Source organism: Schistocerca cancellata, chromosome 3, assembly GCF_023864275.1.
Source record: "Schistocerca cancellata isolate TAMUIC-IGC-003103 chromosome 3, iqSchCanc2.1, whole genome shotgun sequence".
Lineage (NCBI taxonomy): Eukaryota > Metazoa > Arthropoda > Insecta > Orthoptera > Acrididae > Schistocerca > Schistocerca cancellata.
The window spans coordinates 152,911,822-152,983,910 of record NC_064628.1 but is presented as its reverse complement, the minus strand read 5'-3'; positions in this window follow the sequence as shown (position 1 = coordinate 152,983,910).

The following is a 72,089-nucleotide window of genomic DNA, read 5'->3' as shown; positions in this document are numbered from 1 at the left end:
AGGCGTATCAAGGCCGTTATTAAGGCTAAAGGTGGTTGTTCTGGGTATTGATTTCTCAGGATCTATGCACCCAAATTGCATGAAAATGTAATCACATGTCAGTTCTATTATAATAAATTTGTCCAATGAATACGCGTTTATCATCTGCACATCTTCTTGGTGTGGCAATTTTAATGGCCAGTAGTGTATTTCGTCCAGCCCTCACAACAAAAGAGCATGTTTTAAACAGAAGTTGTCAAATTCAGATGACCATTCCTGATACCTGATGAAATATTAGAAACTGAATGACCGAAATTGCAGTTCAGTTAACACGTTGAATGCCAAGAGGTCACCGGTGATCATAGCAAAGGTTCACGCCATGTACCCGGCGTCTGCCAAAAGCTCAATTCCGTTTACTACAGTATAGCGTGCGTTAATCTGTGCTTTTTTATTGCGTTCACGTCGGTGTACAGGAAACTAAGTGCAATACATAGTTAAAGAACTTGATTTCTTTTTTTTGTGACTTTACTTTCAGCACAGTTTTTATTACTGGTTCTTAGTATTTTCGTCGTTGCTCTTCATTCACTATAAGCTATCTCCTAAATTATTTGGTGTTAACAGTGAGATTTGTTTCATCGCATAATACGATACCTTACCGTCAACCAGTTGGATGGCACGACCCTGTTAAAATAGCAAAACGGCTTGTTTAACTGATGAAGAATTATTGCGGACGTTGGAAGAAACAGATTTTGATGCTCGTGATCCAGCATTATCGGAGTGGAAGGTCCTTTATGTTATGCAAAAAAAAAAGTATGTGTGAATTCCTAAGGGACCAAACTTCTGTGGTCATCGGTCCCTTGACTTGTATACTACTTAAACTAATTTAAACTGACTTATCAGAAGAACAACACACACACTCATGCCCAAGGGAGGACAAGGAGTTTACCGGTTCCAGTTTTGATAATTTACATTGCTAAAGGTTTTCTTTTCTGTTTGTGTTACAGTAACAGTGTCCCTGTGAATCGGACTTGAGCCGGGTTTGTAATTTATGAATATTACTTGTGCCCTCCTTATTTAATGTTTTTGTATTCTTTTTAATTCTTGTGGGGCTACTGATTAAATTTCATTCACACAATGATTTATAGAACTATATCGAGTCAATTCTATGCAACTTAAAAAGTTCAAGTAATATTTCTCTAAAGCTTATTTTTCGTATTATTTTATAACTGATCATTGATTGTTATGATTTGCTGGGCTACAGTTGTTAGAATTAGCTGACTAAACGTTTAGTGAGGATCGTGCTTTCTTCCTTCAGATCATGTGTTAACTGAAGTCTTCTCTGTCTATTTTAGTAAGGCCTATATCTAATATATATAAATATTATATAATGGTAAGACAGAGATTTAGGAACCAGGTTTTAAATTGTAAGACATTTCCAGGGGCAGATGTGGGCTCTGACCACAATCAATTGGTTATGAACTGTAGATTAAAACTGAAGAAACTGCAAAAAGGTGGGAATTTAAGGATAAACTGACTAAACCAGAGGTTGTACAGAGTTTCAGGGAGAGCATAAGGGAACAATTGACAGGAATGGGGGACAGAAATACAGTAGAAGAAGAATGGGTAGCTCTGAGGGATGAAGTAGTGAAGGTAGTAGAGGATCAAGTAGGTAGCCCTCGGGCTGGTAGAAATCCTTGGGTAACAGAAGAAATATTGAATTTAATTGACGAAAGGAGAAAATCTAAAGATGCAGTAAATGAAGGAGGCAAAAAGGAATACAAACGTCTCAAAAATGGGATCGACAGGAAGTACAAAATGGCTAAGCAGGGATGGCTAGAGGACTAATGTAAGGATGTAGAGGCTTATCTCACTAGGGGTAAGATAGATACTGCCTACAGGAAAATTAAAGAGACCTTTGGAGAAAAGAGAACCACTTGTATGAATATCAAGAGTTCAGATGGAAACTCAGTTCTAAGCAAAGAAGGGAAAGCAGAAAGGTGGAAGGAGTATATGGAGCGTCTATACAAGGGCGATGTACTTGAGGACAATATTATGGAAATGGAAGAGGATGTAGATGAAGATGAAATGGGAGATACGATACTGCATGAATAGTTCGACAGACCACTGAAAGACCTGAGTCGAAACAAGGCCCCGGGAGTAGACAACATTCCATTAGAGCTATTGACGGCCTTGGGAGAGCCAGTCCTGACAAAACTCTACCATCTGGTGAGCAAGATCTATGAGACAGGCAAAATACCGTCAGACGTCAAGAAGAATATAATAATTCCAATCCCAAAGAAAGCAGGTGTTGACAGATGTGAAAATTACCGAACTATCAGTTTAATAAGTCACTGCTGCAAAATACTAACACGAATTCTTTACAGACGAATGGAAAAACTGGTGGAAGTCGACCTCGGGGAAGATCAGTTTGGATTCAGTAGAAATGTTGGAACACGTGAGGCAATACTGACCCTACGACTTATCTTAGAAGAAAGATTAAGGAAAGGCAAACCTACGTTTCTAGCATTTGTAGTCTTAGAGAAAGCTTTTGACAATGTTGAGTGGAATACTCTCTTTCAAATTTTAAAGGTGGCAGGGGTAAAATACAGGGAGCGAAAGGCTATTTACAATTTGTACAGAAACCAGATGGCAGTTATAAGAGTCGAGGGGCATGAAAGGGGAGCAGTGGTTGGGAAGGGAGTGAGACAGGGTTGTAGCCTATCCCCGATGTTATTCAATCTGTATATTGAGCATGCAGTAAAGGAAACAAAAGAAAAATTTGGAGTAGGTATTAAAATCCAGGGAGAAGAAATAAAAACTTTGAGGTCCGCCGATGACATTGTAATTCTGTCAGAGACGGCAAAGGACTTGGAAGAGCAGTTGAACGGAATGGACAGTGTCTTGAAAGGAAGATATAAGATGAAAATCAACAAAAGCAAAACGAGGTTAATGGAATGTAGTCGAATTAAGTCGGGTGATGCCGAGGGAATTAGATTAGGAAATGAGACGCTTAAAGTAGTAAAGGAGTTTTGCTATTTGGGGAGCAAAATAACTGATGATGGTCGAAGTAGAGAGGATATAAAATGTAGACTGGCAATGGCAAGGAAAGCGTTTCTGAAGAAGAGAAATTTGTTAACATCGAGTATAGATTTAAGTGTCAGGAAGTCGTTTCTGAAAGTATTTGTATGGAGTGTAGCCATGTATGGAAGTGAAACATGTACGATAAATAGTTTGGACAAGAAGAGAATAGAAGCTTTTGAAATGTGGTGCTACAGAAGAATGTTGAAGATTAGGTGGGTAGATCACGTAACTAATGAGGAGGTATTGAATAGGATTGGGTAGAAGAGAAGTTTGTGGCACAACTTGACTAGAAGAAGGGATCGGTTGGTTGGACACGTTCTGAGGCATCAAGGGATCACAAATTTAGCATTGGAGTGCAGCGTGGAGGGTAAAAATCGTAGAGGGAGACCAAGAGATGGATGCACTAGGCAGATTCAGAAGGATGTAGGCTGCAGTAGGTACTGGGAGATGAAGGAGCTTGCACAGGATAGAGTAGCATGGAGAGCTGCATCAAACCAGTCTCAGGACTGAAGACCACAACAACAACAACAATATCTAACCGCTTCATTTTAGCCTTATTCAATGTATCGGAGATAGAATCTCTATGAAATGTTAATATGATAAACCTCAACTGAAAGTTTCTCAATTTGGAAATGTTAAATCTTTTTTGCTTGTCTTCTTGCACCCAGTTTGGGTTACTAAACTTCGGACGTTTAAAAGAAAAAGAAAAACAATTTTTTACTAATTAAATGAAGTATTTTCTGCTGGAGGTGTTACGTTTTTATGCACTGATGCGTTACAACTTTTGGCTCCTCGCTTACTAATGTATTTCAGAAAACTTTGGATACACAGAACGCCCACGGGAAATGTAGGTTACACTCCCGGAGGTGGAATTTGTGCAGCTACAAGCCGAAAATGTAAGGCTAGCAAAGTCCAAAAAGAATTCAATGGCAAACTAACGTGGACAAGAGCACCATGGATGGCGGACTTCGATCAAAACCATAGTGAGGAAATTAATTGCAGACCATAGGGCTGGACCACATACTGTGGCATCCTAACACTGCACAGCACTCAAATTACACTCGAGTCCGCCATCCGTAAACGATATGCGCCCAGATCATGCCTGGCCGCCTCCCTCCAGAACCCGTGGAACTGCGTGCTTTTGACGTGTAGCGGCCGTAGCCACATGTTTCTACGGCAGTCGTGAGTAGTCAGGCAATTCCTGAGCTTGCCAGGGAACAGGATTCGGTATTATTGACCCCTGTTCCTTTCGGTGTGTTTTCTTGCTCATGTTTTTCGCACCCAACTATGTTTGGAGCTTTGTTCAGACCTTCGAAATGAACGTCTGGAGGCCTAACTCATCGTGTGCGGGGGGTTTCACTCTGCTTGTGTCGACATAGCCGAGATGCAATAGGACGGCAGCGCGCAGTTGCATTTCAAAGTCTTCAGGGTACATACAAGTTATAATTTGTAGGTAGCGATCGTCAGCTTGTGTTTCTGACCACGGATGACTACTAAAGGTCACAATTTTATTGATTTGTGACTCACGATAGTGGTTACACGTTCAAATGGCGACGTTGTGGTGTACGCCAGGTTGCAGGACATTTTCCATGTTGACAGTACTTCTTGGTGTAAAATGACGATTCACGCTCGTGAATGTTGAACCGACCGAGCGGCATACAGAAGCAGCGTTTACAGTTCGACGTGCAGCCTGCTATATTGAACTGTATTGAGAGTGCAGGATTATTTTTAATTGTATTACAGAGCTGGCTCTGAACTCCTAGACCTCCGATGATCAAAACTGAAGTGAAGAGAGGTTTATGATAAAAGTTCCCCATGCATCTTATCAGGGCGCTGCCGAGTCTTTTTAAAATTTTATATGCGTCTCCATAAAACACTTACCAGGGGATGGCAGAGAGTACTTCCTACCAGTATTAGAAAAATTCTACCGTATCCCATTCTGTTACTGAGCAAAGAAAAAATGATTGTATGCTTTGATATGCAACCTGATGGATGAAGCAAGGAGAACATTACAAGCGCAACAGCACAAACAAAGAGGGCATTCCTGCCCAAGAGAAGTCTGACAGTATCAAACATACGCTTTAATTTCAGGAAGAAATTTCTATGTACGTTTAGAACACAGCATTGAATGGTAGCGAATCATGGACAGTAAAAAAATCGGAGCAGAAGAGAACTGAAGCGTTTGGCATACGGTGCAATTGAAGAATTTTCAAAATCAGGTGGACTGATAAGATACAGAATGAACTGGTTCTCCGCAGAATCATCGAAGAAAGAAAATGCCGAACACTGACAAGAAGAAGAGACAAATGACAATATAGCTTCCTCATTTCTTTCCGCTTCGTAGGGATCGAAATGAAAGAAATACACGAGTTCTGCATGACATCGTCCTCCTTACCACCAGATAAGAAGAACCTCACCTGATGATCTGGTGCTCTCCGGACAGTGATGGCGTCGAATTTTTTCCACGTACTGCACGGTTATCGATTGCTGATTGAAGCTAATCGTATAATGAAGAGAACAGGGGAGACTACAGACCGGTACAGTCAGCAAAAACAAAAACAGATTTATAAGCGTAAACACACTGAAATGAGAGGCAGTCTCGGTACGGGTATGTGGTAACTAGCCAGTCCACGGTTTCATATTACACAAGCTATCCGTAGTCTTCTTGTGGGCCAAGCCAGGATTACATGGAAAGACAGAAAATACGAACAAAGATACCGAGAACTGTTTCATTCGCTAGAGATAATTTTGATACTCCTTAACCAACCCATGATGAACTTCAGAATTCGAATCTTAAGCTATGATGTAGAGCCTTGTGTGGAAGCACACAGACACACAGACAGGGATAGCACGACAAAGATCATTGAATTAACATAGATCAAACTGGGCGACTGATCTGTCGCGTTTCAAACCAAATATTTACGTCGTAAGCATTGTGGGCATTCCACCTTGAATGACTCTATCAAAACTGAGAGTAATTGTGTCTGGTTGCTCCCATAGCGATGGAAACTAACACATGCAGCATAAAATTGCGTTTACTGAACACGACTGCTGGTCACGAAATAAAGCCCGCAATGTGCTGCCGCGAACCGACCCTACCGAGCACTGCTACGAACTGAGGGCGAGAGTGTCACTCTCACAAGGGAACATCCCCATCGCACCCCCCTCAGATTTAGTTATAAGTTGGCACAGTGGATAGGCCTTGAAAAACTGAACACAGATCGATCGAGAAAACAGGAAGAAGTTGTGTGGAACTATGAAAAAATAAGCAAAATATACAAACTGGGTCGTCCATGCGTAAGATATGCAATATTAAGAGCACTGTAAGGCGAGGAGCTCCGTGGTCCCGTGGTTAGCGTGAGCAGCTGCGGAGCGAGAGGTCCTTGGTTCAAATCTTCCCTCGACCGAAAATTTTAACTTTTTATTTTCAGTTTATGTGAAAAAATCTTATGTTTTCATCACTTTTTTTGGAGTGATTATTACATCCACAAGAAAACCTAAATCGGGCAAGGTAGAAGAAACTTTTCACCCACTCGCCAAGTGTACTAGTTAGGTGGGTCGACAACATATTCCTGTCATGTGACGCACATGCTGTCACCAGTGTCATATACAAAATATCAGACGTGTTTTCCTGTGGAGGAATCGGTTGACCTATGACCTTGCGATCAAATGTTCTCGGTTCCCATTGGAGGGGCACGTCCTTTCGTCAACTAATCACACGGTTTTGCGGTGCGTTCGCAAAACACAGACACTAAACTTATTACAGTGAACAGAGACGTCAATGAACGAACGGACAGATCATAACTTTGCGAAAATAAAGAAAGCAAAATTTTCAGTGGAGGGCAGATTTGAACGAAGGACCTCTCGTTCCGCAGCTGTTCACGCTAACCACGGGACCACGGCGCTCCTCGCCTCACATTGCCCTTAATATTGCCTATGTTGCGCATGGACGACCCAGTTTGTATATTTTGCTTATTTTTTCATAGTTCCACACAACTTCTTCCTGTTTTCTCGATTGATCTGTGTTCAGTTTTTCAAGGCCTATCCATTGTGCCAACTTATAACTAAATCTGAGGGGGGTGCGATGGGGATGTTCCCTTGTCAGTAGTCTTGTAATCGCGGGTCCACACATGCTGTATACTTCCACTGAGAGCAAAAGGTCCCTGCTGCCAACATGAGCAAGGGCGGAGATGCTGATGGTCGCCGAGACTTTCAGCAGAGGGGATGTTCGGCCCACCCACGCACAGGCTGGTGTTACTGGTGGGGGGCCAGGCGTCTGGATGTCGGAGAGACCGGTGTCCCTCCGCGCAACCATCGCCCTGGCGTGGATTTTTGAAACCAACAGCCACAGGATATTCTGCAGTTCTACTACATTTCGACGAATTTATGAATTAAATGATTTGTTAACTCAGAAATTTCTGCGTCCCCACCATTTGATAGTCTTGTGCCCAGGCAAGCTACCTGTGGTTACAGATGGCTTCAGAAACTTATTTTAATGCGTAACTAAGCGAATTAAATTCATATTCTTTTTAATAACTAGCTTTGCAGCTCTGTACCTACTGCCATTAAACTCGTAATTGTATAAGGAACCCGAGTCTGAGATTGTATCAGCAGTTTTCATTTTATTTTACCTCCTCTCTTTGTATAATGACTGGGCTGGACCTCTACAGAGACTTCGACACGTGCTTTAACCGTCTCTGGAAAGTCTCTGTATTACAGTACAAGACGTGTAATTGATTTAGAGAATAACCTCTACGATACTAGAGAGAGCTAGAGTGTAAAAGCAGTAGGACCACGATAGTACAGGAAGCTGTAGAGGATAAAAACAGAAGGGGAAGATAGAGATTGGAATAAATTCAACAAATAATTGAGTACGTAGGGTAGGAGGTGCTACTCTGAAACGAAGAGGTAAAAATCAACCTTAATCTCTCTCGCCTTATCCTCGTGGTTCCTATGAAATACAGAGGACAATAGCACCGAAATGGTGGTTTCTATGAAGTAACTAAGGCAATAGCAACAGGATCGTTGCACAATCTCCGTCAAATATTCGTTTTCTGTAGCTGCCTAACTGAACTTCATGAGAACACAGTCCTTCAGACATTTCTATTTAAATTCGTCGAACTTCTCCGTTACATGTAATATGAACTGTATCGAACTGTTTCGATGGTATTGACATGTGTCTGAATTAGTTACCATCACATGTGTTCTGTGGGGAACCCGATCGAAGGAGCAGTTGGTAGAAGTAATGTATTTGTACGGTTTCTTTTAAAGATACACAGCTCTTTATCAGATCGCTTGTAACTCCTGTAGGTCTTCCATTAATCATCTGTAATGACGTTCTGTACAATTTCTCTTACATATTTAAGCGATTTAACAGATTCCAGAAGCCGTACCATTGCTTGTTAGTATCCTCCGTCAGATTCCTGGTCTTCAATTTCATCATTACTGCACTGCACTGCGAAAACAAACACTATCTCGCTCGAACTGAGGATACTTTTTTAAGAAACTGTATTGGATGTCGCCATGCCAAACCACTTGCGTTAAGCTATTAGATGTTTCTCAGATAATTCGTGCTATTTTTATCGAAATGATGAGGAACGAGTCAGTTTACAGTCTGTGAATGTGTGACTTACGTGGGTATTGTTACATGCTGGCTTAAATTTCATAACAATGAATACTGTTTACTAAGCATTTAAGTAGTAATGTATATGGAATTTTTTAAAAATATTTTCCCTATATCAGTTAACAGCAATTTACAGTGGAATACTGGTTTTCGTGTTTGGGCCAGTTGAAAACGGCTACTGGATGCACAGGAAGATGTCAGCAGAAGAGTAAAAGTGGTCTGGTGTATTTTTGGTCTAGTGTGTCTGAAACGAAAAGTATGATACAATGTGTATAAGCAGCTTCGGGATATAACCGTGTGACGTGGACGTCTTATTGTGAAAACCATTAAAAAACTGAATGTTGGTCAGCGAGTGACAGAGTCGTGTGGGATATATCCGGAAACAAATAAATGAATGAGACTCGAGAGTGAACCTCGCAGCAAAATGTGAGCCGTTTTGAAACTTCCAGGCACAATACAACCGCTTGTCGAACATGTTCTGGATCCCAGAACTTGGCCTTTCGCAAAAAATGGCAGCACGCTCGTTCCCAGGGATCCCAACGTGACCTGGGGTACAGACGAAGATGCCGGAATGTTCAGCTTGTTGGAGGTCAGAGAGGAGATCGTGGATGGTCATAGGCAATGGGTGTCGAGGGTGGCACTGGTCGATAGCTTGAAGACTGTTCACAAAGTCACTGACTATTGAGAATGTCTGACTGATGCAAAACGAACTGGACTGAGTGCTCGAGCGATGGCCACCATGTTTGCAAAGAATATACTGAATCCAGTCGGAAGGGAGCAAAGTCCAATGTATCCTGCATGTGTGTGGGCCTAACTGGTTCGTCTGTCGACCGTAAGGCTCCCAGCGTGTTCACTTCTGAACCAGGATAAGCCTCATGGACGGCGACGAACAGGTGGCGACAAACAATGGGCTCAACAGAATCTTTAAGTCGAAAACATAGATTGAGGCAGATCTGAGAACGGAGTACACATCAGGGGGCGTATGCGATTGCTGCTGGCAAGAGGCGACAGTGGGGGATGGATTTCGGACGAGAGACACCGTATGAAAACTACGATTGTGACACCATTCCTGGGCCGCTGTTGTTGGAAACTTCTGGGCTATTGTTATAGTGTTATTCTTGCGGAATCTTCCGATCCAATGTTTCGGTCTTCGTCTTAGCCATCCTTCCGGGAAGGGCTGCATGCTTACTGTGCAGTCACTTCCCGAAAAGAGGTCTCAGTAAGACGGCAGAACCGTCGGATCAGAAAATTCCTCAAGAATGACGTGATACAAATATTCAAGAACTTTCTAACATCATGACGAAGTTTGGTGACACAATACTGCTCACTGTGTCTGCAACGCAAATGTGCATATTCTCCTTCGTTGAAGGAAGCAAGCGATAGGGTTTCAGCACCCCTGATAAAGACACCAAGTTCCATTGACTGCTAGCACCAGCATGCTTTCGAAAGTGCCACGACAAGGTCGCTCTGAACGCGGGAGTCGCATGTACTGCCAGACGGAAGGATAAACTTGCCATTTTCGTAAATAACAAGTTTATCCTTCTGTCTGACAGTACAGTTAAGTTTCGTGTAGATTTCTTTTTTAATCGGCAGTCTTCTAACTGGTTTGATGTGGTCTGCCCCGAATTCCTCTCCTGCGTTAACAGAATCAGCTCAGAGTAGATCTCACATCTTAACTCCCATCTTCATCTACATGGATACTATGCAAATCACGTTCAAGTGACTGGCAATGGGTTCGAAACACCTTTAAATTCTCTCTTATTCCAATCTCGTGTAACGCGTGGAAAGAATGAACACCTATATTTTTCTGTACGAGCTCTGATTTCCCTTATTTTATCGTGGTGATCGTTCCTCCCTATGTAGGTCGGTGTCAACAAAATATTTTCGCATTCGGAGGAGAAGAATGGTGATTGGAATTTCGTGAGATGATTCGGTCGCAACGAAAAACGCCTTTCTTTTAATGATTTCCAGCCCAAATCCTGTATCATTTCTGTGACACTCTCTCGCATATTTCGCCATAATACAAAACGTGCTGCTTTTCTTTGAACTTTTTCGATGTACTCCTCCCACACCACGTAGCAGTACTCTAAAAGAGGACTGACAAGCTTAGTGTAGGCAATCTCCTTAGTAGGTCTGTTACATTTTGTAAGTGTCCTGCCAATAAAACGCAGTCTTTGGTTAGCCTTCCCCACAACATTTTCTATGTGTTACTTCCAATTTAAGTTGTTCGTAATTGTAGTAACTAGGTATTTAGTTGAATTTACGTTTTTGGATTAGACTGATTTATCGTGTAACCGAAGTTTAACGAATTCCTTTTAGCACTCATGTGGATAACCTCCCACTTTTCGTTGTTTAGGGTCAATTGCCACTTTTCGCACCATTCAGATATCTTTCCTAAATCGTTTTGCAGTTTGTTTTGATCTTCTGATGACTTTATTAGTCGATAAACGACAGCGTCATCTGCAAACAACCGAAGACGGCTGCTCAGATGGTCTGCAAAATCGTTTATATAGATAAGGAACAGCAAAGGGCCTATAACACTACCTTGGGGAACACCAGAAATCACTTCTGCTTTACTCGATGAATTTCCGTCAATTACTACGAACTGTGACCTCTCTGACAGGAAATCACAAATCCAGTCACATAACTGAGACAATATTCCATAAGCACGCATTTTCACTACGAGCCGCTTGTGTGGTACAGTGACAAAAGCCTTCCGGAAATCCAGAAATGCGGAATCGATCTGAAATCCCTTGTCAATAGCACTCAACACTTCATGTGAATAAAGAACTATATATGTTTCACAGGATCGATTCCTTCTAAACCCATGTTGACTGTGTGTCAATAGACCGTTTTCTTCGAGGTAATTCATAATGTTCGAACACAATATATGTTCTAGAATCCAGCTGCATATCGATGATAACGATATGGGCCTGTAATTTAGTGGATTACTCCTACTACCTTTCTTGAATATGGTGTGACCTGTGCAACTTTCCAGTCTTTGGGTACGGATATTTCGGCGAGCGAACGGTTGTATATGATTGTTAAGTATGGGGCTACTGCATCAGCATACTCCGAAAGGAACCTAATTGGTATACAGTCTGGACCAGATGACTTGCTTTTATTAAGTGATTTCAGTTGCTTCATTACTCCGAGGATATTTACTTCTACGTTGCTCATGATCGCAGCTGTTTTCGATTCCTCAAATATTTGGTGGATATACACTACTGGCGACAACTACAACGTGCTGAGATGAGGTAAGTTTCCAACCGATTTCTCATACACAAACAGCAGTTGACCGGCGTTGCCTGGTGAAACGTTGTTGTGATGCCTCGTTTAAGGAGGAGAAATGCGTACCATCAGATTTCCGACTTTGATAAAGGTCGGATTGTGCCTATCGCGATTGCGGTTTATCGTATCGCGACATTGCTGCTCGCGTTGGTCGAGATCCAATGACTGTTAGCAGAATATGGAATCGGTGGGGTCAGGAGGGTAATACGGAACGCCGTGCTGGATCTCAACGGCCTCGTATCACTAGCAGTCGAGATAACAGGCATCTTATCCGCATGGCTGTAACGGATCGTGCAGCCACGTCTCGATCCCTGAGTCAACAGATGGGGACGTTTGCAAGACAACAAACATCTGTACTAACAGTTCGATGACGTTTGCAGCAGCATGGACTGTCAGCTCGGAGACCATGGCTGCGGTTACCCTTGACGCTGCATCACAGACAGGAGCGCCTTCGATGGTGTACTGCCGGCCGCGGTGGTCTAGCGGTTCTGGCGCTGCAGTCCGGAACCGCGCGACTGCTACGGTCGCAGGTTCGAATCCTGCCTCGGGCATGGGTGTGTGTGATGTCCTTAGGTTAGTTAGGTTTAAGTAGTTCTACGTTCTAGGGGACTTATGGCCTAAGATGTTGAGTCCCATAGTGCTCAGAGCCATTTGAACTATTTTTTGATGGTGTACTGAAAGACGAACCTGGGTGCACGAATGGCAAAACGTCACTTTTTCGGATGAATCCAGATTCTGTTTACAACATCATGATGGTCGCATCCGTGTTTGGCTACAATGCGGTGAATACACATTGGAACCGTGTACTCGTCATCGCCATACTGGCGTATCACCCGGCGTGATAGTACGGGGTGCCATTGGTTACACGTGTCTGTCACCTCTTGTTCGCATTGACGGCACTTTGAACAGTGGACGTTACATTTCAGATATGTTACGACCCGTGGCTCTACCCTTCATTCGATCCCTGCGAATCGCTTCATTTCAGCGGGATAATGCACGACCGCATGTTTCAGGTTCTGACCGGGCCTTTCTGGATACAGAAAATGTTCAACTGCTCTCCTGGCCAGCACATTCTGCAGATCTCTCACCAACTGAAAGCGTCTGGTCATTGGTGGCCGAACAACTGGCGGGTCACAGTAAGCCAGTGACTACACTTGATGAACTGTGGTATCGTGTTCAAGCTGCATGGGCAGCTGTAACTGTACACGCCATCCAAGCTCTGTTTGATTCAATGCCCCGGCGTATCAAGGCCTTTATTACGGCCAGAGGTGGTTGTTCTGAGTACTGATTTCTCAGGATCTGTGCACCCAAATTGCGTGAAAATATAATCACATGTCAGTTCTAGTGTAATATATTTTTGCAATGAATACCCGTTTATCGTCTGCATTTCTTCTTGGTGTAGCAATTTTAACGGCCAGTAGCGTATTTCAGTCTCTGTCTTCTGCTACAGTTTTTTCCCTCACCAACGTAGGTTTATAGTGATGAAAGTGTCTCTGACTTCGCGCCACTTCAAGTTGTTTAAAATCTAGGAGCCATTGTCAAATAGTAAGTGCTGTATTGTTGCTACTGTCGCCATTATATAGCACCGTGACGGCGTGTGACGTCACTGGTGCCCAGTCCAGCGCCGTATAAGGTAATGTTTTGTTCACGAGACCGTCTTCTCCATTCCAACCTTCCAGTGCCCGAGTCCCAAGGTGTGCCTTACTGCAGACCGCTGACTTTTTAGATAAGCAACTGTACTTTATAGGAATCGTCATCAGTGACGTCACAAGCGGTAGCGCCGCTATGTGAACACTGCAGCAGCGAACCGGACTACAGTCGCTACTTGATGATGGCGGTCGGTCGAAAGCTCGTTGTTTTTAAGCCGCATGACGCGGCCGGAGACACGAGATAATTTTTCCGCTCCTGCGTGAGTGCTGAGTGGTGGCGCCGGCCGTGTTGCAGGATGGAGGCGCGGCAGGTGTGGGGCGCGTGCGCTGGCGTGGGCTCGCACTGGGCGCTGGGCGTGCTGCTGCTGCTGGGGCTGGCCGCCGAGGACTGGAGCGGGCCCGCCGCGCTGCTGTCACTCGGCATCGCCTTCACCGTCGCCCTGCTCACCGGTAAGTCCGCTGCACGCCTGCGTCACCTGTGCGTCTCATTCACGGTGATTGCTGCACTCTTCCTCTTAGAAATGATTGGTGTTTTGTGTAGACATCTGTAAGCCCACACTGAAAGCTTTACGTATTTATACAAGTCTTGATTCGGACATTTAAGTACTGTAACCTCCCATCAGAAAAAAATTATGTATATCATTCACATTCAGTGTAACCTCCCAACAGTTTACTATTCCGTAATCTCGCAATAAAAATGTAACTAATCTCTCAATAAAAAATGTTACTCATATATAACCTTTCAAGAATTAACTGATTGTGAATCTAAACTGATAAATTTCGACGTCCTCAGAGCTGCGTCATGGCCCTGAAAGATCATGCTGAATAAATTGAAAATTCTTACCTCAATGGAGTCGCCGGATAACGCGTATACAGGGTGAAAAGAATTTAAACCGACAAACTCTGGGAGGTTGCAGCGGGCATCAAAACAAATATTTTTCCCTAATGTCATTTTTTCCTATGAGGAGTATTTAAACCGGTAGAGGAAGATTTCTCTGGCAGCAAATTAATTAAACCAACAAACACTTTTCCAGTTTTGTATGACCAAGAGACAACACATTAACACAACCCAATTTCAATTACAGTAGATTTTTAAAAAATCCTCCATTGACACATAAACAAAGGTTACACCGTCGGATCTTGTTCTGTCTGACACGGGCAAAAACCCCTGGAGTATCCTGAATTGTTCCTGCTGCTGCTATTATCCAAGCAACCAGATCCTCTTCCGATACAACAGAGGTTGCGTAAACAAGGTTGCGCATCTCTCCCCACGCAAAAATGTCCAGAGGGGACATACTGGGGATCGAGCAGGCCATGGTACACGACCACCTCTGCCAATCCACGTTTCTGGGAACCGTCGGTCCAGGAATCGACGCACACGACGACTGAAATATGCCGGCGCCCGTAATGTTGGAACCACATGCGTTGTCTTGTAGGGAACGGGACGTCTTCCAGAAATTCTGGCAATGCCCTGGCGAGAAACTTGTAATAGTGCCTGCCGTTTAATGGCCTAGGTAGCAGGTACGGCCCAATTAAACAGTCCCCAACAACACCGACCCACACATTAACGAAGAACCGCACTTGATGAGCGCTAGTAACTGTGACATGTGGGTTATCCTCACTCCAAACATGCGAATTGTGCATGTCGAAGACTCCATGGCGCCAGAACGTTGCTTCATCGGTAAACAAAACAGAGGATGGAAATGTAGGATACGTTTCACACTGTTCCAGTTACCACTGCGAAAACTGTGCTCTGAGTGGATAATCTACTGGTTCCAAGTTTTGGACACGCTGTAAGTGAAATGGATGTAACAATTGCTCTCGAAGGACTGTTCTTAAATTCGTCTGATTCGTCCTCATCTTACGTGCAATTGCACGAGCGCTAATTGAAGGATCCCGCTCCACATGCTACAAGATAGCTTCCTCAAATTGCAGCGTTCTTACCGTGCGACGGCGTCCCTGTCCAGGTAATCTGCTAAATGATCCGGTCTCACGCAGACGTTGGTACACAGCAGCAAAGGTCGTATGATGCGGGATACGGTGATTAGGATATCGTTGTTGATAAACCCGCTGTGCAGCTCGTCCGTTGTGGTGCGCTACGTAGTACGCACCAACCATATCAGTGTACTCACTCCAGGTGTATCGCTCCATTAGTAAACAGAGACAATGCACTACTACACTGCTGGACAGTAGTTGCCTACAACTGAGGAGCGTAATACACCCTCTAACAACTGAAGAGCGTAATACGGCCTCCACCTGTTTAAATAATCCTCATAGGAAGAAATGATATTAGGGAAAAATATTTGTTTTGATGTCCCCTAAACCTCCCAGAGTTTGTCCGTTTAAATACTTTTCACTCTGGATATCTGCTCCTATAAGAAATGTTTCTGGCACAGCTCAGTGCAATGCTGGCCACTAGATTTGTCATGTATAAAAAGAAACAACTGATTTTTCTTTACGATAATCGGGATGACCATGGATTGCAGAAATTAGTAAATTCTTTAAATTCAGATGAATGATTGTCAAAAGTTAATTTTATAAAAAAAGATTATTATTCAAAGATTTTTTAAAACATTTACATGGTACTTGATATAACAATAGTACAAATTTTGTTGTAACAACATACACATGCGCGCGGCTGCTTTTACCTTGCATTATATCGCTCAGGCGCCGCCATCGCTCCCCACGACCGGCCCAGCCAACTCCATACACCAGGCTGCTAGCTACTACTTACTCCTACTGACACTGCTCTTACTGCACCAAACACTGCTCTCTGGTCAGAGATTCTCTTATAGCTTACATATCGCAGGCAGCACGTGAGCAATCCATGGAAATTACATCTGCTCGAGTGCGCTAGCAATAAATTCCTTAGCCATGGACCTCTTACAGTACTTTTAATTGCAAAAAGTGAAAATTTGTGCCGGATCCAGATTCGAAGCCGAATTTCTCGATTTAAGCGGGCTGTCACTTTAGCCGCTTCAGCTATCCGACCATGCTTCGCGTCTACCCAAAATTTTCAACTTATCGCACATTACATACGAAGCGTCGCCTGTCCATTACCCTCATTGCTCACAACTTCATGCTGATCACCACAAGAGGTAGGACGAAGAGCACATCTGCATTGAATGATCAATAATTGCCATCAAAGCGATATCCGCGCATATACACATGTCAGGAAGAACAGAGACTACCTCCATGACAGTTAATGAGCATTCAATGCAGAAACACTCTTCGTCCGACCTTTCGTAGGTATCAGCGTGGGGATGCGTGCAAAAATGAGAATAATGGACAGTACCACGTATGTCGTGTGACACAAGTTGGGAATTTCGGTTAGGCGGGAAGCGTGCTTGGCTAGCCGAAGCGATTAAGGCGACCGCTCGGGTAAATCAAGATATCCGGTTTCGATTGCTACACCGGCAAAAATTTTCACTTGTCACCACTGAATTTATTTCACTGCCCGATCGTTACAGTACATAATTTGCACAATGCCGATTAAGAAAAATGTCGATTGGTATGATAGGACTAACAGCAATCTAAGCTGAAGAGTGGAAGTGACTGGAGGTTGCAGTGGCGTGTACCTATGTAACAGGAATATACAATTTATTTACAAAAGAAAAACAAAAAATATTTTGGAACAGGTAACACAGTTGACTATAAACATGGAAGATTAAAGTACATCTTTAAACAATACACAAGAAGAGCAAATTTGAAGTCATGTATTCAGGAACAGCATAAAAGGATTCCCAAATAATGCAGAACGACCAGAACCAGTCGCTGAATAATTAAAACCCAGACTGAGAGAAAAGATCTAGAGAGGAAAAGGACAATACCAATAATATAAAAACTACAGAACTATCTTACACTAGGCCTAACCAAAGACTTAGAATTCAGAATGACTAAGTGAAACGTTGTAATAAATGATAAATCCTCGTGGTACAAGAGAAGTAAATTTAAGTATACGGGGAGAGCTCAAATGCATAGAAAGATTTGTCGTGCTCGCAAGAATCACACAATGAAACAAGGAAATGAGCATCAGAATTAACTAATATGTTTCCAAAACTACTTTATATTCCGGATGCAATTGTAGCCTCACTCAATACTGCTGCATGTACTGCACGTAACGTTATCCAGGAGATTCAAAAACCGGTGTAACACATCACACACAAAATCAGTTAAAACCTGTAAAAGAACATGCTCAATTTTTCATAGACTGCCGATATACGCTACGTGGAGATAGTGCCTGCTCTACTACCTGTAGGTGCTTCCTCGGCCGTTTAGCAGGCAGACCTAGAAACAACTTGCACTGACCGTTCTGAAGTAATCTACACAATGAAAACACACAAAGCCCAAGACCCCGCCCCAGTCCGTGCTCTCCAGGAACAGCAATGAAGAGGCTTCCGAACATCGAGACTACACCGGACGTCTCGTACGTCTAGCTCCCGGGACTGTGAGCTTGTATTGCCAGCTTCGAAACACCACTCGGATCATCAGGGGCCTCTCCAAGCCCTTGCCGCTCCATTGCACAATAACACACGCGCTTTGAGCGACAACGGCTCTTCGTTCATTGTTTCTGGGTGGAGCTGACGCGGCATCGCACTTGATACCAGCAGCCTCTCGTAAAGGGTGAAACAACTGCACCAGCCTTCGCGCCACGTGCTGAACGGCACGGATCTTGCTCTGTGCCGTGAATTCACGACAAAAAACGAAATAATTAAAAAAAGACAATAATTGTGAGTATTCGAGTAACGGAGTGCTCAGCTACTGTTATCAGTTCATGTAATTCTCGCTGAATGAATGTTCTAGTTCCTGATGAATGAGTCAGTACTGTCTACAACAAATTCAATTATGAAATATATGTACAGAGATGGCATGGTATTCAGAGACTTCTGAACAATGTCCTACACGACGTTCGCGCACTGACATCACAGATCTGATCGCCCTTTACTGGAGTAAAACTATTGTTGGCTACCGCAAAATGTAACGCCATGAGATATAATAAAGTAAGCGAAGCACAAGTCTTTGAGTTTCATTGTCAGAGAGAGTGGAGGTAATTCTTACAGAAGATAGTATCATTCAGTTTCCACACAAGATCTTGGACGTCGCAGTTACAAGAGAGTCTTCCACCTACCCTCATTGCAAAACATCTAAAATGATCGACTATAATTACTATTTGACTCGAGATAATAAAATTTCACTTTCACAAGACTCCGAGTCGCAAACTGCGTCTACTGTGTCTGTTTTTAGTCATGCGGTAATCTTTTCTCTGAAATCCACGTGCTAATATTACTTACTACCCTATTATCTACATCACTTATATTACGTTCCTTATCTTTCGCGATAAAATTTGTGCCATTTGCAAAGAGAATTTCTTTTCAGTCATCTGCCATGTTTATTTGCAGATCTTAGGTATATATCAAGTAAAATCAGGGGACCTACAATGGAACAGTGTGCCGGTTGCAAGACTGACAACGGTGCCCAGTGCTTTTAGCCACTTATTTCCATACGATTAGACTTTGTACCATGGTTACACCCGCAGCTGTCTCTTAGCAAACAACGAGTAGCCCGCGATTTGGTTTACGAAATAAATTACCCTTGTCACACAAACCGCTCCCTTACAAGGCATATTTGAACCTTGACAAGGCGACATTAAACTGGCCTATAAGCAAATTAAAATGTAAATAACTTAACTACAGACAACTGGTGATGCTTTACTTCAATAAAGCGAAACGCGTCTGGTGAAAAAAAAAGACTCATTTTTGTTGCTGCAACGACAGAACAAAAATACTCTCAAGTTGTTAGAACCTGACTGCTTTTATATTTGGTAACCATGTACTCGTGCTATGTACCAGTATGTCGAATACTGGATCCTCAAAACCCAACTACTTTATAGGTTCCTGCAGTTACCACTTCCTCCAGTTACCTTTAACATATCATCGTGATTGTGAATGAGGCCCATACTAGCTTCAATTCAGACAAAAAATGACTGGCTCGTTAGTTTAGACCTTAGACTTAAAGTTTGCCCAATAGTTTCCACTGTATCTCTGCATGGCTTGCTTTTCCATGCTGAAAAAATTACTTACTCATATGCTGAAAGACACATACAAAAGAAAAAAAATAGCTCTTTGTCATTAAAACCAGAAAGATTACAAGATAATGGACGTAAGCTCTTTGGTGGTTTGGATATATGGTCTTCTGAAGCCAAAGTCGCGTGAAAAATATAGAACTGTCAAGAACTCTCATTTAGACTGTTTTGTTTTGACGCACAGGCATGATGGTGTTTACAAAAACTCTTAAGTCCGCAACTCTTGAGTTGTAGCAGACAAAGTCCACGACCACACGAGGCGAAGGCGCAAGCAGCTACTCTCTGAATGATGTGAAACATAAATTTAAATGGAACAAAATTCCGGAACTAATTAACAGACTAATGTTTGCAAGCAAGATTACGTGTTACCGAGATGAACGCAAAGATAACTTATACGTCATGAAATAGAATGAATTTTTAAACAAAAAGGAAACAAGATTGTAGTGGGACAGGAAAGTGGCAGGCTGGATTGAGGCGTGAGCGAACGATGAACTTGGACATTTCTATTTGATAAAAGTTTCATGCAATTAAAAGAAAAGGACAGCTATTATACAAAATCTCAAGGCAATAAAAGTAACTTATTATCCATGAATCACGCATGGAAGTTCAAGATTGAGTGCTCAAGCTTTTTATGACTAAATTAGTTCTCCAAAACTCATTTAAACATTAATTACTCTACGATATCTTCCTGGGCACATCCGTTACAAACTTAAAAAAACATATCTAATAAATGAAAAGCACCAGATTGCTTTTGTTCTACAATATTACTTTTATTGTTAACCGGTTTTCGGCTTACAAGGCCATCTTACAATATTACTTTTATTGTTAACCGGTTTTCGGCTTACAAGGTCATCTTCAGAAGATGGCCTTGTAAGCCGAAAACCGGTTAACAATAAAAGTAATGTTGTAGAACTAAAGCAAACTGGTGTTCTTCATTTATTATAATGTTGTTCTACCAAGAACCGACGGAAGATTCTGTTAATATGAAAACATATCTACCCTGCCGATCGAGGTGGCGCAGTGGTTAGCACATTGAACTCGCATTCGGGAGGACGACGGTTCAAACCTTCGTCTGGCCATCCTGATTTAGGTTTTTCGTGATTTCCCTAAATAGCAGAATGACACTTCGCAATTTTTCACAAACACAACTTTTATTGAGGTAAGTTCACAAGGTTGATGACTGAACAACAAACGAGAAGGTAACAATAACAATGCCAGTAAAAGTCTCCTAATTAAGGCAAACTGAAGTTCACTTCTAATTTTCCACAAAGGTTCGTGGTAACACACACACACACACACTAGTACGAGTCCAATTCAGATACAAAGACGTAATGTTCAGTCGTCGAAGTATACGAGGTCGGTATTCGGAGTGAACTGAACTTCGGCGCAGGTTCTAGCCCCTAAATAGCTGTCTCCAGTCAGTCAGGCTTTGGCGTAGTGGTACTTCCTGCATTCTGTGGCTCAAGCTCCCCCTGAGGGAAGTAGTGCTCGGAATGTCTGTTTCCATTATATTATATGTAAATAGCCTGCGTTTACCATGGCGCTTTTGATACGCCTTGGTCATAGACAACGACGTCCTCTGTGGTGTAATATGAGTTGCCGACCCTCAGTCGCTACCTTGGCTCCGGAATAACTGTTCCTTTGAAAGGGCACGGCCGACTTCCTTCCGCATCCTTCCCTAATTCGATGGGACAGATCACTCACTGTTTGGTCCCCTCCCCCCATATCAAGCGCCTCTGTGGCCGAGCGGTTCTAGGTGCTTCAGTATGGAACCGCGCTGCTGCTATGGTCGCAGGTTCAAATCCTGCCTTGGGCCTGTATGTATGTGATCTCATTAGGTTAGTTAGGTTTAAGTAGTTCTAATTCTAGGGGACTGATGACCTCAGATGTTGAGTCCCATAGTGCTGAGAGCCATTTTTTAACCAAATCAACCATCCAGCCATATTTACCCTTACTAATGACCAAACTGACTGGGAATTTATAAAACAGAATAACTCAGATTAATTTGGCACATCACTCAAAGCATAAAATGGACTCAATAACCGTTACGATAAATTGAAACTATAATTAGTGTAATGAATTAAATCATTACTTCGTTACTTCAACAAGACTCCTTCAGCTATAGTTTTAACACATCAGTTACATTATGACTGCGAACGCAAATGAACCTCTTGCCACAGTTACAGATCAGGAAGATTGAAACGATAAACCCACTCAGCTTTGCCAACAAGGAATAATTATACAAACAATCCTTGCATAACACCACAGTAATGCCACACGGCCGTACTCAGCGGCATACTTCACTGGCACGGCGCGTACATCGCCTTGGCGCGGTTTCTAATTCCGTGCGGAAGTGTGAGGTCTCGTGATGGCACAAAGACAAGATCGCGGTAAAGTGAGTTCGGAGTACAAATTTCTGATATCATAGTATCCGAAATATAAAGATCAACCATAACATTATGGCCGCCGCCCACTGTGAGACAATAGCGCCTGATGGTGCTGCGGGCACATAACACGGCAAGTAAACCACATAAATAAAAGGGACAGAGGTGAATAGGGGGTCATGATAGTAACTATGTGGGGTTGCAAATGGTGTCACTGGCACAAGCACTTTGGGAAACGGCAAAGAATTGCGACCTGGTGCCTGGAGACTAACATTTAGAGAACAGCGAAGCTGGGTGTTGGCGTGCTACCGTCGTGAGCATCCTTGGAAAGTGGTTGAAGAACAGTGAAATCACGAATAGGCGACAAGGTGTTGGACGTCTACATCACGTCCACGTCACAGAACATGAGACAGCGATTAGGGCGGTCTATGGCAAATGTGACGACATATTACAATACGTTGGTTGCACATGAGGTATTTGACTGTTTTCTGGAAATTGCCTTAAATGATTAATTATGTCGTTTTATGCTCCTAACGTGCTTTCCTTTCTCTTGAATTTCAGTATTTTTTTATAAAAAGGTAAATAAAATTCAAATAATCTGAACGCCCGCTAAAACGCTGCATTCGAGTCGTGTGATGCCTGTGACGTCACTGGATACTCTAACTGCTCCTTTTGTCATAATGCTAATTCACAGTGATGCTATGTTTTGGAATTTACGTTTCGGAAAATTGGTTACAAGCAGTGTGTAATAGCATACTGTTCAAACGTATCTACAAAAACTCCGAAAAGTTGTTTTCGAGTGTTCCAGAGAATGAGAAGATGAGTAAAATGTGGTTACACTGTACAGGCAAATTACCACCGTTTCGACGCACAAATTCACTATCTTAACTAAAAACATGTTGCACTGTGAAGTTAATATTAAATTACATCCGAGATATGCATTCTCACTGTTACAAGAAAGTATAGCATCATGCAACGAAATTAAATTCTTAGTGAAAATTGTTGTTTTACCCAACATCGACATCGGCACGGTAGCTCAGCGTGTTTGGTCGGAGGGTTAGCTGCCCTCTGTAATTAAAAAAAAACTGAGTAAACTGCTCAACGATGAATCTGAATGGGTGTCATGGGACGTCCGCCCCGAACAAATGCAACGAACAATAACAAAATGAGATCAACAATAAAAAAGGTGTTAGAACGGTAGACTCTCGAACTTTATAATGTGATGTCAATAGATTTGTGGTTGGAATCCGACTCCAGAGACTATTTTAACTTATTTTTAAAAGGACTTGACAGTCCTCTCATATGAAAGCCAAGTCACAACTACAAAACTTCACCATACCGATAAGAAACAGAATGTTATTGTGTTGCTGTCTACATGCGCTTATATTTGCAATCGCTGTTCACACACGTCACGTTCAAAAAGATATTTTATAGTTATTTGCCCACACACTTTTTACTTTATTACAAAAAATGTATTTTTTCTCTTTGTCTGTCCACCTAGGATACTTATTGTTTAAACTTTTGAAGTTTCGTGCTCTTGCATAAAGATGAAATACGTCTGCTTCAGACACTGACGTTAGTTCACACTCACAAACACCACAGCCGTTACGTTTGTGTTACCCGAATGTTGTATACGCCTTAAATCTCTCCGTGTAAAAAACCTTATCGCCCTACATCTCGTGCTGTGAGCGTATGGTGATATCTTCGCTAACATAATGCTTTGTTTGTTCGCAAAGTAAATGCATTTATCCTCTGTTGTCCATTTCTAGGACTAAGGTTAATGTGAAGCTATGTATAAAACATCCCACCATCATTACAACTGCTACAATCAGTTGTTGCTAACTTTATTTTCATCTTATGTGTAAAGCTTTTAAAAATATGTGATTCTTCCATGATTCGAACATGTGATCACTTTATCCTCCGTCAGATGCGCTACCCGTTGCACCACTGAGCATCTGCTCACAGCTTTATTTCAGCTGCGTGTCTTCTATAAAGGAAATCAGCATTAAGAATTGCTAAGAGCAATTTTATTGTGCTTTGGGTCGTAGCTCATGATTGGCAGTCGACAATATAGTTGAAATATGAAGACCGATTTGCAAAAGTTCTACAATTGCTTATATTCAAGCGAGTTTAATGATGTTTCAGGGAGCAGAGCAAAGAATATCCGTAGTTTCCCATATCGCAGCCCTAAATGGTTGGTGCATTAAGGCATCAACTTCCACAAGGTTTCCAATATCAGCGTTCACAAAATTTCTTTCTATTGTTCACTGCGTTTTCCATCACAAAATAGCAAACCTGTTTGCATAAAAAGTATGTGAAAACCTCATAACTTTGGCCAGCACTCATATAATACACTTACAGCTTTGTCTTACTCCTAGTCTGTGACGTCACCATACCTTCAGCCAATAACAGAGCGTTTTAAATCACGTGACCAAATCTTCATAGTCAATATTTTTAAGTATAATTACATATAAATAACAGTCGTTTAGTGAGAATATTAACAGTAAATAGCCGGCCGGGGTGGCCGAGCGGTTCTAGGCGCTACAGTCTGGAACCGCGCGACCGATACGGTCGCAGGTTCGAATCCCGCCTCGGGCATGGATGTGTGTAATGTCCTTAGGTTAGTTAGGTTTAAGTAGTTCTAAGTTGTAGGGGACTGATGACCTTAGAAGTTAAGTCCCATAGTGCTCAGAGCCAATTGAATTGACCCTAAATGCTGTTTGAATATTATAATCAGTGAGAATAACAACAATCCAAACCATATTTTTCGCACAGGGAACAGCCTATTGTTTTGGAACGCACCATTCGCCGCACTTTGTTGGAGATGGTGCTGCGCAGCAGACGACCGCAATGAGTATCGACGAACCAGAGGCTTTCTCGTCACAGGTTAGGTTAGTGTTGTTTAACGTCCCGTCGACAACGACGTCATTAGAGACGGAGCGCAAGCTCGGGTTAGGGAAGGATGGGGAAGGAAATCGGCCGTGCCCTTTCAAAGGAACCATCCCGGCATTTGCCTGAAACGATTTAGGGAAATCACAGAAAACCTAAATCAGGATGGCTGGACACGGGATTGAACCGTCGTTCTCCCGAATGCGAGTCCAGTGTGCTAACCACTGTGCTACCTCGCTCGGTTTTCTCGTTACACATTGTCTCTGTTTCACAGAGCTTAACTTAGTGCGTGGGACCGAAACTTCGGAGAATTTTACAGATTGACAATGCGGTCACATATCCAGGAGGATTTTATTGACTGTGACAACGAACGCGGAAGCCTGCGCTTTCATCTCGTCTACAGGCGCTTCATTCTAGGAGCAGCATCTGTATGCGCGATGCCTTACAGGAATATTGTCCGTTAATTCAATTTTATACTATGCTCCTTTAACTTAACCTAATCTGTCTGCATATCCTTAAATCGGAACATCGGTATCGACTGAAATACTAACTTCATTTCTACCCTCTGGCCTTCAATTCAGCGCGTATTTACAAACGTCGTGGGCTTTCTGCCGTGCAGACTCAAACTAAAACTTTCTCTCACGTCACTAAGGGACTAATCCAACCTGAAGGATGAAGTCAGAACCTATTAGGGCTGACAAAAACAAACTATGTGCCACCTTCACTAAAAAAAGAGTGTCCTCGTAGAATCATCAGTAAGGGTCATAAATTGTTCCGAAAATCAGCGTCTCTGCGGAAATGGAGAGTTCTGAGGCTCAGTCCAGCCCAGCCGGATGTTTACACCACTGAAGACAAGTGGACGCCCAAACTTCAAAGAGAGATTCCGTTTCGAGAAGGCAACAAAAGGGCTCGTCATTTATAGTCGAACATACACCGATAAGCCAAAACACTATGACCAATTCCCACGGCGACGCTGGATACCGCCTTGTAGCTTTGGTGGCACCTGACGCGGTAACAAAACTCTTATGCAGAGCAGAAACGGACGAGTGACCCCCCTAGCTAAGATATGGGCAGCAAATTCGGAAATCCATTGAGACAAGCGACTTTGACAATGAACAGTTTATTACTACACAGAACCTGTAAACGTGCATGTCGAAAACGGCGAGGCTGGTCGAATGTTCACTTGTTACTGTCGTGGACGTCTACGGAAAGAGATGGAAGGACAGTGAAACTACCACTAGGCGCTAAATGGTTGGACGTCCACGACTCTTCACAGAATGTGAAATGTGGAATCTTGTGTGGCGTTCGCTGTGCTATTCAGTGGTTTAGTATTTAACTAATTTGTAAATGAAAATGATACTCTTATTTTATTACATTGAGTAATTACTAAATAATTTTTCTCCCGGCTAAAGATTTGATCAAGTTGCTAAAGAACTCCAAGTTAACGTCGTGTTAAAGTGTTGTCTGTAAGTTGTGTAAGTGTCACTAAATCACAGTTCATACCACAGATTCCTTACAAATGTTGACTAAGTTGGAAGCAGTTATCTTCTGCAAAACTATCATTAAAACCACTGAATATCAGCCGCGCACAACACTGACGTATATTACCTGAAACAATATTCTTTGCAACTCGTGCGTAATTATTTTCGGCTCCATACATCAGCTAGAAACGTTTGTTATAACGATCGTGCTATGAGCACTATTTTGAAAGAGCCAATCTGATTCGAATTATTTTCATTAAAATGAGTTCGGAACCACCGGTGCACATTTATTTTTACACATTTGTATTACGTTCGGCATTTATGTCTGCAGAGTTTCGTTATTTGAGTTTGGCGCTGAGATAATTGTTAAGATGGCGGCAGACAATTGATAGAGACTTTCTATTGTTAGAGCAAATAAGTATTTTAAATGCTTATTAAACTTTACAGAAACTCTACTTTCGTATTGTGCACAATTTAGACTTCATTAAGCAAACATTTTATTTGTTCCTAAGGAAAACACAGACAAAAACGCGATACAAATTGCTTTCATCAATGGCTGCGCCCGTTGCAGCGGAAAGAAATAATTAACACAGATAAAGCTTACTGAGAGAGGAATTAAAGTTACAAATAATTATTCACTCATATTTATAATAATAATGAACTCTATTTTCAAGTAATAATTAACAAATAATTACAGTTTCTTAACAGATCTCAGTTTGATATGCGCCCGCAACTTACAAAAGCCAACCAACAAAAGGTATAAACAAAGGAAGACAAACGCAGATCATAAAAGGAATTTGCAATTATCATTGTCTTTGTATGATACACATCGATATGTCTAATTACATCATAGAATATTATATAAATAATTAATATTTATAAGTTTTCATTGTTTTTTCATACGTCGAATACATAATGTTTATAACTGTTAGAGGCATAATTTCCTCTCGTCGCACTGTAGCCAAAAATTTATCTCGTAGATGTTATACTTGTCTGCTCTGTAAAGTAGAATAACTGGTGATCTGTGGCATCTCTGCGGAAAGGGCGCAATGCCGTACATTGCTGAACACGGAGCTCCGTAGCAGACCACCCCTACGTGTCCACATGTTAACCCAATAATGTAGTCGATTACGATTGTAGTGGACACGGGACCACACGGATTCGACCATCGATCAATGACAACGGTTCGGCTCTTCGGGTGAATCACATTTTTGATACAATAGGTCGATGGTCGTCTCCACGAACGCCGTCATCGGGATGAACGGCAGCTCGAAACGTGCGGCGCGTCGCGGACGCACCGGTGGGGGCATTATTATGTTATAGGAGACATTCTCCTGCTCTTGCATGGGACCGGTGATAGGAATCGAAGACACGCTGACAGCTGCGAACCAGTTGCTCCACTGCAAGCTTGATGTCTTCTTCGACGGCAATGTCATCTTTCAGCAGCATAATGATCCGTGTCTCGAAACCACAACCACGCTACAGTGACTCGAGGAGCATTATAGTCAACTCAGCTCCCCTGATGTAAATCCTATGGAACCCATCTGTGTCGCTGTTGGGCGCCATAGCCACGTACACAAATCAGCGGTCCGTTATTTACTCGCACTGCATGTCCTGTGCTTAGGCATCTAATGCCACATACCTCCACAAACCTTCCAACTAACCGACGGATCCAAAATACGCAGAACCAGTGATATATTTCGTTCTAGAGACGGACAAACAAGCTATTAAGCAGGTGGTCATAACTTTTTGGCTCATCAGTGTGCAAAGGTGACTCTACCGCTGCGTATACCAATAATCCTTTTGCAAAGGGGCCTTCTTCGTGATCCCCCTTTAACAAGCTACCGCTTAAGCTTCCCCGCGCCAGCCTCTGTAGGCGAGCGGTTCTAGGTGCTTCAGTCCGGAACCGCGATGCTGCTATGGTAGCAGGTCCGAATCCTGCCTCGAGCATGGATGTGTGTGATGTCCTTAGGATAGTTAGGTTTAAGTAGTTCTACGTCTAGGGAACTGGTGACCTCAGATGTTAAGTCCCATGGTGCCTAGAGCCATTTGAACCATTTGAAGCTTCCCCGCCTTGTACAGTTCCTTGCTGTTCCCCTTACACTTATAACATTTTGTACTTAACGCATCCAGCAGCCAGCTGGGTATACTATCACCAGCTTTCTACAATATAGGACCAAAACCCTTCTCCCGCCTTTGGTTAGAATATTCTATGCCTTGCATACGAATCACCAACTCTTCTAAATCACGGAAATTTTGTAGTAGATCCAAAAAAGCTTCTTCAATGAAATTTTCACTATAATCCAAAAGTAAACTTCTAGCCTTATCTTTCACTCTATTAATACACTGATGCGCCAAAGAAACTGGTATAGGCACGCGTATTCAAATACAGAGATGTGTATCGTTCAAAAGGCTCTGAGCAATATGAGACTTAACATCTGAGGTCATCAGTCCCCTAGACTTAGAACAAACCTACCTAACCTAAGGACATCACACACATCCATGCCCGAGGCAGGATTCGAACCTGTGACCGTAGCAGCAGCGCGGTTCCGGACTGAAGCACCTAGAACCGCTCGGTCACAACGGCCGGCAGATATGTGTAAATAGGCAGAATACGGCGCTGCGGTCGGCACGGCTATATACGACAACAAGTTCTGGCGTAATCTTTAGATCTGGTACTGCTGCTACAACGGCAGGTTATCAAAATTTAAGTGTGTTTCAAAGCGTTGTTATAGTCGGCGCACGATCGATGGACACAGCATCTCCGAGGTAGCGATAAAGTGGGAATTTTCCCGTGCGACCATTTCAAGAGTGCACCGTGAATATCAGGAATCCGGTAAAACAGCAAATCTCCGACATCGCTGTAAGAACGGGACCAATGACTACTAAAGAGAATCGTTCAACGTAGCAGAAGTGCAACGCTTCTGTAAATTACGGCACTTCTGCGTGCTATACGATAATAGGGAGGTGCACCAGTTTCTTTGGCTCTTCAGTGATTCTGAGGATAGTTAATACGTATTCAGAGTGCAAGCCGTTTCTGGAAGATGGACGGGCTTCTGGCAGCGTGGCTGAATACACGCTGGAGTCGACTGCCTGCATCTTCCAGCAGAGGCGGCTTGGATGCAGCATTCGCTGTCAGAGCTGCGGTCAGAGCTGGGTTTCCGGCGTTAGCCGCAGAGACGCTCAAAAGATCAGTCTCGCACCATGAAGGTCCTGGCATCGAGTCTCACTATGAATTGTCTCCTTTGTGGTGTCAGAGTCTCCGCTCTAGGATGATCTCTCTACCGTTCTGCAGATATCTTTCTGTCTTTCTCTGATCGTGAGAATGCACCTGTAGGTCAGCTCAAGTTCTTCTTATGAACAATCAAATTATTTTCCAAATAGTTCTTGAATGTTGTTTACCGTTCACAATTACCATGGTAGAAAGGCCACACACACAACAGCCAAGAAAGTTATTGCTAGAGGGCATTCCCTCACTATTGAGGTCCCGTGTCATGTAGAAGTATCACTTTGTCATCTCTGTCTTCACATTTGCAGTCTTTTGCATCCTAAAAAGCCTGACAAGAAGTGTATGGGTAAGCGACTGCTCTGCAGACGCTCAGTGAGCGAGCGGGGAAGCAAACATTTAAGCTATGTCTGCTAAAGCGAGCGAGATATTAATTTTTCTATCTCGCTCGGCTAAGCAGAGTCTAATCCATTCTATGAACTGAGCGAACAAAGAGGTTGCATAATAATCTTATGTACAATTAAATCTTTAAGTACTACTAAAAAACTTAGCCAGATTATGTAAAGCTAAGCCAGTGTCAAATATTTAGAGTCCCAACATGATTTGAAAATTAGTTTCGTCAAAAACCCAGCTCTTTCGAAATTTTAAAATTTCGTTGTGTTGAAGTTAGGGCTCTACTTATTGAATTAGGTTCAGCTTATGAAAAAATATATACGATAGGCGTTTTCATGAGGCTATATGCTTTACTTTTAGATTTATTAAGTAGGAACCAATTTTTGTGCCAAAAACTAATAAAATGATTTTAGCTTACCTTAGTATATAAAATACAAGGGTAAACTGATAGCACTGCATTTGATGCACGTAATAATGAAATTGCATCAACTTTCACTATGTTGTTGTAATTTAATAAAAGGCACGGACATTAGAAATAGTGTGTTGAGAGGCCACTTACCCTCGGATCTGGATGTGAAATGAATTTTATACAATATAAACAGCGTATAATTCTACCTAGAGAAAAATTGGGATATGATAGAAATAATTTTTTTAGTAAAAAGGGTGCTTGGTGGTATCTGATGCAGACGCTGGAAGCAGTTTTGGAGCGCGTGGTTCCTTGTCCGTCCACACCCCCAAGTACAAAGACCCAAGTGAGTGCACCGAGGAAGTTATCCTATTGGCGTCAGTTATACTAAAGTTTTTAGGCTCCACTGCAGAATTTACCTTGATTCTGTCCGTGACATTTCGCTGAAGCCTCAGATGGCGCTAGTAGCGACTGACACTAATGGTCCTTAGAGCGTTTGAGGTATCTCGTACGTTTGGTGAAACGTTCTACAAGTGAACATAATTGAATTAGTGATTTACTGACAAACCCGTATTTCGTTTTCAAAGCCCTGTTTCGTGTGCCGCATGCTATATTATAGAAAACCCAGTGACAAGTGTCTAGAATTAATCTCCGTGGGGGTAACAGACCGGCATTCACCTAGCTGGATGTAGGCAACCGTCTAAAACCCACATATAGGTTTATGAAGATGGTATATGTTCTTTCGGACATGTCCGAAAGGACAGATATAATCGGTGACCATGCAGCCCTCTAGAATGAAATGACATGGCCAAAAGAACAAAAACCATCTTCATATAGTTAAGGCTAACAGGCCTTTGACCTTCTTCTTCTGTGCGGATGCACACGTATTGCCCGAACTCTTACGGGACTCGGTAAGATTGTCTGCAGCGAGTAATGAGTGTAATGGGCGGGGGCACTACGAATGTAGTGTGTGGACATTAAGTTGGGAATGTGGGTCTCACGGGGAGCGCGCAAGGTAGAAATCCCTGCAGTTGCACTATCCTCTGTGGCCTCGGTGGCTCAGATCGATAGAGCGTCTGCCATGTAAGCAGGATATCCCGGGTTCGAGTCCCGGTCGGAGCACACGTTTTCAACTGTCCCCGTTGATGTAAATCAATCAGATCGATAGAGCGTCTGCCATGTAAGCAGGATATCCCGGGTTCGAGTCCCGGTCGGAGCACACATTTTCAACTGTCCCCGTTAATGTACATCAACGCCTGTCGACAGCTTAGGGTCTTGATATAATTATCATTTCACATACAGGTTGGCCGGCTCATCGACGCTCGTTAATCCGCCGAGCTGAATCGCGGAAGCAGCTTGTTAATGCGCGCATCTACCCGATAAGGTTCTTCACATAGAGAAATAGCGTTAATAAAATGGTTGAAAATAGGACATAAACATTACTTATATAGCCTGCTGAATATCTAAGTGAACCGTTTTCATACCAGTACAACACTAGTCTGATACTGAAAGTCTTCCAGTAACAATCGTGGGACATTGCCGTACTTCCTACAGTGACAAGAATCTAGAGTAGAAGAATTTCGAGACAGAACTGGTAGTGTGCTTACGCGTTGAATATCAGAAAATTTGAAACTAATCTGCGTTAGAAACTGCTTGAGCTCATAAATAAAAACATGCGACCGCTACACACTCATCACCGCAATAAACAGCTTTGAACGTTTTTGCAACATTTAGTATACAATTTCGCTACTGCGCACAACTGAAATAGTGTATTACTGATTATATTTGTGAAATAAGGGTTGGCTAATCTTGGGGTAAGTTGTAGAAAGCTGGGGTCATAAGTGAAACCAAATTTCATGATACCAAATTTTTATTCAAATTCAAATCCTACATGGAACCTTATTGCATTGTGACTTATGAAAAACAGAAACAAAAGAAACATAGAATACTAACAATAAATACTAAAGTTAATTACATAGGACTTCGATTGACGTAGTTAGGAAGACCGAAACAAGAAGAAAATCAGAGTTCCTCATCTGTGCAACCCGGATTTCCAAATTAACAAGAGAAAAATGTCAATACATAGAACTGATACTATGCTTATGTGTCGATTATCAGAAGAGTTGAAACTAAGCCGCATGGACTCCGCATCTGAGAGGCACAAACAACCAGATAAATTCGAGCTGTTCAGAGTACGGATTCTGTTGTAAGGAAACTCCTGCTATTGCGGAAAGCGATACTTGTATCTTCAGACTTCACCGTCAACACGGGACAACAACCAACAAACGAATGATCAGAATCCCAGGAATACAAATGATAAGCATTCAAAATTCTCCGTACCCAACCTGACTTATTTTCGATGGGCTATAGCATGCTTGTAACCAATATGAAGAATGTGAAAGGTCCTCGAAGCATGAAAATGGAGGAGATTAATGGAAAAGTTTCCCTGATATGGCATACAAATACGAACAGACTGTTTCTAGTATTGGCACCAAGTCTGAGCGGTCTTTTACTATTGAGTGGCTACGAATACAGAGTGTTTGTAAGGGAAAGCAATACGCAGTCCTGACCGAATAGAAAATACTATTGAGAAGGTTCTAAATTTCTCACATTTCACGGGAACGCAAAGGCACGATTCCTGTAGACGTCCAAGCTGAATACATACTTTCTCAGAGCTCCACTCTACAGGAAATACGGTTCGGTAGTTTAGGTACAGTACGTAACTGACGTAATAAATGATAGGATTAACGGTAGTGCTAGTAGCACAGGTGGAGAAAGAAACATTGAATGCGTAAGAGAGAAACTGGAAGTCAACGACTTATCTTTGTTTTTCGTTTGTTTTTATGCTTGCAATTAGAATCGCACATAGTTCAGTGTTAGTTCATTACGTATCTTATATCCTTACAAAATGTAAATTGCATTTTATAAGTAAAAAAAATTACAGTATGTGATCAAATGTACACCTGGCTGAAAATGACTTAAAAGTTCGTGGCGCCCTCAATCGGTAATGCTGGAATTTAGTATGGTGTTGGCCCACCCTTAACTTTGATGACAGCTTCCACTCTAGCAGGCATACGTTGAATCAAGTGCTGGAAGGTTTCTTAGGAAATGGCAGCCCATTCTTCACGGAGTGCTGCACCGAGGATAGGTATCGATGTCGGTCGGTGAGGCCTGGCACGAAATCGACTTTCCAAAACATCCCAGAGGTGTACTGTAGGATACAGGTGAGTACGCATTGCAGGTCAGTCTATTACAGGGATGATATTGTCGTGTAACCATTCCGCCACAGGCCGTGCGTTATGAACAGGTGCTCGATCGTGTTGAAAAACGCGATCGCAATTCCCGAATTGCTCTTTAACAGGGGGAAGCAATAAGGTGCTTAAAACATCAATGAAGGACTGTTCTGTGATAGGGACACGCAAAACATCAAGCTGTGCAAGCGCCCTCCATGAGAAACACGACCACACCATAACACCATGGCCTCCGAATTTTACTGTTGGCTCTACACACGCTGGCAGATGTCGTTCACCGGGCATGTGCCATATCCACACCCTTCCATCGGTTCGCTACATTGTGTACTGTGATTCATCACTCCACACAAAGTTTTTCCACTGTTCAACCGTGCAATTTTTACTCTCCTTGTACGAAGCGAGGCGTTGTTTGGCATTTACCGAAGTCACTGGTGGCTTATGAGCAGCTTCTCGACCATGAAATCCAAGTTTTCTGACCTCCCTCCTAACTGTCATAGTTCTTGCAGTGGGTCTTCAAGCAGTTCGAAATTCCTGTGTTGATGGTCTGGATAAATGTCTGCCTATTACACATTACGAGCCTCTTCAACTGTCGGCGGTCTCTGTCAGTCAACAGACGAGGTCGGCCTGTACGCTTTTGTCCTGTACGTCTCCCTTCACGATTCCACTTCTCTATCACAATGGGAACAGTGGACTTAGGGATGTTTTGGAGTGTTAAAATCTCGTTTACAGACGTATGACACAAGTGAAACCCAATCACCTGACCACGTTCGAAGCCCGTGAGTTCCACGGAGCGCCCCCTTCTGCTCTCTCATGATGTCTAGTGACTACTGAGGTCGCTGATATGGAATACGTGGCAGTAGGTGGCAGCATAATGCACCTGATATGAAAAACGTGTCTTTGTAGGTGTTGGGAAAATTTTCATCACATAGTGTAGCTGATCGCGTAACTTCTGCGCTTTTATGTAACCAAAACAATAACTTTTGATGGGAATACAGTTAACGTGCACAACCACAAAAAACTGTATAATTATTGTTGTTATTTTGTAATCAATAGAACGTTGTTCATCATGATCAAAGAGAAGAGTTTCCTGTTATAACTGATAAGTGTGAAAGTTGTTTAGCAATAACAGAAACATGTTTCATATAAGCACGACGAAGTATTGAATCAATGTTTGATATGATTTGCACTTTTTAAATTTTACTATTGTTGAGGAAATTGTGTTTTCTAGCGCTAGATGGTAAATCTGTATCTTTTTTTTTTTCTGCAACAACATCCCTATATTTCACGTTACAGGTTAACAGTTATCGAATAACACTTGAATTAAACGAAGACATATTCAATTTTGCGATAAATAGTGTTTGTTTTTAAGTAACAGAGAGGACAATTATATAGAATAAAAATTTTCCGTACGTTTCGTGGTCCTTTATATATCCACGCAGTTTCTAGATGGTTCACCGCTTCCGTTTCCTGGGTGACTCTTGTATGACACTGATCGAATACGAAAGCTATCGACATTTTGGTAACGTAGTTAAGGTCTTAATTAACCAAATAAACAAGCAAAACTACCGTAGTCTACTCTTACGTACGACATTCTCCATTAGCTATACTTGCTACACCTCAGCTGGACACTTGTGAGCTTTGGTACCGTTGTCGCCACCCATCAGTGATTACACACAAAATCTGATATTTCAGGATATGCTTAGCAGCCCCTGGGAAACTTCCCAGGCCTGTAATCCAACTTGCGACCAAGTTTTCTGCCGCATGTCAACAAAAATCACAAGTTGTCACTTTCTTCTCTGAGAACTTTTCAGCGACCACTCAGCTGATTGTGGTACCCTCTATAATTAAGAAATAAAATGTAAATGAACTGCTACAGAAAGGTGGAGCGATCTGAACAAGTCACGTTACAGAGTCTGGAGCAATGTTACGACTTCGTTGTATGATATTATGATGATAACCGTCTGGACTCTGAAATTGTTGCGAGCTGATATTCAGCCGGAGCAGACGGGCTGTGAAACTGCGATTGCCTCTTCTTCGCATCTGCCCCTCTCCTTCCTCCACTCCCTCGCCTGCCCCCTCAGCCCCTCCCCCCCTCCCCCCACCCACATCGTTCGCTGGGTCGTCCGGCGCCGGCCAACTTCTGCGTCGTTATTACCAGCCTGCAGGTAATTCCGCGCGCGGCGCGGCACGGACACGGCGGGCCGTAACAGCGCGGCGTCGCGTCGCCCAACTTCCATCTATCTATAAAAGAACTGGGCACGCTTTCCGGAATTCCTCCTCTCCCGCCACGCGATAGTGAAATAAATTCCTCGGAGACATTTTCTAACGGCAACTTTCGGCACTTCATAGTCAGCTATTCGCCCAACTCCCTTCCAACACCGATCTGCTCTAGGCAAACACTTCCTGTGATCCTCGGCATACGAGCGATGTCTGTGAATGCCAAAGTTCCCTCCTTCCTCCTACGTGACAATACGGCACCGAACTTAAAAATGAAGTGATTAATGTCAAAGGCGCATTGTGCTCATCAGAAATGAAGTCTCATGACGCCATAAATAAGTCACAGCTTTCTACATTTGCATCTCTAATCTGCTAACCAGCGCAAAGTGTATGGCAAAGAGTATTTCCCATTACACACGTATTCCCTCCTGTTTCATTCTCGCGAAGAATGATTACTCAAATGTCTCTGTGGACGATGTACGAGGGTGAGTCAAATGAAAAGCTTAAATTTTTTAAAAATGTTATTAATTGTGGTTCAAAGCTGTATCACTTTTCAACATAATATCCCCCACGCTCAATGCAAGTCCTCCAGCGCTTACAAAGTGCATAAATTCCTTTAGTAAAAATATCTTTTGGTATTCCGCGCAACCACTCATGCACCGCGTGGCGTACCTCTTCATCGCAACGGAATTTCTTTCCTCCCATTGCGTTTTTGAGTGGTCCAAACATATGGAAATCACTTGGGGCAAGGTCTGGTGAGTATGGTGGATGAGGAAGACACTCAAAATGCACGTCTGTAATTGTTGCAAATGTTGTATGGGCATTGTGAGGCCTTGCATTGTCATGCTGCAAAAGGACACCTGCTGATTTTTTAAAAGATCTGTGTATGATGCACTGGTGACAGTGATCCCTCTGGGCATGTAAGGCTTCAAAATGAAGCCTGTTTCGTCCCAAAAGAGAGTCAGTATCTTCCTTGCTGATGGTTCTGTTCGAAACGTATTTGGTTTTGGTGACGAGGATTGGCACCATTCCTTGCCCGCTCTCTTCGTTTCCGGTTGGTGGAAGTGAACCCAGGTTTAGTCCCCAGTAAAATGGTTCAAATGGCTCTGAGCACTATCCGACTTAACTTCTGAGGTCATCAGTCGCCTAGAACTTAGAACTAATTAAACCTAACTAACCTAAGGACAACACATATCCATGCCGGAAGCAGGAATCGAACCTGCGACCGAAGCGGTTGCTCGGTTCCAGACTGTAGTGCCTAGAACCGCACGGCCACTCCGGCCGGCCGTCCCCAGTAACGATTCTTGCAATGAAGCCATTACCTTCTCGTTCAAAGCGCCGAAGAAGTTCTTCACAAGCATCAACACGTCGTTCTCTCATTTCAGAAGTCAGCTGCCGTGGCACCCATCTTGCACACACTTTGTGAAACTAGAGAACATCACGCACAATGTGGTGTGCTGACCCATGACTAATCTGTAAACATGCTGCAATGTCATTCAGTGTCACTCGGCTGTTTTCCTTCACTATGGCTTCAACTGTTTCAATGTTCTGTGGAGTCACAACTCGTTGTGCCTGACCTGGACGAGGAGCATCTTCCACTGAAGTCACACCATTTGCGAACTTCCTACTCCGTTCGTAGACTTGCTCCTGTGACAAACATGCATCACCGTACTGAACCTTCATTCGTCGATGAATTTCAATAGATTTCACACCTTCACTACGCAAAAACCGAATAACAGAATGCTGTTCTTCCCTGGTGCAAGTCGCAAGTGGGGCCCCATTTTTATACTGATACTGCGACGGTATGTGTGCATCTGCACCATGCTGCCACCTACAGGCCATTCTGCACGCTATTTATAGCACGATTACCAGCTTACAGGATAACGGCGCGAAATTTCGATTTGTTATTACAAATTTAAGGTTTTCATTTGACTCACCCTCGTAATTATTGTAAAATAGTCACCACGGTTCCTACATGAGTGGTATGTGGGAGGTTGTAGTATATTCCCAGACTCCTCATTTAACACTGTTTTCTGAAACTGTAGATATAAAATGTAGGTGGTGGGGGGAGAAATGCCGTGCTGGATTAGCCGAGCGGTCTGGGGCGCTGCAGTCATTTACTGTGCGGCTGGTCCCGGCGGAGGTTCGAATCCTCCCTCGGGCATGGGTGTGTGTGTTTGTCCTTAGGATAATTTAGGTTAATTAGTGTGTAAGCTTAGGGACTGATGACTTTAGCAGTTAAGTCCCATAAGCTTTCACACACATTTGAACATTTTTTTGCGGGAGAAATGAAAGATATGGGAAGATAGATGTCAGCTGTATCGGGAGATTACACTGAATCCGTGGCAACGAGTGAAATTATGTATCAGACTGGGACTTGAACCAGGAAAATCTCCCGCTTACTAGGTACTTGCGTTAACCACGGTGCCACTCGCGACACATCGATTATCGCAACCACGTGGACTATCTCGATAAGCCTCACAGCCGACCCACACTCCTACCGAGCGGCATCCATCTGCAGTCCCTGTCCATTCCCTCCATGCTTGTTACTCGGAGATTCCCGCAGGAGGACGGACATACTTGCGCATCTGCACTGAAGAACGTGGATCCATTGCCCATCTAGGTGAACCAATTGCCTGAATGCGTGGTTTCTATTCTTTCGCACATGTCCGAAATAACCAACGTCATGCATTCATATAATAGATTCACCTAGATAGGCAATGGTTCCACCTTCTTCACTGCAGATGCACAAGTACGGGTGATCTGCTGCGGGAATCTCCGTTAGCGAGCGTGGATTAAAAGAACAGGGAATGAGGACAGGTGGTGCTCTGTAAGAGTGTGGGTAGGCTCTGAGGTGTACCCAGGGAGTCCACCCGTATTCTGAGGACCACGGGATGATCCGTTTGTCAAACTCGTGTTTCAAAGCATCTCCGTGGAGGTCTCCGATGGGTCAGACAAATCTGGAACCAAACGTCCTGTCCTGCTTTCTGTATGTTCAGTACACTATGTTAGTCCTTGTTAGCAATATTATAGAGTGGATCGCACGAGTACTGTGTCAGCAGTCTCCTTTGTAGAATGATTAACTTTACTAGTATTCTACCAATGAACCGAAGTCTGTCCAGTGCTTTACATGCGACTAAGCCTATGTGCTCGTTACGTTTCATATTACGACAAATTGTTACACTCAGACATTTGTATAGCTTCACTGATTCCATATAATGCTCACTCATATTTCTGTGATAGATTATTATGATTTTTTCGTTTAGTGAATTTTACAGTACCATAATATATTATTTTAGTCATGGATTACTACGTTTCTTTTGTTTTATAAACTTTACATTGCTGAACATTTAAAGCACGTTCGCAATCTTTGCACCACTTTGCAGTATTTTCAAGATCAGGATGAATAAGCGCACTTTTGACAGAGAGGAATTCATTACAGATTACTTCAGCATTTACGAAAGACAAGGTCATTAATATACAATAGCAATAGTCCCGGCAGACGTCGTCGAGGCAGAGGTGACTTCTGTATCTGTCCGTGGCTCTCCATCCAATATAACACGCTGCATTCTCCCTACTTACACTGCTTGAAAGATTGGCAGCATACAGAAGCTGAGGAGGAAACGAAATGAAACTAGACGAAAGATAAAATGTGCAACACGGGTAAATATGTGCGCCTTGATTGCAAATAATAATACTTACAGAGCGGAGGCATTCTTCGTTCGACCTATCGCGTGAATCAAGCGAAGGTAATGGACAGGGGAGGCTATGTATTCAGTGTGTGACATTAAGCAGTTTGGGTTGGACGGAAGCATGCTCAGATAGCCGAAACCGTTAAGGCAACTTCTCGTGAAAAGTGGGAAATCAATTACACCGTTTATTTAAATCGAATGTGATTTGCATCTCCATAGTCCAGCAACTAACGTCACTCTTATGCGACTGGCGTGAAATGTGAAGAGACGTCTTTCAGACATTGAAACACACCTACCTACTTTCGTTTATGTCGCACAACTCTTTGGTGGTGTTGTTGTATTTTTTGTCTTTTTCGTCAGTGTAGTATTTCATTCTATTTTAACTGTTAGTACAACTGAAGCCGGTCATATCATTTTACAAATTCTCGATCTGATCAAATATAGGTTTTATCTGGTCATTGGTCATTGATTACCGAGAGACTGCCATACCAACACCAATCAAAAACTACCAATTGATGATCTCTGACAAGGTGTTAGAGCATGAAATCATATAAAGCTCAGTTCGATGTGTTGTCCATTTGTCATTATTTCTACCAGTGGTGGCAGCTCTGTGTAATAAATTTACCACCCTTATATCACCAAAGAACCTTAAAATTTAAGTGTACATTTTCCATACCAGGTGTACACAATATAAGAACATTTTCGTTATTTGATATCCTTCTTAGTTTTGTTATTTTAGTTGCCAGCAGTGTTGTTCACATTCAGGAGAGTTGTTCCCTCACTTCACGTAAACATATCTATGATCCACAATTAAAGGTATATGTGAATTACTACCTAAGATACTAGTAAGAAAATGCATTAATTGCCAGTGCTGGTTGAGTTCATGGAATGTAATCAGGCGAAAAGTGCCAGGGTTGTCGAAGGGTATTTTTCCATATAGCAAAACCTTTCCTGTATAGGTGTCTCCCCTTAAGGATATTATGCTATTTAGTTCAAATAAATGGTTCAAATGGCTCTGAGCACTATGGGACTTAACTTCTGAGGTCATCAGTCCCCTAGAACTTAGAACGACTTGAACCTAACTAACCTAAGGACATCACACACATCCATGCCCGAGGCAGGATTCGAATCTGCGACCGCAGCGGTCGAGCGGTTCCAGACTGTAGCGCCTAGAATCGCTCGGCCACCCCGGCCGGCCTTAGTTCAAATACTTTTGTAACTTAATGGTAAAACAGTATTTCTACCTAATGAGATTATACAATGCTCCTAAATGTAGAGCTACATGCTACTGAATCTTTTAGAACTGAACAAGATGCTAGAAACTTGTCACTGGTGATTTTCGATAAATGCAACCAGTACTGAAAATTCAATCAAATAATTTTTATTCACAGTTGTCTCAATTACATTTGGTGGACTTCGTTTACTGGTCATGGGTCAACATCACACAACATCCAGAAAAGACAAAAATGCAAGCTCACGCGCCCTCTATGAATATTCCTGTTCCATTTTATGCAGTAATTGCGACGCACGAGCATGCACGACAGTTGACTTTAACTGATCGCGATGGGCGCCAGACGACTATTTGGCAATAAAAGGAGACTGCGTGTATTTGTATTGTTCCTCTTTCTCTTGCACTTTTCAATATTTTTATCACTTGTTATATGTAACAGAATGTTTCCATTTTTGCATTTCTAAATCTTTAGTTCTGATGCAGAGTAATAGGGGTCGAGACCCGCAAATTTTCATAAGTCCATCAAATGTGATTAGTTACAAATAAAAAAGTATTTTTCGAACCATAACGCATGATGTGATTTCAAATGTCACATTTCATCCAAAAGTTTTTTAACGGAACCTGATGTGCCGGGAATTATTTAGGACCTACAGAAATCAAGGCTGAACCTGTAGTACGGGTGCTACCATGGGAAATTCTGTGATACCTAACCCATAAAAACAGCACTACTAGAAAATTTTTCTTCCTGGAATCTGTCTCAGGTTCTTCGGCAAACGTTTTTCCATGATTTTGCTGACGTTTCGCACGGAATTGTCCGATTAACACTCCTTTACTGATGGCGTACTGGAGTCCAGCTCGCGCCTGGAGATTGTTTAAATATCTGTCGCGCCAACGTCCGAGAGCTTTTTCCTGGTCATTACAACTATGGTTCTCCCCTTGCTACTTGCAACGGTCGTTCGCTGCAGGAGAGATCCACGATTTATAGATTCCTTACAATATTGGGAATATACCGCATACCGTGTAATTGACGAAAAATCTATGTGGGAATGACTGGACGATTCATAAACACGAGGATGTCGGACCATAAACAGCACTTTAAGTTGGGACAGGCGGAAAAATTGGCCGTGGTGAAGCATGCTCTGTCTGTGAGACCGACCACCTAATGAAATTCACCGAAACGGAAGTTCTCGCTGTGGAGAAGAGTTACGATCACCTGGTTCAGCGAAGCATCAGAAGCCCACAAATGTGATAAGAGCTTCAACAACAAAGAGGAAGGCCCCAAGATGAACAGATCCTGGATTCCCGTGGTGCAACCAACTACCGTTGCAGGTAGGAAGAGGACAAAACCATGACGGTAATGGCCAGGAACAAGACCTCAGTACTGCAGCTCGAGGATACCAAGGCACTGGGTTTGCTGGTTGGCTAACATTCATGACGTCATAGTGTAATTCAATGTCATCAAGGAACTCTATAGTAGTCGGACGCCGTATTGGATTCGTCCTATTTCTTGTGTTCGTATTGCAGTGTATATTATGACAATACGTCGTTGCAAGTCAACAGCGCATTGCACATTTATCACAAACACATCACTGTTTGTACGAATTGTTATAATTAAATGTCCTTTAATGACATATTGATGATGAAAGCCTTCAGGACGTTGTCAGACGAAAGGTAATGTCGAAATTAACCTTCGTTCACTGCTTACTGTTATGATGCAATATCTTAGTATTTGTATCATGACGTAACGAATTGCATACTGTTAGAGTGGATGGAAGTAGGTTCTAGGTTCGAGTCGTTGCGTATGGTAATACTTTTTTTATTTATCTTTGCGTTTGTGACAGATTCTAGATCATTTCTATTCATGTAATAAAAGGTTTAAAACAAACGCCTTCAGTCACAAATCATGATTTTATTTCAATACACAATATATTTCTTTTAAGTTACTATTCAATTTGCCTCAGTTTTTTTTAAACTTATATTCACAATGTGCCACTTCGTAATACAACACTGTAATCTTGCCATGAGCGGAACTAACCTAAATATGGGAAAAACTGATATAGACTGCCGTTTGTACCAGAAGCAGACGGGCCCTCATGGCTCTAAAGGCATTGTACGGTGACATCAAATCAAGATTTGTGACTGAAGGCTGATGTTCTTTATTTTACGAAAGTAATACAGTTACGGAATAAATGATAATACATTTACGGAATAAATAGTGACAAAAACGTATAAAATTAAGCAATACAACTATCTTCGGCAATAATCGGATGTTATCCACATACAAGGGCGCACTCTCTTAGGATTCAGTTTCTACGATTTTATAACATAAGTCTTCTTAAAAAGCGAAAGAGAAAGTTTCCGCGAAACGAAATACCAACAATGGCATTTGTAGTCTGGCTTGCCACAAGTATTTGTCTTTTTTTTTAACATATATCGCGATATCCGTGGATGTAGTTAGGCAGGAACCTAAGAGGATAGCTTAAATGTCAGTAAAGCTCATTTCGGGCCAAGTCACCAGGCAGCACTGTAGCAGACTTTCTGAACTTCTTATGACTTCTTGAATCCTAGCCAATCAGCAAAACATTTCTCCACCAGAAGCGAGTTGCAGGTGTGCCTCGGACGCAGGCGCGACAGCTATAAAACCTCCGGCTGCCTGCCCATCTCTGGTGCGACCTGAAAATTCCAGCCACTCGTGCTGGCGAAATGTGAGAAAATCATCAAGCAAACGTTAACCTAAGAAACAAGGACAGAAGACTATGGGCAATACGTCAACTAATGACCATGAAAGCCTCAACCATTTTGTATTTCGTGTAAATGTTCTATAATTTTGTAACTCTACACTTAAGGTTAATTACTTCATTCCATAAAATGTTTCTATACAGTTTACTATTCAATGAGGTAGCAAAGAAAAGGAGTAGAAGTCAAATGACTAAGGTAGTCAGCACAAATATCTAAGACAGCCGAAGCAATAGCCACACGAAAGAAAGTTTATCTGCGTTAAAGTCAAATTCAATAGTTTGCGACAATGTCTCATTACCGAATAAAGTTACTTGATAATACCTTTCCTCAATTTAAGAATCTACTTCTGTCGACGGCGTTTTGAGAACTCGAAATCGCTTCAAGCTACCAAAATTACGTGAACCATTCTTTTAAAAGTCTTAGCGATTTTGTCAGCTGAAATGTCACGTGACGGACAAGGCGCCATTGGGAATCTGTCGCTAGGGAGCGTCGAGTTTGAGTGGTGAATGCTGACTTAGTTCATATCAGCTTGGCAGCGAGTAATTCAGTCGAATATACAATTACTGTGTCTACGACTTTCACGCAACCTCGCCAATCTCTTCTGACAAACGTGCCTTTGCTCCCAAGCGTTGTGTCAGGCGGTTTAAATTTTGCCAGCGACTTACCTCGAATATGGCTGTAGATCGGAACAAGAAATACTGCTGTCCCGTAAAATAATGGAATCGGTATGCACGCGAAGTGCTTAAAACGAGAAAAATGCCGTATACCACGGGTTCTATTGGTGATAAAAAGATAGGATCAAGTGTTTTGAGTAGCCTTGGGGATTGGGAGCATTTGTGTATCAAACGGAAGGAACGTTTTAGTGTCACTACTCTACACTACAGGATCAAATTTGAATATTATACACTTCCCCCTGCTTAGACAAATGCAGCAAATCCGAGGGTTCATTTGAATTTTATGTCGTCTACTGTTAGTCTTAAGGAGCTTATGGAGGCACCATTAGCTCATGGACAGTTTCTCGAAAAACCTCAAGAAAGAGGTTTTTTTACTATATTTTTGCAATCACAAGCGGATGAAAACCCAGCCAAGGACACACAGAAAACGTGTGAGGTTTTCACAATGTAATTGTAAGATCCCTATCTCGAAACATCATGAAAAGTTTCTTCATGTCTTTACCCGTTTCCGAAATAAAGGCGTTCCAATTTGCCCTACTCGTACACGTAAAATCTGGTGAGGCGAAAACATAATTTATAAAGTGACGTAGCATGGAGATACGTGCTGGAAAGTATCTCCGTTATCAGCTGGGAACCCCATGTTGTAGTACTAAAAGGAGGCAACAGCGGAAAAATTCTCGTACTGGAGCACAAAAATGCGAATGTGTTCACGTTTATTTAAAAGATTCTGACTGGAAGGTGGGGAACCAGCTGCTTCATTCTACAATCCTCACTTTTCCCAAATATTTGGCTTGCGAACATGTTCGCGCCTTTTTATGCTGAGAGAGAAGAAGACAGTAGCAGTGGTAACGAAATGGAAAAGTAATAAACACTGGAAAATAGTAGACAGTGTTTGTGGTATAGGAATAATGAAGGAGACAATGACAGTGTGAGAGAAAGAGAAAGACGCAGTGGCAGTGGAATCCAGAAGAAAGTGAGAGAGCAGTGCTAGACAAAGAGTGAAGGATACAGCTGCAGTGGGAGAGGCGTAAAGAGTAGGAGAAAGTGGAAGTGGGTGAGCGCAAATGATAGTGAGAGACAGGGTCTACGACGAGATAGTGTGTGATAGTGAGGAGGGAAAGTAGCAGTAGCAAGGGAGGAATGAGATATTAGCAGTAAGAGAGAGCAAGAGGGAGACAGTGACAGCGAGAGGAAACTGTAGTAGTAGAACAGAACGTAGGGAACTGTAGCTGCTTCACAGGAGACAATGACAAAGAGACACAAAGAGAGAATGACAATGAGTTGGTCTGAATGACTGAGTGAGAAAGGACAACTGGGAATATATGGGTATGAGCGGCTTAATGCGATGGATGGTGTGGTGTTGAAGGGCCAGACTACAAGGGCCATCGGTCCAATGCGATAGACTAGAGGTTGTCAGTGAGTTAAAGTCAGTGGAGCTTTTCAGAGTTTGAGGTGCGTTGCGTGTTAAAGAAGTGCGGATATGTTCGCATGCCAAAATTGTTGGCAAAATCTTAATGGTGGTGGGGAAAATACAATGAGGCAGCTGATACCCTAATTTTCAGAAAGAGTGTTTTGAATAAACAGACACACATTCGCATTTTTTGCGCTCCGATAGGAGCAGTTTTTCGCTGGTATTCACGAGTATGCAGAAGTTAAGCAAAGCGACTAAAAGAGGAGACATTGTGTTATCAGGGTGTCGGAAGGATTATTGAACATTACTGAACAAATTACAGCTTAATCAAGAGTCCCAACAGTGCCCGAACCATATTGGTACAAAAGCTCTTTCTGCTAAGATGCACATATGTAAGACAATGATAAACGAAAGTGTTGATAGGGGTTATGGTTACCTCTAAGAGTCGCACATGGTGCACAGCAAACCGGTCTGCTCTCTGTGAGTTCAAGGTCCATCTTGGCAGTCGATCCCATTCCGCAGCAAGAGATGTTTGGAGGTCTGGAAGTGTACTTGGTGGAGGATGATGGGATGCAGTTCGCCCCCTATTTTTTTTTATTTGAGACATCAGTCTTCTGACTGATTTGATGCGGCCCGCCACGAATTCCTCTCCTGTGCCAAAACTCTTCACCTCAGAGTAACACTTGCAAACCGATGTCCTCAGTTATTTGCTGGATGTACTCCAATCTCTATCTTCCTCTACAGTTTTCACCCTCTGCAGCTCCTTCTACTACCAGGACAGTCATTCCCTGATGTCTGAACAGATGTCCTATCATCCTGTCTCTCCTCCTTGTCAGTGTTTTCCACATATTCGTTTCCTCTCTGATTCTGCGTAGAACCTCCTCATTCCTTACCTTATCACGCCAGCTAAATTTCAATACTCGCCTATAGCACCACATCCGAAACAATTCGATTCTTTTCTGCTCCGGTTTTCCCACAGTCCATGTTTCACTGCCATAGAATGCTCAGAAAATTTCTTCCTCAAATTAAGGCCTATGTTTGGTACTAGTAGACTTCTCTTGGCCAGGAATGCCCTTTTTTGCCGGTGCTAGTCTGGTTTTGGTGTCCTCCTTACTCCGTCCGTCATTGGTTTTTTGTTGCCTAGGTGGTAGAATTATTTAAATTCATCTACTTCGCCACCATCAATCATGACGTTAAGTTTCTCGCTGTTCTTATTTCTGCTACTTCTCATTACTTTCGACTTTTTCGATTTACTGTCAACCCCATTCTGTACTCTTTAGACTGTTCTTTCCATTCAGCAGATCATGTAATCCTTTTTCACTCAGGATAGCAACGTCATCAGAGAATGATATCACTGATATCCTTTCGCCTTGAATTTTAATTCCACTCCTGAAACTTTCTTTTATTCCCATCATTGTTTCTTAGATGTGCAGATTGAACAGTCGGGGTGATAACCTTCATCCCGGTCTTACACCCTTTTTAATCCGAGCACTTCGTTCTTGGCCATCCACTCTTATTACTGCCTCTTGGCTCTTGTACATACTGTATATTACTCTTCTTTTCCTATAGCTTACCCCTACCTTTCGCAGAATTTCGTTCATCTAGCACCATTTTACATTGTCGAATGATTTTTCAATGTCGACAAATCCTGTGAACGAGTTCTGATTTTTCTTTAGTCTTGCTTCCATTATCAATCGTAACGTCAGAACTGCCTCTCTAGTGGTTCATCCTTTCCTAAAGTCGAACTGATCGTCGTGTAACACATCCTCAATTTTCTTTTTCATTGTTATGTATATTACTCCTGTTGGATCCATGAGCTGTTAAGCTAATTGTGCGACAATTCTAGCGCTTGTCAGCTCTTGCTGTCTTTGGAATTGGGGGGATGATATTTTTCCGAAAGTCAGACTCATACATTGTACACACCAACGCGAATATCGTTTTATCGCAACTTCCCCCACTGCTTTTAGAAAGGCTGATGGAATGTTAAATATATCTTCTGACTTATTGAATCTCAAGTCCTCCAAAGCCCTTTTAAATTCTGAATCTAATACTGGCTCCCCTATCTCTTCTAAATCGACTTCCGTTCCTTCTTTTGTCACACAGACAAATCTTTCCACTCATAGAGACTTTCAATGTACTCTTTCCATCCATCCGCTCTGTCCTCTGCGTTTAACAATGGAAATCCAGTTGCACTCTTAATGTTACCACCCTTGCTTTTCATTTCTCCAAAAGTTGTCTTGACTTTCCTATATGCTGTGTCAGTCTTTCCGACAATCACTTCTTTTTCGATTTCTTCTTATTTTTCATGCTGCCATTTCACTTGACTTCCTTACACTTCCTATTTATTTCATTACTCAGTGATTTGTATTTCTGTAGTCCTGAATATATTTTTGTACTTCCTTCTTTCATCGATCAATTGAAGTATTACACATCGTTCCTTTGCACTTACTTTCTTTGTACCTATGTTTTCCTTTCAAGCTTCGGTGATTGCCCTTTTTAGAGACGTCTATTTCTCCTCAGCTGTACTGCCTCCTAAGCTACTGTTTAATGCTGTATATACAGCCTTAGAGGACTTCAAGCGTATCTCGCCATTCCTTAGTATTCCGTATCCCACTTCTTTGTGTATTGATTTTTCCTGACTAAACTCTTAAACTTCAATCTGCTATTCATCACTACTACATTATGATCTGAGTCCACGTCTGCTCCTGGGTACGCCTTACAATCCAGTAACTGATTTCGGAATCTCTGTATGACCATGATGTAATCTAACTGAAATCTTACATTATTACTTGGCTTTTTCCCAGTAGACCCCCTCCTCCTCCTCCTATGATTCGTGAACAGAGTATTCGCTAGTACTAGCTGAACTTTATTACAGAACTCAGTCTTTCCCCTCTTCCATTCCATTCATTCCATGTTTCAAGCCCATAACCTCCTGTAAACTTTTGTTCTACTTCTCCCCCTGCAACTGCATTCCAGTTCCCCATAACCATTAGATTTTCATCTCCATTTACGTTATGTTATTACCCTTTCAATATCCTTATATAGTTTCCCTATCTCTTCATATTCAGCTGTGACGTCAGCATGTGTACCTGAACTGTCGTTGTCGGTGCTGGTTTGCTGTCACTCAGCTGTTCACAGTAACGCACTCTCCACCCTACCTCCATGAACGAATTCAACTCCCGTTATACCATTTTCTGCTGCTGTTGACATTATTCTATACTTGTCTGACCAGAAATATTTGTCTTGTCTCATCCGAGGAACGCTCTATAGGATTCAGATATGGGGACCTCGTTGGCCAGGCCATGCACGAATATCTACAGCGTCGAGAAATTCATCCACCAGAGCAGCTCGATGTGAATGGACCTTATCGTCCATGAAGAAGAAATGTGGAGTAAATGCAGCTCTGAAAAGACAAACATGTGTTAGCAGTACTTTATTTCTACACCTCTGAGAGTCTGCAGTATTCCTCCGACCACAAATGAAGATTTGCAGCTCCGTACGGCCATTCAACATCACCATAATGACGCCATCGCAACAAACCGGTCTCTTCCCACGATGTTCCTGTGGCTGCTTCGCCTACTAGGTTCTGTCCAGAGTAACGTGCGACGAGAATCATTTTGCATAGTGAAGTGGGAGTCCTGTGAAGTGGGATTCATCTGTGTAGAGCACATCCCTCCACTCATTCATAGTCCAATTTTGATGCTGCCGACGCCAGAAGATACCGACCCATCTCAGTGGTGGAGTGAGAGTGATGCACACGGCCGGGCGTTTGGCCATCAGCCCTGCTATTCTAGCTCAACAATATACAGAGGGAAACAGTAGTTCCTGAGGCAGCTGTAATCTTTGCACCCAATTTTCTCGCTGGGGTACTCCAGTTTGGTCGGTCATTTACGGCCAGATATCGGTCCTGCTGTGGGGTGATTATTCCTGGTCGACCTTGTCCTGGCCTACGACGAACATTTCCTGCGTTTCGAAACCGTCGCGCCTCTAAATGACTCATTATGGCACATTCGAAGATACTGAGACTGCGGTCCGTGTCTTGCCTGCCTCCAGGCGTCAAAGTATTCGACGCTACAGAGAGGGTTCATATGGTGTTTTTTTGGCACTACGTTGCCAACTTCACCAAGAGTCTGCACTGTGCTTACCATGAACGGACAAGTGAGACTGAGACAAGAAAGGTCTCATGCATTATTTGTGTTTATCTTTCAGTTACTCCGCTATTCACAGCATTGAGTATTCCTTTCCTATACAGAACGAACAATTAGGATTCGCAAGCAAATATTTACTGTGATCTTGGGTGGCTGCTCACCTTTTCTCTGCTCGTTTGGGTGTTTTCGTGATTAGCGTGGACTCATGAACACACTGTAAATACACGGCGAAGTTTGATTAATTTGAGCACCCCTACATTCGAAGTCAATGTGCAGTAACGAGTCACAGACAACAGTTGACAGCACCAGTAGAGTAGGTATATTAGAGTAAAGCGTGTCGGGGGGGGGGGGGGGGGGGGAGGCACGCAGATGAACAGCGCAGTCGTTGTAAAGCGGAAAGTCCAAAGGGGCATCATCATCATTGGCTTTCTGACCAAAGGTTGAAGCATTTCTGAGACGAATAAGTTTGTAAACTGATCTCGTGATACCATGGTTAAAGCATAGCGCCAAAATCTATCCTGATGCAACTGTGGTACACCACGGGCCACAAATGATGGGGCCTAACGACAGGGTGCACCACAGGCCGCAGATGACGGGGCTTAACGACAACTGTGCAAAAGTGTAGGAGCGAATAAACATGCTACTGTTGAGCAATTGACTGCCCAGATAAATCAAAGGGCACCTAACAGTATCTCCTGAACGACCGTTCAGCGAACATTGCTGCGTGCGGTCCTCTGAAGCAGGCGCCTGGTTGATGCACCGTGCTGACTGCTGTTCACCATAGACGAAGCCTGGAATTTGTATGCTAATATCGCAAACAAACATACGCTGCGTGATCTTTTCAGATGAGTCACGTTTTATGCTCCATAGGACAGATGGCCATTACCGTGCATGCCCCTGCCAGACTCTTAAGGGTACTGCTGGAGAAGCGAGCGTTATGATCTGGGTAATGGCTTCTTGGCATTCAGCGGGTGCTCTTGACATCTTGGAAGGCACAATGCGTCAACACAAGTATGCCTCTAACCTCCGGACAGTGTCTACTGCTACACGCAGTTTGTTATTTCCTCGGTACGATGGCATCTACCAAGAGGACAATGCAATGTGTTACACGGCTCGCAGTGAACGTGCGTGGTTCAAGGAGCGCGATCGTGAGTTTACCGTACTGCCTTGCCACCAAATTCCTCGGATTTAAATCTAATCGACAATCAGTGGGACCACTTCGAGGCTCTTCACGCCGCGGACAGTTCCGCACTGTCGCTGATAAACAAAATAAGAGCCTACGGAATATCAGACCAGCTGTGTGGCTGGATTGAAGAGTTGTTAGCAAACAGAACACAGAATGTTGTTCTCAATGGAGAGACGTCTACAGACGTTAAAGTAACCTCTGGCGTGCCAAAGGGGAGTGTTATGGGACCACTTCACAATATATATAAATGACCGAGTAGATAGTGTCGGAAGTTGCATGCGGCTTTTCGCGGATGATGCTGTAGTATACACAGAAGTTGCATGATTAGAAAATTGCATCGAAATGCAGGTAGATCTGCAGCGGATAGGCACTTGGTGCAGGGAGTGGCAACTGATCCTTAACATAGACAAATGTAATGCATTGCGAATACATAGAAAGAAGGATCGTTTATGTATAAGTATATGATAGCGTAACAAACACTGGTAGTAGTTACTTCTGTAAAATATCTGGGAGTATGCGTACGGAAAGATTTGAAGTGGAATGATCATATAAAATTAATTGTTCGTAAAACCGGTGCCAGGTTGAGATTCATTGGGTGAGTCCTTAGAAAATGAATCAACAAAGGAGGTGGCTTACAAAACACTCGTTCGACCTATACATGAGTATTGCTCATCAGTGTGGGATCCATACCAGGTCGGGTTGACAGAGGAGATAGAGAAGATCCAAACAAGAGCGGCGCGTTTCGTCACGGGGTTATTTGGTAAGCGTGATAGCGTTACGGAGATGTTTAGCAAACTCAGGTGGCAGACTCTGCAAGAGAGTCGCTCTGCATCGCGGTGTAGCTTGCTGTCCAGGTTTCGAGAGGGTGCGTTTCTGGAAGAAGTATCGAATATGTTGCTTCCCCCTACTTATACCTCCCGAGACAGATTCGAGCGCGCACGGAGGCTTTCCGGCAGTCATTCTTCCCGCTAACCATACGCAAGTGGAACAGGAAAGGGAGGTAATGACAGTGGCACGTAAAGTGCCCTCCGCCACACACCGTTGGGTGGCTTGCGGAGTATAAATGTAGATGTAGATGTAGATCTGGGAAACTTAGCGCTGCTGGTGACAGAACTGGAGTCGGCATTGCTTCACATCCCCCTCAGTACCTTGCAGAACCTCGTGGGCTCCTCTGATGCAGTGTCGCAGTGATCCACGCTGCGAAAGGCGGTTATTCAGACTTCTGAAAGCTGGCCACGTTAATGTGACTGGACAGTGTAATGGTCGGCGTAACTTGTTATAAGGAAGAAGCTGAAAGACAGATGACTATAGAAGAAAGATGATGCTTTCCCCTCTAAGAAGGAAGCGAAGCACAGTAGAATGAGCAAGTTGCGGTCGCGGCTACTACTCGTGGATCAGCCCACGTGGCGGCCACGTGGAGCGGCTAGCAGCTGTCCCAGAGGCGCGACCTCCAGCCAGCTGGCGACTGCTGTCGGGCGCGTGAATCTCACTGCGTCGCCTCGCACCCGCCCCCTGCTATCGAATGGCGCGTCCTCGACTTTCGCGTCACGTATTTCATGAACGCTGCTCCCCCCTCCCCCCACCCCCCATCCCTCCCGAACAGTATTTATTCTGGCCGCTCCCTGGCCGGGCCGACGCGACTTCTTCGCGCGCGGTGCCCTCTTGGCCGAGCACGTCTCCTTCTTCTCCCTTCAACGCCCCTTCTTCCTCCTGCCCCCTTCTTCGTCTGCCCTTTTGCCACCCAGTTCCGCGCTGCGCCCTTTCTTTCTCGCATTTTTTCGGTCCCGCGTTTGAGCTTTATGGCCAGCGTTACTGTCAGGCTCCGCATTGCTTGCCCCCTTACAGTGGCCATTTTCCTCCAAGTAAGCATCGCGGGCTCCATTTGGTGTACCACTAACGGCTCGCATCCGAGGCCCCGACGACACGCCCCTGGAACACGATGAGAGCATTCCAGGCCCACCGTGACGCAGGATCCATAATTCCGTGGCCATGTCAGTGGTAGGTGCGAAACATTTGCAGCGGTCATGATACCAAATTAAAACTGCATGTCTATGATGCAATATACTTCTTATTTATATATACTCGTAAATTTCTAACTCATGTATACCCTTATGTTCTGGTAACTGACTTGTTGAACCGAAAGATATCGGACGTATGATTTGAAACTCGACGGAATGAAGCGGTGAGTGACGCCATGCGCGTATAAAAGGAGACAGAAAAAAAAAATATTTTGCTTCAATTGAAATTTCTCGCAATTAGAGATAAAAACCTGAGATTCGTACATGTTACGGAGAAAATTCAGTATCCAAGATAGCATTCAGTACTATTTATTCCTGATTATCAGTTTCAGTCTTTAAGACTGTCGTATTCTCAGATTTAAAAGACTTGTCGTTGGACGTCCTGTTTCATTATGACTTATCACACATTCCATGTTGACATTCTAGTGGATGTTAAGTAGGACATTTCACACAGGTTCCTTAAAAATAAAAATAAAAACCGGTTTCTCATAAAGAAAAACATTATAGTTAAAAAGCGCCTTGTGTAACTAGGAATGTCCCCACACGTAACATTGGCTCAAATGGGCTCTGAGCACTATGCGACTTAACTGCTGAGGTCATCAGTCGCCTAGAACTTAGAACTAATTAAACCTAACTAACCTAAGGACATCACACACATCCATGCCCGAGGCAGGATTCGAACCTGCGACCGTAGCGGTCGCTCGGTTCCAGACTGTAGCGCCCAGAACCGCACGGCCACTTGGCCAGCACATAACATTCCATTGATGTTTGTCAGATGTCGAATTACGTAACACTGCACATTTGTGCATATTTTTACCTATTGTATGACGAGTTAAATACATAATGGATCCGCAGTCTTTGAAGTACACAGTTCAGTTCGAGCTGCACTGTGTTCTTCAAAGAATGTGGATTCATGGGGTGTTTAACTTTCTTTCATCTTAACAAACATGTGCGAAACCTCCTACGTAATATCTACTAGAATGTCAACATGGTATGTTGATACAGTCAAAATGGAACTGGATGTATAACAACAAGCTCTTTGAATCTCAGAAGGTGACTGACGGTTAAACCGGTAATCAGTAATAAATAGTATTGAAAGCGATATTGTCTATTAAATTTTCTCTGATGTTATTTTGTTTCATTATTATTTTTTGAAATGCGGTCACGGTGAGTGTCTATTATGCGTCGTAAGATGAGATGCAGGTTAGGTTGAAATGACTTCACGAAAATAGCTATAAGTAGCCTGATTTCACCTTGCATATGTTTTAACCGCGTTTTCTTTCCTACGTTGGGCCTTGTGGTGTGCTGCTGGTATAATATGTCAAAGATGTGACCTGGATTTCATAGCATCTCGATCACATCAAGTCAGAAATTAATTTTATGTGGGATTGTGTTTGTCATTCATGTACCCGAACCGTATATTTCCGACGTTGACATACGCTTATTTTTATTCGTTGCGAAGTTCATTAATTAATTACACAGTGACCAGTTTTTACACTATGAACAGTAATTAGCGCAAGTCTTCAGGCACGCACAACACAGAGGCGAATTTAATTGTTCTGTGAAGGTACAAAAGAAACAGTTCACATTGCATGAAATAGTCACTGTTCGTACTCACCATTATGCTACATTAGTTTGTGAGAGAAGATCAGACTATGGAAGTTGAATCCAGTCCGTCCCAACGCAAATTCACCATTAGCAACCGATTTCGATGGCAGTAATACTACACAATTTTGTTAATTACAACATAACTCAGTCAAAATTTTCTTTCCTTTCGGTAACAGAATTCACTCGGAAATATCTACACATTTAAGTTTTTTAGTTTCGCAGCTGAAGGTGCGCCTATTTTTACGTATAGGACGCACGTAACTGTGACGTGAGCCGCCAATAAGACGGTGTTAGTTCTCAAACCGAGGACAATTCCATGACTGAGAAAGTCTGTACATACTGTCGAAGGAAAAAGGTGTTATTCTAAAAACTACGTAGTGGTTGAAATTTTGGTAGGTTGGAGTTTACTGTTGTTAATGAACTACAAGGATCAACAGTGTTTTGGATTACAAGAACATTACTTGCTACAGTTTTATAACTTTACGTGGAGACTATTTTTCTTCTGCATTGTGATTCCCCTCGTTTACGTGAATAAGCACCACATTTTAAATTATAGTACATCTAACCAATTTTTTAGTTAATAAAGTAATTAATTAGTACTACGTGTAAGATTATTCAGAAAATATAAAGTAACGAAGGTATACAGTCACAGTTCGGAATCTAACAGCAGCTCTGACGGAATCTGCGAGAAACTATGGTATCGGCTCTGAGATTTAATGTTAATTATTGCGGCAGATAGTTAGTTTTTATGTAATTTAAAGTACTTTACTGCAAAGTGAGAATACTTAACTTTCAAATGGTGTACATCACCTTTCACAAATAAGCATTAGCTCATAGCTTTTATCGCGTAACGAACTGTAATGTTAACTTCAATTAACTGTAACTTTTAATTAACAGAGCCATAATCAAAAATAGTTACATGCATGTAATTAGAACAGGCAAAATAATATTCTGAATTATAAGTTACAGTGAAATCTATTCTAAATAAGAACTTGAGATTTTTTTATAGGTGTTATATGCCAACAGAAAAATGTATTAACAAAATAGCGAAAAATTTTTGTTATTTTTTGGAGTAGAGGAACATAGCAGATGGAAAATATCCACGTGCTATGTAACAAGTGTACACTTATATCTTGGGTTTTGCGATATTTCCCTATATTTTTTTTTCCTCGCGAAAGTTTGTTTAGGGTAGTTCTGTGATGATGTTACAAATATTCAGGAATGATGGAGAAAGGTGAATGTTCCAGTTTGAGGTAAAGGACCTTGCTCCAGAAACAACCGAATCGAAAGTTATAGGCGAAAATCGTTCTGATGCCTCTGTACTGGTAAAGTTGCTACTAAGAGTGTGGGGTAGGCAACTTTCAGAGGTGGACGAAGAAATGTCTGCTGAGCATAGCCTTTTAAACGCATACTCGAAGAACTACAACTAACGTTAAACTTTCTGGATAGGGACAATGTATTTTGGAACATAACTTCACTGGTTCACTCATCATACGTTTCTGCACTCGACTTGAATCGGTGTTAACAACTGATAATCAGGCAACATTCAAGCACCTGATGATGCGAGAATGCTGCTGAGACACTTCATACTTGTTCAGCAGAGGAGATGTGTTTCACTGTAGTAAAGGTGAACAAGTGCTCATACCTTAAGAGGTATGCATTTTGGAATCCATGTTTTCTAGACATTTTTTTATTATTTTGGACCATACTACCACCTCTGAAAGTTGTCAACCTACAGTCTTAGTAATTACAGTACCGGTACACGTTTGCCACTGTCAGAGGCGTCAGAAAAATTTTATCCTCTAACTTTCGACTTCGTGTTTCCGAACCAAATTGATACATTTACCCTTTTCCATCATCTCTGAAAGTTTGTGAAATCATTACGGAATCACCATATGTCAATTTTCCATTGGAGAGAAATGGAAAACCGCTACGTTTGGCTCATTGTACGCTACAAATATAAAAAGCTTATTTACGAAATTAATTTTGTCACGTTACTTATTTGAGTTCTAAAATAATTTCTGTAAACTGTGCAACGAATCTTCAAGTTGTTTAAAGAACAGCCAAAAGCTACTGCAGCCGTGTGTGTGGAGCGCGCACGGACCACCAGTTTCGGCCAAGCAACCATCTGTAGGATACGGATACTATTACGTTAGGGTACAGGAAAGTTCCTTGGTGCCATGTGCGTAGCTGTTGTTAGTCACAGTACATTAAAAACTTATGAATACATCCATAATCTTACATATTTTTCTATTTGTCACTAAGTGCACAAAGTGACAAGCCATTGTACTGTTCATCATCCAGTAGTACACTGATACGTTGTCCATACAGGCATATGTTCCCAAAACATGTAATTGAAGATATAACAGAGACTTTTTAAATAAGCAGCATACGTAATTACCCTTACTAACGTCAAATTTTCTGGATAGGAACATCAACAGAACAGGCTCTGCTAACGAAATACTGCGCCTTCCACATCGCTGGCAACGGGTTCTACACAACGCTGGTGGCTACTTTGAAGGACAGTAACAGGTGCAAACATATAACTCTTTTGTATTGGTTGTGAATAAATAGTTGCCACTATTTAAGTTCCAACCCTCGTATTTTGTAACACAACTTCACAGGCACACTCATAATATCTTTTCCCATCCTGTAACTAATAACTGATGATCAGGTAACAGTCAGCCACCTGATAATGGGGGAAGGCTGCCGAAACACTTCATACTAAAAAATATTGAAGACTGAACGGGGCTGAGGATGAAAAGAGTTACTTTGTAAGTTTTGTAACACATTCGCAGACCTCAAGCAGTTCCATGCAATATGGATAAATTTAGTTTGAACAATATATAGTACCACTCTCGTAACAGACGCATACGCAGCCTATAGATACCGACACTGCATCCATGAAGCACTTGTTACTGACGGCAAATTTTACGCTTGTGTTGTGCTAACAGCGCCGGCAGCGGTGGCCGTGCGGTTCTAGGCACTCCAGTCCGGAACCACGCGACTGCTACGGTCGCAGGTTCGAATCCTGCCTCCGGCATGGATGGGTGTGATGTCCTTAGGTTAGTTAGGTTTAAGTATTTCTAAGTTCTAGGGGACTGATTACCTCAGATGTTAAGTCCCATAGTCCTCAGAGCCATTTGAACATTTTTTGTGCTAACAGCAGCATAAAAATAGTAATTAAGAAGTGACCGGTAAGGCCCCATTTACACTTCTGTTACGAAAAATAACATTGCAGAGAGGAATATTAGGTGAATTGATGAACAAGATGAAAGCATTTGTCTTCACAAATTTTACATAGGAATTGATGATGTAGCCATCGTCGACTGTTGATTGAATGTCTGAACTGTAGCACACCCCACGAAGTCTCACGGGGTGACACATTACCCTCAAGTACACTAAATTATCACGGTGTGTAGCCAGACAAAGCCACGCTGCAGCCAGTCAAGGAGACAACCGTAATCCTGCGACCAGTGAAACCTGCAAAGGCAAAGCGCGTTGAGGAGTTTCGTAACAGAGGACCAGCCCCACTGTTTACCTGGCCTTGCCTGCCACACTGCAGGGGCAATGACAACAGTCTCATTCCAATTTTACATTATCTTCTGTAGACACTATTTTTCTTCCCCGTAATACCTAACTTCATTTTCTCCACTTGCGTCAGTCATTTTTTGTCTTGATTTATTTGGTACTGGTGATGTTCGAAATATTCCATAATAAAGTTTGTTCTATTGGGAGGGGTAGAGAACTGCTCACGATTTTATGTTTGATTTATTTCATTTTTTGTTTATTTACTTTTGTACAATTTATGCTCGGTTCCAAGAAGCAAGTGGCTTGCATTAGATCTCGACCACTGGACGAAAACATCAGCTGTAAATAATGATAAGGGACAAGTTGTTTGTTTTGAGAAATTGTACAGTAAAGTTTCAAAAATATCTCAAAAGTAAGATATTTTAAGCACATCCTCCGTGACTTTTATTATGATAAGCCATTGTCTTCAAATATTTCTAGAGTAACGAATATTTTTAAAGAAGTAAATTCTACTCAAAATTTTACTCTCAAATGTTTGACAATGGGTACTTAACATCTTTTACTTGCAGACTGAGTGCACTTAACATGAAAATTTACCATGACTGTGGCTCCAGCCAATATAAAAGCAAATAAAATTATCAATTTCTGTGAAGCCTCTCAAAAGCCCCTATTGTGGCTTTTTTGATGTTGCAGCTGTGGTTCAGGAAACAGGTTGAGTGGAAGGTGGCTGGGGTTTTTATAGGTGCAAATTTTTAACAACCTTTAATTATATTTGTCAATCAAGTTCAACAACACTGAATGCATACGCAAGGTGACAGAAGTATTGTATTCAGTGTTCAATTTACCGAAATGTAAAACTTAGTATTTAACACAATAGTGTACGTGATCAAATAACCCGCCCCATCGCTGTTCACCAACTTTATTCAATAAAGCTGGGCAAGAAATATTATGCCAAAAGTGCTAATACATCAGTAGAAGAAGCACAACCAAAAAAATACACTAATGAATTCTAGCCCAGAATACAAGAACCCTAAATATACTGAGCCAAAAGCCGGCACCCAAACTAACGCAAAACAAGCAATTAACGAAAGCAAAAATCAGCAATAGATAACAGCAGCCAAGTAATCCTCTACTGGGCACAATAAATGAGAACAACAAAATATGAAATGCAAGAAACAAGGAGAGAATGGAATTCACTGAACGCAACAACAATATAAAATTTTCCAACTTTGTTACACTAGGCCCTACAGCGACCTCTCTGTAATCGAAAGCCGTGGTGTCTTGGTAATTTAATGTTGCTAACTCAGACGCACTGATCTGCACTCATCACAATTGGCACAATTGCCTTTAACAGTCGTAGCTGAAACACAGCTTGGCTGCTGGGCAAGCTTCGTTCCCAGGATTCACAAAGCCAAGCACCGTCCGCTCCTCCAGACCGGAAAGATGCCGCGTGTTTGACAGTTTGACAGCTCACCGTGCCCCTCCCCCCTTCCCTTCCCCACGTCCCACGTCTCAGCCAGATAATGACCGGCGGCTGCCCTGTCCTTCTCCCTGGGCCATACACGATAGGACACAAAGAAACCCGGTCAGTGTGCCATGGACTTCGAAGCGTCAGACACTAACTAGGAGAAAGCTTCAGAGATGGTCAGCCTGTTTGGTTCATAAGTGGCAAGTCGCTTGTCTAAAACCTAAAATGAGAGACCAAATATTTTCGTTCAACACTCCCCACTCCCCTCCCAGGTCTCGTTCTTGACAAACCTATCGCTAAAGTTCATGTCGTGCAATTGACTCAGAATTGGCGGCATCAATAGATAAAAGGAAACAGACAATTTCTCATCAACGTGTATGGGGTCCACAAACTCACATCTACCTAGAATTCGAAGAAAGAAGTTTCTTCGTTTTCCGCTCGTGAACCCATAAAGAACGCACACAAACGAAAGCGCCGCTGTAGTACCGACACAAGCGTCTGGCTTGGAAGCGGAGAACGTGTGTTCGATTTCCAGTTCTATTCCGCGATATTTTCTTCGTATATATTTTTTTCGTATCGAAACTGGTAGGAACTGAGGGTTCATAAGGCAAGTAAACAAATAAGGAATAAATGAAGTAGGCAAACAAATTTCTCAAATGACTTAGATTAGTAATGAATTAAAATTTTAAGCCTTGTATGAAAACAAATCCGAGTAATATTACTGCAAAGACGAGCATTTGGCTCACGTTAGAGCGTTTGTCGCAGCTGATATTATACACAACATTCCGTAAGGCGTAATATTCCATCACAACGTCTGGAAAATTGTTTCCTTATATTTTTCAGTGCTTAATTAACTAATGTTTAATTTGGAACTTAGGGTATTGGAGAGATCCATCGTTCAACCAGATAGTTAAAATAAATGTTTACTTCATTCTTCCAAGTCCAGGAAACTGAAGAATTCAATTTGAAACAGTACATTACTGGTAACAAGTTTTACCCACTGTTGCATTCGTGTGGTGAACAAATTAACACCGCCATGTATGATAGCATGTTTATAGATGACGAAGGTCAATCAACTTCCACGGTAGAGGTAACACCGCCAAACTGTATTTATATATCCTAGCCATGTGATTTTTATTTATCGCAAAATTAAAAACTTTATTTCGACGCTTCGAAATTACAGTCTGCTTTTGCAGCCCAGCGGGAATTGCACAACAGAGAGGATGCGATAACGATTCACAGCATAATTCATGATCTACTTTCAGCGCCGAGTTTTCAATTTTATCGTTTACGTGGTATGCATCGAAATTAATTACCGGGAACGAAATCTTTCTACATGCAAATCAAGTTTGTTTTCCTTCGAATCTTCGGAAGGAACGCTGTAGCTGCGCGAAGACTGCATTCGTTCGGTGTTCTTGCTCCCGCGAGTATATTCGCTTCGAATGTTTATATGACAAGTGCCATCCTTGTAGGTTTTCATAGGAAACTGAGGAAATGTAGCAGACTGAGTGAAATAATCATTGTAAAGCGATAAGATTAAATTTTTGATTCCTTAATAACCAAAGTTGCTTGAGAAATTTGTTTGCCTGTCTTGTTATTATTCCCTGTTACTTACCTTACTTATTTACCCTCCCATGCCTACTAATTTCGGAACGGAGAAAATACAAATTAAATAATCTTTGAAAATGCGAATGGGAATCGAACACAAGTTCTCTGCTACGCAGTCAGACGCCTTGGTCGCAACACCAGCGGCACTTCCGTTGAACAGTTCTTACCTTACGAGATTATAAGTGGCAGTCGAAGAATTTTCTTTCCTCGATTTATAGGAAACTATAAGTTTGCGTAATTTTACTTGCAGCGCACTACATATTGCTGAACGGAGAATATTTTCGATGCTTCGTCTGAAGATGACTAACAGGTGCGCAGTTAAAGTATCGTGGGATGTATTGAACGACGACCGGCTACAAGCCAGAAATTTCTTTGAATGTCCATATACGTTGCTGAGAAATGCTCAATTTTTGATTATCTGACGATTCGATTAATTCTGTGTCAATTGCGCGTCATGAACCTTAAGGGTAGTTTGCTAAAAAACATTTTATGTTGTACACAAGCGACTTGTGAAATGCGAGATCTGTTCGCTTACTAAAGTCTGACCGATCGCGAAATGGAAAGCACAGCAAAAATAGAACGAAGCTTTGCACAGGTGTTTTGGGGCCGTCGATCGCCTCACATCGCTCTTTTCACTTCGGAGCGCACAGTGAGCAAGGTAAGGTGCCTAGAAAAGTATGTCTCCAGCTACGTATCAGCGCGTGCTGGCGGATTTTGCCTGATTTCATGCAGCCCACATGAAGTAGCTGTGATGCATGTCCTTCTCCATGACAATACTTCGACGCACGCTGCAGGGGCAATGAAGACGCTAGAATAGCATTTTCGGTGGGAAGTATTTGATCACTCACGATACAGCCCGGATTTGCTCCCTCTGAGTTTCGTCTCTGCTCAAATGAACCTAGCTACGAATACAGCATTTTGAGACAGATGAGCTGCAGATCAGAGTAGAGTATTGGCAGGAAACACAGGCGGCTGCCTGCTATTCCAAGGGTATTCGAAAACTGGTCCATCGCTACGACAAATTTTTAAGTCGGAGCGGTGACTATGGAGAAAAGCAGCTGGAAGCTGTAGCTAATTGTTGCAAATAAAGACTTTGATTTTCACAGTGGTTTCTATTCCGCGACCGATCGAAGCTTAATAAACGAACAGCGCTCGTGTGATCCTAATCGCTTGGCCGTGTCTGAGGTCTTCCTCTTGTATGACTTGTCTTTCGCTGTCCATAGGCTCCCGGCTTTGGCACCAAGTTGATGTCACTTCCTTCACTCCGCCGAGACACGTGTCTTCCTTAGCTTCCAGTTCACAGTGCCACAGCAGCCGCCTCTACAGGATTTCGGATGGACACCATTAAAACAAAGGCGTTTTTTGTTGCGGTCAGTTGCCAATTTTATCACCATACAGATATATTTTCTAAATCGTTTTGAAATTTGTTTTGATCTTCTGAGAGCTTTCCTAGACATTAACGACAGCATCATCTCCAAACAACCTAAATCGACTGCTCATATTGTCTCCCAAATCGTTTATGTAGATAAGGAACAGCAAACCAAAGACTGTGTTTTATTGGCAGAACACTTAGAAAATGTAACAGATCCACACTGCGCTTTCCGTCCTCTTTTTGAGTCCTGCTGCGCGATCTTGGATTCTTACCATATAGGATTAACCGAGTACATCGAGAAAGTTCAAAGAAGACCAGCATATTATGTATTACCGAGATATAGGGGGCGGGGGAGTGTCTCGGACATGGTACAGGATTGTTGCGAGAGAATATTCTCACAAACTTTCTTTTCCGAATGCGAAAATATTTTTTGGCGCCGACCTACAAAGGGAGAAACGATGATCATAATAAAATAAATGAAATCAGAGCTTGCACCGAAAGATATATATATATATATATATATATATATATATATATATCGTTTCTTCCGCGTGCTGTTCGAGAGTGGAATAATGGAGAATTATTGTGAAGGTGGTTCCAAGAACCCTCTGCCAGGCCTTAAGTGTGATTTTCGCAGTTCCCATGTAGATGTAGAATTACAATCGATGGCGGAAATGTTGACATTTCGGAAATCATGTGCGACCGTGCAAACTGCCAGAAGGAAAGTAGAGTTAACCGGTTCTCCTCGCTCTGTTTCTTACTTATGGATGACAGCATGCCCGAGGCAGGATTCGAACCTGCGACCGTAGCAGCAGCGCATTAAGGACTGAAGCGCCTAGAACCGTTCGCCCACAGCGCCCGGCGCTTATGTCATAAAATAGTGGAAAACAGAATAGTCCTCGTGTTGAGCAGTGCTCCGCGGTATGGGGATAGGACTGACTGAGGACATCGAAAAAGATCAAACAAAGGCAGCTCATTTTGTATCATCACGGAATAGGGAAAAGAGTGTCATGGATATGATAAGCGAATGGGGTGACAATCATTAAGAAAAGGTGTTTTACGACGCGACAGAATTTTTCACGATATTACGAACAACTTTCTCTTCTGAATAAGGAAATATAAGGTGTGATCAAAATGTTTTCATCTGAGGGCGTTGCTGCAGAGTGTATGCAACATAGGGTGACTCCTATGCGTGTATACAAGGGCCGACATGTAGATAAGGGATTAGTGTGGCATTCGTGTCTTTACGACTTACGTGCTGTAAATGCGAAACCGTTGTTACCAAATGCATCCAAACAGCAACAACGAGCTATTTTCCTTTCCCTGGCTGCCCAAAGACAAAAACCGGTAGGCAGCGATCGGAGTATGCAGACTGGGTATGGGGTAGCACGATTGTCGGAAACCACCGTTTTTGAAAGTGCGCCAAGCTCCGTGCTGATCGCGATTCGGCACAGGATGGCCAGTCGATGTTTGAGGCCAGCAGAGGTTACGCTCACTGAAGCAAGAGACACTAGAGCTCTTACCCTATACTCCTGATCCCTCCACCTGCGATTATCCCGCCTTTGGTCCCTTCAAAAGGTCTCTAAGGTCGACGGTTCCCGACGGACGAGGATGTGCAGCAGGCAGATGGTACTTCAACAGCAGAACGCGGTATATAACCAAACAGGTATCTTCAATCTGGCGCATTTGTTGGATGATTGCATCAATGCTCACGGCGATTTTTCCTAATTTTCGTACCAATTACAGACTGCACGGTCTTTGAATGAAAACTTTTTGATCGATCCTTAAATTTTGTTGGCGGCCACCTACATAGGGAGAAATGATCACTGTAATAAAGCATGAGAAATAAGAGCTCACACGGAAAGATTTAATTGTTGGTTTCTGCTGTGCGCTGCTCGAGAATGGTTCAAAAAATGGCTCTGAGCACTATGGGGCTTAACATCTATGGTCATCAGTCCCCTAGAACGTAGAACTACGTAAACCTAACTAACCTAGGGACATCACACAACACCCAGTCATCACGAGGCAGAGAAAATGTTCGAGAGTGGAATGGTAGTTAAATTGCTTGAAGGTGTTTCGATGAACCCTAGGCAAGGCACTTAATTTTGAACTGCAGAGTAGTGATGCAGATGTAAATGGCGTACGCTCTTAGCGGAGTCAACCAATATATCGCGAAAAGACCATGAAACTAAAATTAGAGAGCTATTCGACCTCATCTAAAGCTTGCCAACAGTGGTTCTTACTGTGCACCATTCACGACAAGTTGTACAGGAAAGGGGGAAATGACAGTGCTTTACGAAGTACCCACTGCTATATACTGTCAGTAGCTTGCGGAGAACAGATGTAGATATTAAGTCCATCTGGAGGCAAGCAAAAAATTTCCTTCATCGCTGCATACACAAATTAAATTGTGGATAGATCCGACTCACTTTCCCAGTGGCCAGCAAAACGTTTTGTAAAAGTGAATAGAGGAACAAACGAGATGAGACGTTTGCGATAATGGCTAATTTGATCATTTATTTAGGATTGCAAGGTGAGGTGACAAGTTCATTAAAAGCTGAGGACTATTAAACAGACTGTACGGGAAACCCGGTGGCGGTGTTGCTGTGTGAGCATGGTGCGCTCCAGCTTATACGTGCTACAGGCGAGCCAAACTTGCGCGCTGGCAAGTTGCCTGTGTCGCGACAGTATTTTGCCGTCTAAGCCTCCCCAGCGCCGGCGCATTCGGCAGGACGCAGCGCTCCGGCGCGGCGCGTGCGGCAGGCTCTGGGGCTTCCTGGGCGGCAATGCGATTAGCTGCTGCCTCCCAGGGCTCTGCTCTGCTGCTGCTGCTTTGGTAGCGAGCTTCTGGGTCCCATCGCCACTCGCGCGGAGTGGAGGGCGCCAATTACCGCCACCGGCTGCGCTGCGGCGTCTAAACTTTCTGTCCCGTAGCGCAACGTGACTCGAGTTGTAACGAAACTGTCTAAACGTTCCGCAAATGAAAGCGGTAAAACTCTCAGTGTGCACTTACTTAAACACAGATCTGCGGTGTCAGTAAATTTATTACACCGTGTTGCGAAGTAATAGGGCATGCTGATGAAGTTCAGTTGTGCAAATGTAAGTTCCCAGGTTACACAAATGTTTTTGTTTACTTCGGACTAACTGGGGTGAGTCCCGCTTCGAATTTTTGAAATTCCGAATTATAGAAATGTTTTCTGATATTCCTGAAACCTTGATTATCGATAAATCACGCAGTTTGTGTACTGGTTAAGTAAAATCGAAACGTGTGCAATGCTGAACAGTGTTAGTGGCGCGTTGCTTGACACAGGCGTAAAGTTACAAAGCGAGCACGTGAGATCGATAGTATTGAAGTCGGCTTCAGTTTACTGGAGAGTACTAAGAAAGTGTAGCTCATCTATAAACCAGGATGGATCTAAGGAAGATGTTGAAGCAATACAAAAGCGTGCTGATAGATCCCTTATCGATAGGTTCGATCAACACGCGATTATAACGGAGATGCTTCGTGAATTCAATTGAGAGTCGCTGCAGAGAAGATGTTCTTTTCGCCAAATATTGAGAAATTTTAGAGATCCAGCATTTATGGCTGAATGGAGAACGGTTCTACTGTTGCGGTTCTACTTAATTTAAGACAACACTATATTACATCTACGTCTGCATCTGTACATATTCCGCAAGCCACCACATGGAGCAAGAGCGGTGGATATCTTGAACAACTACTAGTCATTAACTTTTCTCTTCTATTCGCAAATGAAGCGAGGGATGAACCATAGCCTATACGCTTCCGTACACGATCTAATTTTTCATCTTATCCTCGTGGTCCTTACGTGCGATGTACAGTAGAACCGCAACAGTAGGAACCGTTCTCCATTCAGCCACAAATGCTGGATCTCTAAAATTTCTCAATATTTGGCGAAAAGAACATCCTCTCTGCAGCGACTCTCAATTGAATTCACGAAGCATCTCCGTTATAATCGCGTGTTGATCGAACCTATCGATAAGGGATCTATCAGCACGCTTTTGTATTGCTTCAACATCTTCCTTAGATCCATCCTGGTTTATAGATGAGCTACACTTTCTTAGTACTCTCCAGTAAACTGAAGCCGACTTCAATACTATCGATCTCACGTGCTCGCTTTGTAACTTTACGCCTGTGTCAAGCAAGGCGCCACTAACACTGTATTCAAGCATTACAAAAATGCTTTATGCTACTCATACGCATTATGTTGTATTTTTCGACAGTTAAAGAAAGTTGCCGTTGATCATACCAGACGGACATTCTGTTTAAATCATCCTGTATGCTCCTGCAGTCACTCAACGACAATATTTTCCCATGCAATACAGCAGATAGTTGCTCGCCCAGTCCGTCAGACCTTTTGATTGTATAGAGAACAAGAGTGGCCCTGTCACTCTTCCCTGAGGTACTCCTGATGATACCCTCGTCCCTGATGAACACTAACCGTCCAGAAATACGTACTGGAGTCTGTTATTTAGGAAGTCTTCGAGCCACTCACTTATCTGGAAACCTATTTCGTAGGCTCGGAGATCCATTAAAAGTCTGCAGTGGGGGACTGTGTCGAACGTTTTCCGGAAATTCTGAACCTGCCTGTTGCCTTTCATCCATGGTTCCCAGGTCAAGAGCAAACCTGAACTGAGCATGAGGGATGCTTTCTACATCCGTGCTGATTTGACAGGAGATTTTCTCTCCCAAGGAAATTTATTTCATTCGAACTTAGAATATGGTCAATAGTACTGTAGCAAATAGACGTTAAGGATACTGGTCTGCGTACTCTCCTGACACCATCAGCGTGGAGGCAAGTTGTAATGTGATGAAAAATGAATAAATTTTCAGCTGTTAATATTGTTAAAATCATTTATTCGTATAGATTCCCGATTTCGGCTGTTCTCTGTTGTCTTCTTCAGATCTATGTTTACATCATTATACAATCTTCTCCTTCAGTACAGATCTGAAGATGGCCACAGGAAATTACCCAAACCGGCATTCAGTGTTCATAATACTGGTCTGTAATTTGCGGGTCCGTTCATTTACATTTATGATGTTATCCATCAGCCACCTGCACTTTTTTCAGTCACTTGTGACTTTTTACAATAATTAAGAAGTAAATTAAAAAATTAAATTTACTATACGTATTCTATACGTATATCGAGAATTCCCAGTTGGTGAAGTCTGAATTAGTGAGAGTTTACTATACTTACATTTCATTTCTTGCATCTAGTTCATTCTCAAGCTGCGATCCCCAAACTTCTCGAAAAGAAATGCAAGGCAAATATTATAAGAATTGTGTTCTTGAGTTTCTCCCGGCGTATTTGATAATCAAAATATCCGCGGGTGTACTGCTGGTCTACAGTGTCCAACGGGCACAATATTTCGGCGATCATACATGTCGCCATCATCAGGTGAACTGACGGACTGAGCTCCTGTGAACGTGCGACATGTATGATCTCCGAAATATTGTGCCCGTTGGACACTGTAGACCGGCAGTACACCCGTGGATATTTTGATAATATAAGAATTGTTAGGTGTCGGTGCAAAACCTTTAATTCCTTAACAAAGATTTTATCGGCTATAGACTTGCAAATAGAGTTCTTCTTTGAAAATAGTGGAGAAAATCATGGCAGCGTGATAAGTACCTGTAGGGCACAGTCATGGTGTTGACGTCAATGAAATTTTTGGTTTTAGTATGTTAGTAAACGTTGCACAACAACGTGAGTAGAACGTCAGGTAAAGTTTACACTGGTTTTGATTATGCTTCAACATATTATGTGTAATCACAAATGTTTAATAATCACCTCGAAAAAAATGCGTTATTAATTTTTGTTGGCTTGCTATAACAGTCTACAATCATGATACACGCTGACTTGTGCATCTGCTCTCCAGAGTAGCGTAGCAAGCTGTAGAAACGTCGCAGCCCAGTGGTAAAGTAGAGATGGCATGTGTCATTTTTGTTTACCATGCCAGTCCAAAAATGTTTCAAGAGTGGATTAATAAAAAATAGAGAAAAGTTAAGATGAATGTTTTAAGTGTTCAGGTGTACTACACAGTTTCCCTCCACTTGAGTATAAGCACCGAAAGTTGACAGAACCAAGTGAAACTAATAAAAAGAATTTTCTTTCGGTTGCTGTTCAAATTAAGCGTCAAATTGGTTTGATTCTCGGTTTTATCGCCAAAGCGTTGACCCTTCATGCGAAGTTCTGCACTTCGTCCTTTTGAGATGGGTAGTGATAACATCAAATCTCATCACCCGTTGTTTTTTCCCGAACATTACTGCCCATGTTTTGCATTTCAATTAAGCAGCGGCAGGCGTCCACGCTTCGTTGTGTTGGTTCGGGAGTCGAGGTATGCGGGACAAACTTTGCACACGATTTTCTCTTCTTCAAAACATTATGGAGTCTATATTCAACACTTGATTTGCAGATATTGCAGCACTGCGATTTTTGACACAACAACGCTGACCCTCTACTGTCGTACTTCCATTATTTAACACTGCCCTATCATAAACATCTGGTCTAATGAACACTTGTTGCTTACACTTGTTAGTTCAAGCTGGCGCCTTAATTACTGAGTAGATGGTGCTTATAGGCCAGAAAGAAAATAATCCTAGGAACGTTTAGAATGCAGAGCGTAGCTCCTCTGGCGATGTGGGGCGGGGATTTCATTGCATAAAATAACTGCAGGTTTTTACAGTGGAACCTCATCCAACCTGACTAGGTGGGGCCGAAGGTCAACCGGATAATATAAACCTGTATAATCCCACAATATTAAAAAAAAGGGACATGGTGTATATATGCAGACTGAAGCGACGAATGAAAATTTATACCAAGACTGACATTCGAACACGGATCTCTTGCTCAGGTGTGAATACGGAGATGTGCTAGAGTAGTCCTTGCAGTTGTGCAAAACCACTGTGTCAGGGTGGCGTAGTGGTTAGCGCGTCTGCTTGGTGAACAGGAGACCTGGGTCCGAATCCGTGCCTTGCTACAAATTTTCAGTCTGAATATGTTTTAGATGTTTGAGACTTGGGAATGTTTCGGGAATTACACAATCTCGTTTGATTAAAGTGCCTGTGCCTGGGTTTCAGACCAGGAACCCCCTGTTTTATTCGATGCTGGTGTGCTATTCCATACATTTGGCGAGCCTCTGCAATGCTGCTCCAGTTTAGGTGGAATAGCAAGTGGGCTGAGGCATGAAACGTGATTTGGATTGAAGAGGGAGGCGTGCTAGAGTAGTCTGTGTAGTTGTATCAAAACACTGTGCCAGGGTTCGATGCCCAGCCTTGGTACAAATTCTCATTCGTCACTTCATTTTGCATATATACATCATACATGTTTGAGGCTTGGAAAGGTCTGTGAAACCATATAGTTCTACACTCCTGGAAATTGAAATAAGAACACCGTGAATTCATTGTCCCAGGAAGGGGAAACTTTATTGACACATTCCTGGGGTCAGATACATCACATGATCACACTGACAGAACCACAGGCACATAGACACAGGCAACAGAGCATGCACAATGTCGGCACTAGTACAGTGTATATCCACCTTTCGCAGCAATGCAGGCTGCTATTCTCCCATGGAGACGATCGTAGAGATGCTGGATGTAGTCCTGTGGAACGGCTTGCCATGTCATTTCCACCTGGCGCCTCAGTTGGACCAGCGATCGTGCTGGACGTGCAGACCGCGTGAGACGACGCTTCATCCAGTGCCAAACGTGCTCAATGGGGGACAGATCCGGAGATCTTACACCTTCTAGAGCACGTTGGGTGGCACGGGATACATGCGGACGTGCATTGTCCTGTTGGAACAGCAAGTTCCCTTGCCGGTCTAGGAATGGTAGAACGATGGGTTCGATGACGGTTTGGATGTACCGTGCACTATTCAGTGTCCCCTCGACGATCACCAGTGGTGTACGGCCAGTGTAGGAGATCGCTCCCCACACCATGATGCCGGGTGTTGGCCCTGTGTGCCTCGGTCGTATGCAGTCCTGATTGTGGCGCTCACCTGCACGGCGCCAAACATGCATACGACCATCATTGGCACCAAGGCAGAAGCGACTCTCATCGCTGAAGACGACACGTCTCCATTCGTCCCTCCATTCACGCCTGTCGCGACACCACTGGAGGCGGGCTGCACGATGTTGGGGCGTGAGCGGAAGACGGCCTAACGGTGTGCGGGACCGTAGCCCAGCTTCATGGAGACGGTTGCGAATGGTCCTCGCCGATACCCCAGGAGCAACAGTGTCCCTAATTTGCTGGGAAGTGGCGGTGCGGTCCCCTACGGCACTGCGTAGGATCCTACGGTCTTGGCGTGCATCCGTGCGTCGCTGCGGTCCGGTCCCAGGTCGACGGGCACGTGCACCTTCCGCCGACCACTGGCGACAACATCGATGTACTGTGGTGACCTCACGCCCCACGTGTTGAGCAATTCGGCGGTACGTCCACCCGGCCTCCCGCATGCCCACTATACGCCCTCGCTCAAAGTCCGTCAACTGCACATACGGTTCACGTCCACGCTGTCGCGGCATGCTACCAGTGTTAAAGACTGCGATGGAGCTCCGTATGCCACGGCAAACTGGCTGACACTGACGGCGGCGGTGCACAAATGCTGCGCAGCTAGCGCCATTCGACGGCCAACGCCGCGGTTCCTGGTGTGTCCGCTGTGCCGTGCGTGTGATCATTGCTTGTACAGCCCTCTCGCAGTGTCCGGAGCAAGTATGGTGGGTCTGACACGCCGGTGTCAATGTGTTCTTTTTTCCATTTCCAGGAGTGTATTTGGGTTAAATGATATAAACACATAGGTTGTATGGATTTTCATTTCCACATTATTTTCACATGAATGTTTAAAAACATTGAAAAGGAAACAGTGAGTTTTAGATACTGACATAATCAGTAAGTTTCTTTTGAGCCAGTCTGGTATATCGTTTACGTGCAATATTGTTACGTGGGCGTTTCACCAACAAAAGAAGGCCGAAGTACTTTCCGTCTGTCATTCTAAGTAAACTATTATTTAGTGCAACTGCGTTGTTACCTCTTAATGTGTCATACTTTTTAAATTAAATGCAGTTTCATCAGCTGATCTATCATCACTAATGACATGGTCTAGAAACGAAAAAATCGTGGTAGTTTCGTTATCAGGAAATCATATCATAACTAGCGCCGTTTCGCAGCCAGACATTTACGTCCTTAATGTCTATGCCTGAGAAGCCAGAAACTTAGTTTAATTTCAGTTCTTCTTTATCCATTCTATGTAGTGCATCTAACTTTATTCCCGTAGTCATTGACTTTGAATACTGTAAGCTTTCGCTGCCACAGTTAGTTCTCTGGTGTTGGTCATCGTTTTCCGTTGGCTTTTGACCTGAAGACCATATAGCCAAATCAGCTCATGATGTCTTTTGGGAACTGGCTGCTCACTGCGTTATCTCATCGACTAGTC